Source organism: Salminus brasiliensis, chromosome 18 (genome assembly GCF_030463535.1).
Source record: "Salminus brasiliensis chromosome 18, fSalBra1.hap2, whole genome shotgun sequence".
In the NCBI taxonomy this organism is placed as follows: Eukaryota; Metazoa; Chordata; class Actinopteri; order Characiformes; family Bryconidae; genus Salminus; species Salminus brasiliensis.
Genome location: NC_132895.1, coordinates 19909767 through 19981855, shown reverse-complemented (window position 1 = coordinate 19981855; position 72089 = coordinate 19909767). Strand labels below are relative to the sequence as shown.

The following is a 72089-nucleotide window of genomic DNA, read 5'->3' as shown; positions in this document are numbered from 1 at the left end:
TTCTGCTTTTTCATAGGAAGTGAGGCCCCCCACTTATAAGTGAAGCCAGGAGTGATAGATGACAGGGTTAAAAGGGAGGGTGGTGGAGATTTGTGAAGTCTCATCATAGATACTTGAACAACGTAGAGATGGAATTTATAGTATGTTAGACTAAGGAGTAGAAGCTTCAGGTATGTTCTTCCTACCAAAGTGTAGTTATTGTATAAAACCTCTTGTGGAATATCATGTTAAACCAGATTTAACAGGACCCCTGTCGCACAAAAAAAATCCACTTTCAAATCATCAGCTGACAGAATATTAATCAATAAAAAAGGCTTTTTTCTTTTTTGTTTTCTTTCTTTTTTTTTCCAATTTGAGACAAGCCTCTCTGTTCCAGTTGGACAGCAGTGGCTGATCTTGTAACTCTCCCATGACCACTTCCAATGTACTTCTTTATAATGTTGGCGTCCTGAAAGCTGACCTAATCTGTGGCAAGTGAGGCCTGCAGTTCCTCAGATGTTTGTTTGGGTTCTTTTGTGACTTCCTGGATATATCACCACTGCACTGTTTGTGGATTTTGGTAGAATGACAACATCTGTGAATATTCGGCATTGTTTCACATTTTCTTCATTTGGAGAGAATAGCTCTGAGTTTTGCTGGAGTCTGAGAGCCTGAGAAAGGGCTTTTATATATTTCCATAAACTTCTAATTGCTTATAACATACTGCTTACTGAAACCTTTGAGTCCTTGTTTTCACATTTAATAAATAAAATGATTCTTTAAAAACTACTTTTGCTTCATATTCAGATTTGTTTAAAAATCTGACAAATGTAAAGGTGAGTAAAAAGTTTGTCCCCTACAGTAGACCAAAAAAAAGAACATATATTTACAAAAGACAGAAATACTGAATATATGCACATTAACTTATACTATACATATACACACACTATACATACTCTCGATTTACTCTATTTAGTTTAAAGCAGTTTAAATGTACAGATTTGGTATAATCTAGATATTATTTACAAAAAGACAGTGGATGGGTGTGAATTCAGGTGTAGTGTGGGTGGGGAGAAGGCTTTGTGGGTGCTGTGTGATTGAGCATAGGAGTTTCAGTAGTAAATGCAGGGTGCAGAGTGTGTTTGTTTGGGGAGGAGGTGGGATGATACAGATGAGATAGCTTGTGGGCTGTGGATCAGTGCACTGCGCTATTGTTTGTTCAGCAGCCTAATTGCTTGAGAGTAGAAGCTGTCTTTATACTGACTGGTTCTGGTCTTCAAGCTTCTGTACCTCCTGCTGCTGGGCAGCTGTGAGAACAGCCAGTGACTTGGATAGGTGGAGTCCTCCTTCTTCGCAGCCGCAATCTTCACAGCGGCTGCTGCTGCATAAATCTAGAAGATTTGGAAGATGAACCCTGATGACGCGCTGGGCTGTGAGCACCCCCCCTGCAGAGCTTTCGACTCATAAGCGGTGCAGTTCCTGTCCCAGGTGGTAATAGAGCCCGTCAGTATACTCTCCACAGTGCAGGTGTAGAACGTTCTGAGCATGCGGGGGTTCATACCACACCTGTGTGGTGTGTTATGTCCATGTAAGTTCCTCAGTAATGTGAACACCAAGGAACTTGAAGCTGCTGACCCTCTCCACAGTGGCCCCATTGATGGAGATAGGGGTGTGCACTCTCTCCTGTTTCCTGAAGTCTTGCTGATGTTTAGAGAAAGGTGGTTTTTCTGGCTAACCTCTCTGTAGGGTGCCTCATCATCGTTGGAGATCAGGCCCACAATTGCTGTGTCATCAGCAAATTTGTGTCTGGCTGTGCAGTCATAGGTGTGGGAGTACAGGAGGCGGCAGAGCACGCATCCCTGGGGGGCTCTGATGTTTACTTTAACACCCCATCCCTTCAAAATGCACCCCTGGAATAATGTATTTCCTTAGTACAGCTTGAGGCAAGTGTGTGTTGATGTAGACATACAGTTTGCACAACGCTAAGTATCTTTGGATCATAAAATTGGTAAAGTTTATTCCTCACCAAGCAATCACTTTAAGCTGGCCAGGATGGAATGTGATGCACTTCTGCTGGATGTGAGCCAAAAAAATTATTCTGAATACAAAATCCTCACAAAGGATTCCCAAATTAAGCAGTGACTAGAAAAAAACTTCATTAGGTAACTGCCCAAAGGTTCTATTGGGAAAAAAGAAGTGTCCGGAGAGGGGCTTCAGCACATTGTACTGAAACCGCTTGAGAGAAATGGCAGCAGGAAGGCAACACATATTGATAGCCATTACCAAAGGAAAATATAAAAAAATATATTATAGAGCGTCAGCTGGAACAGAACAAACACATTTATCTGAATTTGAGAAAAAATAGATATTTCATAGACATAGCGCCAGCCAACAAACGGACACTGCAGAGACAAGCATTTCTCATCTTTCTCTCAGTAATGTGTTCAGAGGAGGAGGATTTGTATAAATGTCACAGCAGCTGAGGACTGTGCTGCTGTGGCATTTATGACAAGTGAGTGAAAACATTGGTCCAGCTCAAGCTTCCAGATTAGATGGGGGGGTGTAAAGTCTGGTCGGGAGCACTGTTCCTTCTTTCTTCCAAATGAAGTGAGCCTCTTTCATCAGGATCAATATATCCCCAAGATCCTGCCAGAGCACAGGACATAAATCTGCTTCTGCATGGAGAGGGAGAGAGTAGAGAAAGGGAAGTAAGATGAGGAGAGGGAGAGCAAGGGAGAGAATGGATAAAAGGGCAGATTAGAAAAGTAAAAGAAAAGAACAACAGCAGAAAACGAAGAGAAAAGGCTCCCTTTTGGAGGACCTGAGGAGAACTGAGGAGAAATGAGAGAGAAAGCAAGAAGGTGAATGAAGTGGGAGGTCGAGAGAGGACAGGATATAATGTGGACAAAAAGAGCTAGAATGAAGGAAAGAGAGAGAGAGATCAGGAGAGAAAGAAGAATTGAGAGAGAAGAAGATGCAAGGGAGAGTCTGAAGGACTGAGAGATAAAGGACATCAGTTAGAGGACATCAGACAGGAGAGCCAGAGGTTTGAGAGAGAAAGAGAAAGTCAGAGAGATTGAGGTTGTGATATATCGGGGGACAAAGAGAGCAAAACAGAAGGCAGTGGAGAGGTTAAGAGAAAAAAGAGGTGGGAGAGGACAGGACATAACGGAGACAAGGAGAGAGAAGACAAAAGTGAGAGGAAAGAACAGCAAGAGAGAAACAAGCAGAGTCAGAAGACATGAGACAGAGGACAGACGTTTGAGAGAGAAAGAAAATGAGAAAGTGAGAGAGACAGTGGGTGTGATATGGGGAGAAAGAGAGAGCAAAACAGAAGAGAAGAGAGAAGTTGAGAGAAAGAGCAGGTAGAGAGAGGACAGGATATAATAGGGGCAAGAAGGGCAAGTCAGAAAAAATAAAGAGAGAGAGAGAGAGAGAGAGAGTCTCCTCTTAGCGTAATGGAGGACGGTTCAAAAGTTTAACGCGCTGGCCACCCGCTCCTGTCTTTATAACCTCTTTGAGTCATTGCGTGTGGCTGAGGGCCGATCATGTCGATGGCCATTAAAGCAAATGCTGGGTGGGGTGGGTGGGTGGCTGAGGGGATGTGGGGTGGGTGCATTAGGGAAATTGGTGCTGCCTGCCTGCCTGCCTGCCTGCCCGAGATGCTGTACTGTATTGAAGTAATTACAGCTGCTGGAGGGATGCTGAGGCCAGGCTTTGCCTTTAGCGAGTGTGTGTGTGTCTATGTGTGTGCTTGCGTGGGTCCGTCTGCCGCAGAGGGCCCCCCACCCCACCCTCCCATCTCCCACAGTGCGGGCTGCCAAGGGGGACGGCGCTGGGCCTTTATTGATGAGATGGATGGGGAGGGAGATAGGGGGAGGCAGACGGATGGGGCGGTCCAGCACGGGCCATGGCAGATCTGGAGAGCCTATGGTTCGGTCAAGGATGCTGCCGCGTGTGGTCAGTCTCTATTAGCCCTAGCCCTAGCCCTAGCGTCCCCGGCATGTAGAGAATGAGAAACGGCCACAGAGAAACGGAGCTGTGGTGAAGCTGAGAGACACACCTGCAGTATGGGACTCACCTGCTTCAAGTCTTGGAAGTTCAACAGCGGAACACAGAAAGGTCAGTGATATATATATATACACTTAAGTATAGTGTCACTGTTGAGAGGTCACAGTGCTTTTACAGCGAAGCACTGATTTGGAAACATGCAACAGCTAATCTCATTTCAATTCAATTCCATTTATTTTAGGTCAACTTTGCTGTTATACCAGGCCAGCACAGCGAAAAGCGTTCTTGCTGTTTGCACTGGAGCAACATGAAAAGTACATACAGCAATAATGAAGTGCAGAACTGAACACTGTATACAAATACTACAGTGTACAACAGTGACAACAGCAGAGTGCAGGACCAGGAGTCCTATCAAATCTGTACTGCTGAGGATTAGTACTAAGTAAATAAGGAAATGCGTAGGCTAAGTAGAGTACTCTCCAGAAAATCTCTAAATGTTTGGCCTAAGATCAGAGAAGTGAGCTTAGGACAGGAACGTCACTGGGTCAGTCCCCGGGACCAGCATCCATGGATAAGTGCCCTTAAGCACGGCACCGGACTAACCCAAAATAGCTCTCTGGGCGCCGTGGTGGCTGCCCAGCACTCTGTGTGTGTGTGTTCTCACTGTTTTCAACACTAGTGTGAGTGTGTTTACTACTGTGGATGAGTTTGAATGCAGATGTTTAATTATCTTGCAGTGCTGCGCAATAGTGCTACAGGGTGCTTAATCTTTGTCTCATAGCATTTACAACAACAGTTTAACACAGGGGGAGAGTGTCGTCAGTGTCGACAGTTTGATAGCTCTACATCATACATTATAAACCAAAGGGGCCGGAGTCCACAACAATTTGCTGAATTCCCAGACTAAACTTGCTCTACTAAACCTGGCAATTAACAGAGAGTTGAATTAGGTGTACAGGACCAGGAAAAGCAAAAAAAAAAAACAAAAAAAAAACTCGGAACTGCCCACCCCTGTTCTGGAGGGTTTCTCTTTCAACTCAAATCGAACTACACTCAGCTAATCAAGCACTCCTGAAGCTCTCCAAGAGCACTGCTATAAATCTAGCAATTAACAGGTGAGGTGAATCGTGTGATTGAGCATGAAAGTCACCACACTCTCCAAGACCAGAGTTGTGCATCCCTGTATTAGAAGGATCTTTAGGACCTCCAACAGTGGCTCTACCATGGCATTGCTTCCTATTTATAAATTCTGCATGGTGCTGTAAAAGGGTTCCTTGACTTAGAACAATAACAGACATTTTTAGTGCTATTTAAAACCATTTTTAAAAACGTTTAAGCACTGTATTTTTGTGTTGCCATGGTTCTAAATGATTCTGCCTTCACCGAAGAACTTCTGAAGAACCTCTTGTTTAAAGCAACACTATGGATAACAAATGGATATTCCTTGCTGCTGGGCTGTAATTTGAGTGTAATGTTTTTTAGAGACTTTAGAGAGACAGAACCACCACAGAACAGAGTAGTTAGCAAACTATTTTGATAGTCGAATAATCTATCAGTCAGTGAAACGATTAATCAATTATTCAGATTATGAATCACTGAATTATCAATTCAATTTTATTTACATTTACGGCATTCAGCTGATTTATGGCATCTTATCCAGAGCGACTTACAAGGTTACACGTATTACAGAAGTGGGACAATGTAGTGTTAAGAGTCTTGCTCAACGACTCTTATTGGTGTTGCGCCACACCAACCACCATTTTATCTAGCTCTCAACTTTGAAATGTGTCTTGTTTTATAGGTTGTTTTATATATTCGCTAACTAACAATGAAGACAATAAAGATGAATGACTTATTCAAAAATACATTGTTTTAATGAGCTTTTCTGCAAATATAAAAGATATATAAAACTCCAATGTTTTTCCTAACAACATTTTAAACCAAGGATGTGCAAAGTAGCAGCAATGAAATATTACAAAACGAAATCACTTTACCCCTAATTATTCAAATCAGCAAAAAAGAAAAGGCGAGACGCTTATAAGACTTTTATTTTATTTATTAGTTCATGAGTTTTTTTGTAGTATTTACTTAGTTTTACTAGTAGTATTTTTAGTAGTTTCTGCTTTGTTTGTATTATTGACTTTTATTTTGACACGGTCTGGCCGAAGCGTCGACGTTCGCGGTGCGACCAGCAAGCTGATTGGCTCTTTTGTTGAAAGGCGGGACATTATCTATAAACAGGCGTCATGTGGAGCGTTACGAGAACGCCAGTTGATACCTCATCCAGCGGTCGGCGTCTCGTCGTTTATAACGCCATTAATTTCACATGACACCGCTCACACGCCAGAGTGACGGCGCCTCACATGTGTGTCCGTTCTGCCTGAGCACCGGTTTTCTCCACACGCTCCGTTCACGTGACAGGTAATTATTACTGTAACTGAACTCCACACTGTTATTGTTGAACTTTGGCGATTAATACGTGCTGCACGTGCGTCGCGAACCGTTCCTAGTCAGCGCGAGAAACAAAAAAAGTCGCCCAACTAATCGATTATTAAATTCGTTGGCGACTAATTTGGCCGTCGATTTTGGTCGACGAAGTCGATTAGTCGTCGCAGCTCTAGTGCCAAGCCCAGGGTAGCAATGACCGCGACGCCATTCTCCTGTAAGTCAGTGGAGCATTAAACGCTGCAGAGGGAGGTAGATCTGTGGTCCACAGTGAAAGTTCTGTTGAGTTTTATCATATTGCAGTTAGCTTGTAAACAAGACCGACTAAAGTCAGCTAGTGTTTTAGAGGGCGACGATAGTTAGCTACAGTTAAACTGCTGGTAGCTCTGGTATTATAACACTGCAGAACTGCAACACTTCAACACAGACAGGCATGTCCATCACCGTAAGTAGACCTATCACTACAGTGCCTTAGGTGGACATGCTTTAGCTTGAGACACGCCACAACAAAACCGGGATGAAAACAGTGTTTAGCGGGCAGTGGTGGCTCAGTGGTTAGAGCTTGGAGAGTTTTTGTGGGTTCGAATCCCAGGCTCGGCAAGGCCCTTCACCCTCTCTGCTCCCCGAGTGCTGGAGTTGGCTGACCAACGGTCTGGCTGTGTGTGTGTTCACTACCACAGATGGGTCAAATGCGGAGACACCTTTCGCTGCACATAGTACAGTGACGGATACGTGCACCTTACTTTATTGGGCCAGACCGGTTCTGTTTGATGGCTCAGGAGGGGGATCATACCACAGACGTGAAAGTCGAGACCAAACAGTGGAGTGATTTGCGGTGAACGGAGTGATGGATGGGTGAAGGACAGCTAGAGTGTCGCTGAAGATGCGGCTACTTAATGTAACGAGCCGGTGGAGCCTTGGCTGCCAAGCATGCGCTGGTGCACCAAACCACTTTGATTCAGTGGAGAGATAGAAAAGTGAGTGGGTAAACAGTGGAGGAGCATAAATCAAGTGCTTTACCTGTAAATATCTGAAGACTTGAACATAGCAAAAGAACAGATGCTTGCTATCACATCTACCAGATTTTTGAAGGCTGTTGTGTAGATTTGTATCATTTGCATGATGTAATATAGCTGACGCAGTGCGTGTGTTGGCTTTCCTTTACGGCATGTCTTCACTGAGAGCATATTTGGAGAAGGAAGGTGCACACATTGATTAAGTGTAGAAACCTTAGCAAGTAGGTTGTTAAACATTCCATTTAGTGGAAGTGGAAGACAAGCCAGCTGGCACTGGATGTCAGTTTGAAGTAAGGAAGACGTCGGACTTTGTTGAACAGATGTTTTTTTTTTTTCCTTCCCCCCATCAGGTAGACATCAAAACCAAACGGTGTACAGATATTGAATTTTGGTTGGAAATCATAGTCGCAGGTTTTAACATTGGTTGCCAGCTGGGCACAGAAACATGCTTAAGCTGTAGTTTCAGCTCTTGATCGTATCAGTGGTGTTTGCTCACGCCTCAAAGCCTTTTAGCTAGAAATATGGTATTTGTTTATTTATTTAATATATTTTGTTTTTTCTTTAAATTTGTATTTTTTTCTTCCAATTTGGTACTGGCTCCCCCTAACACCAGCAATGCTCCTAACACTGGGAAGGCAAGGACTCTGCCTGTTTTTCTTTATCCTTTGTCAAGTCAAGTCAAGAGGATTCATTGTCTTTTCGACTATATACAGAGTACACAGTGAAACGAAACAACGCTCCTCCAGGACCATGGTGCAACACAACACAAGTGCATACAGACAGTACAGTGCAATACACAGAGTGCAGATGAGAAAGTGTGGCAGGCAGGATACAATAAATAAATCAGACAGGCTGAGATTGTAGTGCAAATAGAATGTGCATTCTGTGTTACTGCGGAGGATCAGCCAGAAAATGGGTTAGTGCGGTACTCTAGCAGCTTCTTTTAATAAATAACATGGACTAGTGCCCAAAATGCAACATGCAGCTATGTACAATATATGTGCCAAAGAGTCCAGTGACGCAGTATTTAGTGCAAAATGTTTACACATTGTCAGGGATTCGCATCTTGTGTTCGTGTGTATGGAGGAGTCCATCCATTCAGACTCTGGAGTTGATAAGTCTGATGGTTTGTGGAAAAAAGCTGTTGCGGAGTCTTTTGTCGTGTTGGACCGGGTGCTGCGGTACCTTCTTCCCGATGGCAGGAGGGACAACCGTTTGTGTGAAGGGTGGGTGGGGTCATCCACAATGCTGTTTGCTTTGCGGATGCTGCAGGCGGTGGCTCACGGTTTGCAAGGTCAGAGACGGTGCAGTTCCCAAAGCAGGCAGTGATGCAGCTGCTCAGGATGCTTTCTGTGGTGCCTCTGTAATAGATGGTGAGGATGGGTGGTGGAGGACAGACCTTTCTCGGCTTCTGGATGAAGTAGAGATGCTGCTGGGCTTTCTTGGCTGCAGAGCTGGTGTTTAGGGTCCAGGTGAGGTTGTCTGCTAAGTGGACACCAAGGAACTTGGTGCTGTTAACAATCTCCACTGAGCGGAGAGCGGTCAACAACCATCTCCTTGGTCTTGTCTACATTCAGGTGAAGGTTGTTGGCTTTACACCAGTCTGTCAGCCACTGCACCTCCTGTCTGTATGTTGCCTTTGCTGATCAGACCCAGCGCTCTTGTGTCATAGAACATTTGCAAAGAATGGACAGGTAGCTGTGCTCCAAAATGACCTGCAATAACATTACCATTACAGGAATATAAACTGCTGTTTTGGACAGCGATGATGTCTTAAACACACATGGGTTGTTTATTTGTTTGTTTATTTATTTATGTATTTATTTAGGCTATCCATAAAAAATGATATCCATTGAAATTCCTGAATACTTTGTATATTATTTGTACATTAGTTGACAAAAAAGTACCCCTTTTTCTGACCGTAAACCATGCCAGATTTCAAAATTTGAGTATAATGGCTTCAGATGTCTAGCTGGATTGAAATGTAATTCAGCACTAGCAACAATATTTCAATTTAAAGGCAATATTTCATATGAATACTTTAAACCTGTGTGAATAACAACAGTTATCTACAGTGTCTAATTATAAAGTCATAAGTTAATAAAGTATTAAAGGGTCCCTAGTGTTCAAGTTGACTAAGGCGCTGGCACTAGGGTTCAGAGGATCGCTGGTTCGAATCCCGATCATGCTGCTGGCCATCGGCAGCCGAGGCCCAGAGAAGGAGCGTGCAATTAGCTCTCTCCATGGTAGGTAAATGGTGCGCTCTCTCTCTCTCTCTCTCTCTCTCTCTCTCGACTGTGCATCGGTGGGAGGGGGCGTGTGTTGGTGCGCCCTCACTAGTGTTGGCGTTGGCATTGCATGCAATAGTGGGAGAGTGTTGGGTAATTGGCGTGAAAAAATTATATTTTTAGTATTAAAAAGTATTAAAAAACACTCGCTTTCCTTATTCTGATTTCATTTGAAATGTATTTACCAACTATTCTTAAAACCCACAGATTTTATGAAGATTCTGACATTTACCAGTGTTTTCTTGTATTCAATTTGTTCAGTTTACGAAGACAATGGGATCCATCATTATAAGAGCAGAGCATGAATCTGACATCCACTTTCTATTAAGACTTTTCTCAAGAACAAATTTACAAAATTCATAGTAAGATATTGGTGAATGGGACCCAATGTCTTTTCTTGAAGATGTTAATCTTTTCAAGATCTGGCTGATGCTATTCCATTAACTTTCTTTTCTGTAGCTGAAGTTCAGCAGTCAGAGTAATCATTGCTAAATCTTTTTGACCTTACTTCGTAAACAAGTACATCCTTTTAAGGAGCACAGAATGTCCAAGCAATTGCAAACACCTGGTCATTCAACACTTTCTCTGTAATCAAGGGTATTCGTAAGGTGTTTGTTGCCGAGAAGACTTTACGGTCGACTCTGGGACATTGCTGTAAGTGTCCCCCAGTATTGGGAAATGATGACTAGTAAAATATGTTCTCCACCAACAGGAAATGGGAGGATATATTAGCTCTCAATACAGTACACAGAAATAATCAAACATCATGCAGATTAAAGGTGCTTTTAGTGAGTGTTTTAATATTTGCAATTCTTTGATATATAAATAGTAAGCATGTGAATTTGGATGGACTGAAAAAGTCTCTACAAGCCAATTACAACCCTGTTATTTTGCCTGATTTTCCTTTAATAGTGGGCATGAAACAAGCCCTGCTTTTGTTGTCTGGTTTACAGCAACAGTAACTTGTTTTAACCCTAACAAAAGCACTGTAAATATTATCTTACCAGATCGTGTTACTGTTCTCTTTTTGTGTCCTCTTGCCATGTGCTGTTAGCTAGATAAAGTAAAAGCTGCTGTTGTGTTTCACCACTTTGCCAGCTTTGACAGCTTAGGGTTAAAGAGACTTTTGCTAATCGGCTGGTTTATGGGTATTTTGAGGGCTTACATATAATGAGCCTGTTACAAAACAGGTTTGGGGTTTTGAATTTGGCCAGTTTTAACAGCTCTGTTCTTTAAAAGGAGGACACAACAGGGGTTGAGGTTTAAGATATGTCAGTTCCATTATTAAAAAATGTCAGAGAAAATGCAGTTTTCAGGACTCAAATTTTTTTTCCCACCTTATTCAGGTGAACATTTTAGGGAAATAGGATTTATTCTTTTTGAGAAAATATAGAATCCAAATGAATCTTGGAGTTATTGTGCAGCTTTAAAAACAAAGGTATCATAGAAATGTGGGAATCTGAAGGGCTTAGAGCTGCCCAAATGAGTTTCCAAGGAAAAAAATAAGAAATAAAAAAGGTTCTTCAGGAGTTCATAGAGTCAAAGAACCTATTCTGTTCAACCCCCCTCTTAAATTCACTTGACCCCAGATTTGCATTAGGCTGAAACCTTATGTTATATGTTACAGATTGTGGCTGAAAGGGTTATGTTCAGCATCTCATCCAGTCAGAATTAAAATAAAACAGCAGTTGGCTGCACTCTTAGCTATTGCCAGGGTCCCCTTGTCATTAAATCCCTTGAACTTTTATCTGTAGGCTCCCAAACCCACTTAAGCTCGGAGTTCCTAACCAGTATCTCTGCTCTTTTATCAGTGTGTGGCCGAGTGACTGATCCAGACATGGTTTGGGGCTTGGTAGAACAATAAGGGGGTGGACAGTAATGTCATTGATGGGGCTGCTGTTCAGTGTCCAGTGCTGTTGTGACTTCCTTGAACGCTTGGGAACGTCCTCATCTTCCGTTATTATTAAGCTATGGCAGGTCCTATGAAATGCTCGGAATAGAGAAGGTATTGATAAACCACTTAGCTGGTTTTTACCGCTCTCTGTTGGTTAGGGGAAAGTGTCTTGCTGAAATTAATTACTGCACTCTCTTTGCAAATGTGAGCAGAATCTGGAGCACCGTTTAATTGTGGCCGAGACCCATTCTGTGATTAATATCTCCTCCGAGAAATGTATGGTGGGGGGGGGGGGGGGGGGAGGGGACAGCAAGACTTTTTAATTAAATTATGAAAATCAATGCTGCGCTCTTCCCCTGTTGAACTCAAGCGGTGCTTAAAGATAAGAAATGGTCGCCCGATTCATCTCGGGCCATTTTCTAAACTGACCGAAAAGGACAGTGTGTCCGTGATTAGAGGATCCGCTCAAACTGAAGCATTTAATTTGTACTGAGACGGTTGCTATCTGATTGTCTGCTCAGGGAAATTCAGCACAGTTGTCTGCATCTTAATCTAGTTAATAAGCAGAAACTGAACAAACCAAGGCTTAAAATATTTTTAAAAATTTATTTGGATAAAATATTGTTTATTTTTCTGCATGATTTATGTCTTCACTATCTTTTACTATCTTGCTCTACAAACCTTAGGTGCACATTTATTGACTGTAGCTACATAATTTGCTAACCACCATCTCCTCCATTGGGAAGGTTCTGACCACCGGACTAATTGTAGCCAGATGGTATGTTGATGGTAGACCATTTTCAACACAGCAGTGATGTTGTTATGGCAGTGCAGGTGAATCTGCAACTAATACATGTCTCTCACTGGAAGGATGTTGGAATGATCCAACATCTAAAAATATCCAGGAGCAGCTTTGTGGTCCGAAACTGACCACTAATGAAGGACTACAGGATGAGTAAAATGAACTACACCACCTAGATCACCAGCAGAGGGTGTACTTCTAAAGCCACTGCTCCAGTAGCATGTATTCCCCTGAAGCAAGAGCCCCAAACTGGAATTGTTCTTTACTTATTTTAAAACATTTCTCCATGTTTTGCTACAAAATTAAAAGCAAGATTTTTCTTCTTTATCTTCGGTCCATAATATACTGAAAAATAGGTTGTGAAATAAGCAAATACAAGCAGTGTTACAAATACAAGCAGTAAATACAAAAAGCTTGCTGTTAGTTATATAAAAAATGAAGCCAGCTTTCTGATTACATGCACATTAGAAAACAGGATTAATTAGATACATGGAACCTTGGGGTCATCTACAAATGACAGCATTTGGTTTGGAAAAGGGACAGTCAGCAAATTACAGCACTCAGTTTTTGACAGGGACTGTCTACAAATTACAGCACTTAGTTTCTGAAAAGCACTGTCTGCATATTGCAGTGCTTGATTATTCAAAGTAACAGTGTAAATGACATTGCTTAGAGTCTAAATCATAATTAATTCTATTTCAACAAAAGTAATTATTTTAGTACAGCACAGTAGAGTTAAAATTTAAGAACTGTGCAGAGTTTCAGCTTTAACTTGAAGTATTTACATACAAATTTATTTAGTTGGGTTTTATTAATTTTGTTATTTATTATTTTTTTACATCCATTTTCATATATGGGGATATATGAAAATGGATGTAAAAAAAATAATAAATAACAAAATTAATAAAACCCATATGTCCCCCCTATACAATCAATAGTAAGTTTCATGCTACCAAGGTTTGATGTGCATTCTGAGATGTTTTTCTGCTTAGTCTGGCCATTTCCTGTGGATTTATGTCCTCAACAAGCAATTTCTGTTTTCAGAACTGCCACTTACACATACACCATTCTGAGTAAACTCTAGAGACTGATGTGCTGAAAATCCCAGGAGATCAGCAGCTCTATAAACACTCAAACCAGAGCAACTGGCACCAACAATCCCAATTCCACATTCTGATGGTTGATGTGAACATTACCTGAAGCTGCTGGCCTGTATCTGCATGCACTGCTGCCACATTGGTTGATTAGATGACTGCATGAAGGAGTAGATGTACTGGTGTTCCTAATAAAGTGCTCAGTGAAAGTCTGAATAGTCATGACTGCAACCGGTGGGCCACAGTTTCTAACAGAGTGGAGCTAGCAACTAGGCTGTTATATTTGATCCAGATCAATGCAATTTTCTGGTTCATTCAAAGAAGAGTTACAACCACATCTGGAGCACAAAGCTAGTAGTGACATTTGATTATGCTCAAAAATGCATAGAAGACCACTCTAGAGACCTCCATAGGCCGCCATATGGAACCCAGTGCGCAGCTGGAGTGCTGGGACTAAGCAGGAATGGAAAACAGAGCCGTTTGAGTGTGCAGATTTGTTATGTCTCACTGGTGGGCTGGTATGGAGTGACTGTGGGGAAAATTCCCAAGCTTAAAACCACGAGCTGTGACTTGGCGCATGTTCATGCAGGTGACCTAGTCTGACTTTGGCTACAGGAACACACTTGGTGCTCTGCTTCACTACTTTTATTCGTCCAGGCATCTAAAATGTTCACAAATGGCGCAAGATATCTTAACAGGGCTTAACTGCCTTTCTTTAGGGAAAAAAAATTTTGGTTTTCTGATGCTATGTGGTGGTTGTAGTCTTTCTGTGTGCCAAGTCTAAACTGGTCTGAAGAGTGACATTTAAGATGATGACTGGGTCACTCAAGTCCTCTCAAAAACACCCATTCAATCTATTGCTCTATTAAGCAAGTGCCTCCCATCGATTCAAATTAGAGCTAAAGCTCCGGATGTTTGCTGTAGATTCCTGTGCACGTCTGAAACCGCAATACAGGAATTATTGATCATTTCGGCAGTTCGATAAAGCAGCCTGACTGAAATCTATAACTGAATTTGTTGAATTTGAAGTGTGGACCAGGACAAATGCCAAGCTGTCTATGACCAGGGTTCCCAAACGTTTAATTGCCAGGACCTGCACACAGAGACAGTGTTTATATGATATGTTTAAGTAAATCTTCTTAAGCAAATTTTTTTTATATAGAATTGGACTGGAGCAGATAAACATGAACCTATTGGATCTTATTGGCCAGGTGTAAGGCTGGAAGGGTAAAGTGTATATATAAATATAAATATATATATATATATATATATATATATATATATATATATATATATATATATATATATATATATATATATATTAAATGTTCATGGTTAGCCACAATTTTGGCAGGCAGGCTGTCAGGCTGGATGCATTATTGTATTTTAGATATAATAAATTGTCTTGATAATGACACTATTGTTTGAAAGAATTCAGATCATATTTTTCCTCAAAGACGTGCAGCTGATTGAATCATTTTTGTGCTGTGTCATCTGCTCATAATATTACAAGAGACGTCAACAGTGCAGAGAAATCATGTTCTCTTTGTCTCGATTTCTCTGGTGAACTGTATAAACGAATCAAAGCTGACTAGAATGTTCTTGAAAATGTTCCATAGTTTTTTTTTATTATTATTTTATTTATTTATTTATTTATTTTGTTTTGAGGGTTTGCCTCTGCTACATTGCTGTTAAGAAGATGAAAACAGTCCCTTATGTAGTCATGGGGGACATGAACTGACCTAAAACGGCTCACTGCAAAAACAGGCTACCTGCTTAAGGTTGTAACCATAACTACTGTGAGCAAAGTTCAGTAAGCAGGAGAGCTGCACTACCACCACCACCACCACCACATGGCTTTTAATAAACAGTAACATTCACAAATTCTTCACAGTTCCTGCTTATTCCAATTGTCCTTCCAGAATTCAAAAGTCATTTCAGGACCTAATGTACCAAAAAAAAAATCCCCCAATGTTTATCCCAAGTTGATGCCGATGATGTATACCTCACTAATCCTCCTTCAAAGCTTAGAACTGGTCTATGAGCCAAAACACACAAGCTAACAAACTACTTCCCTCCCCTCTCTCTCTCTCTGGTAGGGAATAGAGATGTGTTAGTAAGTCCTGGATCATACTTCTTCCTGTCTAACAGCTGTGGTCAAGGGGAAGAATGGCTGAAGAACCTTGATAAGGGTGTATGGATACCTTTCACAGGTGATTTTACACACAAACACACACACACACACAATGATCTGTAAATGAGGTAAATCAGATTGTATTATTTTAAGTTATCTGGAAAATCCAGAGAAAGACCTGATTATGCCACTATGATGAACGTGCCTGGACCAAATGCCTCCTATATGCTCTCAGAAAAGACAGTTTCTACATAGTTCTTGGTTTGGAAAAAGGGCTCTAGGAAGTACTTTCACTGATAGAATTATTAGAGTCATCCGTTCCAGGGAAGGCAGTGTAAAATATGACATATTATCTATCAAAATATGGATGCATAAAGAGAGGTAGAAATATAATAAAGCACGCCTGTCACACAATCACATCCGATCTCTCTGAGGACTGTGTACACAGCGTCCTAATATTCTAAAGAACATGGTTGACATCACTGAACTAAACAATCCTGTTTCTGGTAAGTGTTCTTCTAATAACCCATATTTTATTACAGTCCCATTTCAGTGTAATCTGTTAGGTGCTAATTGTGGGCACTGCTTGTGTCAGCAATACCCACAATTGGCACCTACCAGGTTGTTTATTGGTTTCTGGAACGGTATTGATGCAGCAGACTGCAAGAGGAAAAAAAAGAACTCAATTGGAACAAAAATGGTTTCGAACCAAATGGGTTTCCTGTGTTTTAACCAAAAGTGGTTCTTTCATGGCATTGCTTAGAAGAACGCTATTTGGCAACTTTATATTTAATAGCGTAGCCATAACACACATTCCTCCCCTGACACATTACACACATTCCCAGACATGGTCAATTCATGACACATAGCCAGCCTATCTTAAGTGAAGCTTTGTCTACAGCAGCCCACTGCTCGGCAAACTGCGTGCTCTTACAACTGATGTCATACAATGCTGGTAAAACACAGAATTCCCCTCATGTTTTTACTTCGGGGAACAGCAAAAACGAATCTGAACTGGCCGAGGCGAGGAAAGTTCTAGCAGTGGCACTGAAGTGTCATATAGAGTTCAAGCATTCGAAGCGCCTCTCTGCACGCCAGATATAAACCTCCTGGCATAAACAGATCATTCTGAATTGCAGATCCTCCTCGTGCTCTTTATGCTCTATTTTAACCCATAGCCAGCAGCTTAGAGTACACCTCCTTTCTTTCCCACCTGCAAAGTGTGTGTGTGAAGAATTTTAATTTTTAACAAGAATTTATTTAAGCAGGTAAAAAAAAAAAATTAACACTCAACACAACTCTTCAATAGTTTACTTGTTCACTCAGCCTTGTTAGCCACATGGAATGGAAAAAACAACCCACTCCTCCTCCTCCAAAGTGCAAAGTGCCTCCTGATTCTGTTCTAATCACATATTTAACAGAGTCTGTAGTTTCAGATTCAAGATTTAAAATAAAATACAGTTTAAATGCTAATTTTTGTTTATTGTAGGAAAATGTTCACCAATGGCCCTGTGTGAAAATAAAATACCTAAAATATTGTTAAATGATTTGAGAAATTGGATCCGTTAACCTAGACACACCAAGACGTCATTACTGAATCGACACCCCCTCAACAAGCAGCACAAGAAATGATGTAAAAGTGTAGTGAATCTTCCCAGAAGTGGCCAGTGTACCGAATGTCCTCCAAGAGGGCAGTGACCTCTTGTCCAGCAAGTCAGAAGAATCCAGTAAGGGACGGCGGGCCACAGGCAGTGTTCCAAAATAAGAAAGTGATAGAGACTGGGGATAGAGACCCCCCTCCCCCCTCAAGCCTTTTGGAATAATGTTTTGTGGACAGACGGCCAAAGAACCTCACAGACCTAGAAGCCTTTTGCAAGAACAAATATGGGAGAATTTTCCAAACAAGAACTGGGGGGAAAAAAAAAGCATTTATTATGTTTAGCTGTGATTCTCACCAAGTACTGTTGTTGCAGTGTCCCAAACCTTTGCTTCGGGTCCTTCCTCGTTTTTGTTAATTTATAAACTGTAAAAGATGATAATTAATCTTAAATAAATATTTAATAAATGTTTTAATGATGAGCTTTATTCCATTTAGCAATCAGGCCATTTTTGCTAGTAACAGTAACAGATATTAGCCAGAATAACGTGTGTGTGTGTGTGTGTGTGTGTGTGTGTGTGTGTGTGTGTGTGTGTGTGTGTGTGTGTGTGTGTCACTGTTTTGGCAAAGTGCCTAGTTCTAACCATATTACAGAACACCTCACTTCTCGCAAAAGGGGCTGTCAGCTTCCCATCATTCTCTAGCACACCCTTTAGTGCAGAGCAGTGAGGTGAGGTGAAACTAAAGGCTGTGGATATAAAAACAATAGCATCACTGTCCAATTCCTTCATCCACCTCAACACGGACACGTTAGGAGAATGTCCTATTATGATTTTCAAAATAATCATTAGTCTTCATTAGTTTTTGTGTATTTATTACAATGTTGAAAATGAAAATGTCTGCAATAGAATGTAAACGGATGTAATTACAGGAACAAATACTGGCAGTCATGTCAGCGTTGATCTGTTTTTGCTGTTTTCAGTATTAATATGGTAGTGTAGAAAATTTAGTGCACATGCGTTTAAAATGTACTCATGCTTTTCCCATACTAGCGAATGATCTCTCGCACACTTGCAGACCCCACTTCATGATTTGTCAGAATTGTACTGCAATGGATTGCTTCCAGTGTTCCACTGTTAGTGTGCGAAGCCCTGAGGCAACTGTTGGAGGACTAAGACGGCCACGTCCATCTGAGCGATCTAAGCGTTGAGTTGAACTTGTTGCTCATTTCCCAGGAGATTAACATTCCCAATGAATTCTCCACATCACCTCCCAGCCATAACTACTTCTCAGCCTGGAGCTCCTGCACATACAGAGATTTCCCCAAAAGATAGCTAACACACACTGGCATGGTCATGCACTTCGCACTTCACACATCACTCACACGCTCAAGTTCCCTACATGCTGGGTCAACGTCTCAGGAGCCATCCTGGATTGTCATCAGAGCCCAAGTTACTCACACTGGAGACACTCATTTAAAAAAGGCTTGGGGGGTGTGTCCAACATAGGCCAATGAAAAAAGGTTGGAGACAAGCACCCATGTGAGATTATAGGGGGAGTGGAGAGTAGACAGAGACAAGGAGGGTAGACAGAGACAAGGAGGGAGGGAGGGAGGGAGAAAGAGGGGTGAGAGACTTGAAGACAAGGTAAAGAGAGAGGGGCCCTGAAAGAAAGTGAAAGGGTGGGCTGAAGGCAACATGTTCTAGCCCATTTATTTTTAGTCAACCTGTGATAGTGCTGTGCAGCGTTAATGATTCATGGAGGGGTCGAGAGAGATAGAGCGAGAGATAAAGGGAGCCAGCGCCACCTTGGCCACGCTCCAACAAGCCTGCAGTAGAGTAGCCTGATACAGGGGGCGAGGTGGGGGGGGCAGAAGACTGCACAGAAAAAGGGAAAGGGAGACATTGGGTGTGGGGGTTAGACAGAGAAAGCCTAAAGAGAACAAGAAGAGTGAGTAGGAAAGAGTGAGAGTGAGAGTGTAAAGTTAAATGTGAGGACAAGTGAAGGGAAACCGAGGCCAAGACTGTGATCATGTGACTGGGTGGAAAAAGGGAGAGAGTGCAATTCCAAAGGTATTCAAGGAGGAGCTGCTCTGACGAGACTGACGCGCAGTAAGGGAGGCAGCTTTGATTTCACATCGGCCTTAAGGAGGTGCCAACTCGCGTCGCTGGAAACTCCTGTTCGCAATTAGCGGCAGACAAACGTCTCGCCAAAGACAAACAAGAGCATCTCTGCTGACCGTGCCATGTGACCTGGACCACCTTTGGGGCACCTGCAAAGAAACCTGAGCTGCTGAAAGTTTGTTGGAAAGGTGAAAAGAAACCGATGCAGCCCATGACTGCCCCCGGAGAGCAGGGCCAACTTGCGTTGAGAGGCCAGAGAGCATATTGAGGAGAGGAGGTGCTTCCATGGCACCGCGGCAAGGCCACGCTCTGCTGGAACTGGACAACCAGGGTGGCACCTGGAACTGGAGCCGAACTGCAGCGTCAGCGTACTGTAGCTGTTCTGCTATTATTTTAAAAGAATAATATTTTATAAGAACAATAAATAGTACATTTACATTTTTAGCTGTGTAATTTATTTTTGTGTGCATGGGACACGCTGCAGTAGAACAATGCCTCCTCTTGAAGGATGACGACTGTTGTCACTGCTGGAATGTCGATATCTGATTAGTGTGCATATTTGAGCCTGAGGGGCACTGCTGCCTCTCCCTAGCTCAGACAGTCCCTCCTGAGCTCCGAGGCTGAAAGCGCGCCAGGGCTTATATCCGCTCACCTGTGCACAGGAGAGAGGGAAGGAGAAAGAGGAGGAGGACGAGAGGGGGGAGAGAGAGAGAAAGACAGGGCGTGCAGTCCAGGTTACGGCTTGCAAGAATTACAAAACAGAAGACGAAGTCAGAAGGTGGACCTGGTGGGCGAGACTGCCCTGCTTGCTGTGGTGCTTGGGTATCTTCTGTTATACGGATCCAACCAAAGAATCAGTGATTTCAAAGGATACAGGCACCGTTTAGAAGGAGGAGGGAGGAAGACCAAGGAAGATGCCCGAGAACAAGCAGGCGGTCCAGCGGACAGGAAGCTACCTCTCGCACTCTGCTTACAGGAAAATCAAAAGGGTGCTAAGCTTCAGGAGGCGTGAGTATTTCCCAGCTTTTGGTGCAGTGCTCTCCCAGGCTTTTCCTTTCACTGCGCTGTGCTTTTGAAAACCTCTGATCTGAAATGTGGATTTGCTATGATACTACCACCCTGTTACCCACAGTGAAACTACCACTGCTGTTGAAGTTTGTAACCGCTTATGGAAACGATTATTTGTGTCATTTTATATACACAATACCTTTAGAGCTGCAGCTCTATTATCAAGCTGGATCTAAAAATACACACATCAGCCTTAACATTAAAACCATCTGCCTATTATTTGGTGGGTCCCCCTCTTGCTGCTAAAGCAGCTCTGACCCATGGAGGTATGGATTCCACAATTCTACATTTGTCTGCAATTCGTCTGGGGGATTGGACTAGACAGGTTAGCCGTCACTCCCTCCTTGCATAAATAAGTCTCTGATACCCATGACCTGGTCACTAATTCTTAGGTAGTCTGTCCTTGGAGCACTTTTGAGGTGTACTAACCACTGCATGCCAGGAACACACCACAAGACCAGTCATTTTGGAAATGCTCTCACTCAGTCGTCTAGCTATCACAACTTGACCAAAGGCACTCAGATAAGGCCTTTTAGAACAAGATCAGGAAAGGACAACATGACCCTGTCCATAACCGCCCTGCCTTTTTGTCCCAGGTGTGTTTGGTCAGCGGCTGGAGGAGACTGTGCTGTATGAGCGCCGCTATGGAGATCACATGGCTCCTCTGGTGGTGGAGCAGTGTGCGGACTTCATCAGGGCGCGCGGGTTGCTGGAGGTGGGGCTCTTCAGGCAGCCCGGCCAGGCCACACTGGTCAAAGAGCTTCAGGAAGCCTTTGATGCTGGCGAGAAACCCTCCTTTGACAGGTAAGTGCTATCAGCATACAAAGAACATCCATTATAGGACTTTCTTGGACACCAGCTACAAGTCATTCCGGTCATATCAGATCAGGGTATCAGATATCATTCATAGCATTTCATACCAAGAGATCAAAGCCGTTTGGGGAAGGTGACCGCGTAAGACAAATCGCTCTGAAATTGGCAAAGAAGGAGAAAGTTCTTGGCTGAAGTTTGTCTCTTCACTATCCCAGCAGCACGGATGTCCACACGGTGGCATCTCTGCTGAAGTTGTATCTCAGGGAGCTGCCCGAACCACTTGTGCCCTTCTCCTGCTATCAAGCGTTTCTTATGTGTGGGAAGAAGATCCCCTCAGACAGGGAGCAGGTAACTACCGCATCCACTACAGCACGTTACATTGCAGGGGATTGCATTATGTTGCATCATCACCACAAGTTCTTACCCTAAGTGGTTGCAACATATGCCTCTTAATAGGAGTATTAAAAATGGATGATCACACAGTTCCCATAGTCTCACAACATGCATAAAATACAGCTTTTCTGAAATCAATGACATTAATTTTAACACTAAGAATGGGCACAGCTGCTATAGGCACCTAGTAGATCAGGGATGTCAAACTGCAGTGCTTTAGAGCCAGAGTCCAGCACCAGTTGTTGCTCTGCGTCAAGCAAAACTCATGTTTTTGATGTTATTCTGAAGGTATTGTGTGAGCATTCAGGATTTTCAGACATTTGGAAATACATTGAAAGAACACCGGTGGAAATGGCTTCGTCCTGTAAAATGCTTTTGTGGTCTGGCTTCAGGGATTGCTGGAGTTGAGAAACCTTCTTCACGAACTTCCTGTAGCCAACTTTAACCTGCTGAAATACATCTGCCAGTAAGTGTGGGACCTAAGGGTGTTAAATAAAAGGTCACTCAGATCAACGCAACAATCAGTCCAATTGATCTTTTTCTTGCAGATTTTTAAATGAGGTCCAGTCCTATTCTAGCACCAACAAGATGAGTATCCAAAACCTAGCAACTGTTTTTGGGCCAAACATCCTGCGGCCCAAGGCCGAAGACCCTGAGAGTATTATTGGAGGTGAGCGTACTTTGGAAAGATGCAGGCAAACTCGACTTGGCTGCTGTAATTCACGTCCCTTCAAAAGATGAGACACTAGGCCAAAGTGTAAATTCCCATCTGTATCTGAGAAAGTTGCAGTGACTGCAGAACAGTTTACACAGAATGCTACTACATTACACTAATTACACTAGAAAGAGCAATCACAAGCTTCTGAAATCTCCCTCCAGTCATAAAGCATTCAGCCACACACAGGAAGGAAGGAACAGTAAAGAACAATCTTGACTCTTGACTCTGCTTCCTCAGTTGAACACTCCCAGGGTGAAATCAGATTTCTCTCTCTCTCTCCCTCTAGGGGCAGCAGTTGTTCAGCATCTGATGTCCGAGCTGATCAGAGAGCACCGTATGCTGTTCTTGAAAGAAAACCACCATAGCCCTCCAGGAACCTCGGTACCAGCCTTCGCTCCTACACACAGACACTGCAGTCAGGTGGAGTGGGTGTTCTCAGAGTCATCTGGGCATCCAAGGGAGCCTCAGGTGGGACCGAGCGCCGATCAACTACCCCAGCAAACTCAATCGCCTATGCAGTGCTCACGGAAGCTGTCCCTACCCCTTATGACGGAGAGGAGAGCATCTCATCAAAGTTTTCGAACCCAGCGTCTTCTATCAGAGACGCAGCACTGGCAGCCTAGGGCTTCCCCTCAGCCCAGCTCAGCTCTGATTTATGAGAACCACAGCCCATCACTCTTGGCACAGGAGTCTCCTAGAACAGAACTTGTCCGTTGTTCGACCACACCGCCTTCTGCTTCGTCGTCTATGACTGCAGTGGCAGAAGGTGGAGATGACTCTTGTATTTGGCCTGATTTAGGACCGTCTGAATGGGGAACGGATAAAGTCCTTGGGGACAGCGGTGGAAGCAGCGATGCTCAGGATAGTACCCTGTCCGTATACGACAACATGGGCACTGAGGTGCAAGCAGATGGACTTGTGGAGGATCGGGAGGCAGCCAGTGAAATAAAGGAGCTGGAGGCATCCCCTAGTATGGCTGACAGTAGCAGCTCTTGGTCCTCCTGTGAAATCCTGCCCATGGACGGAGGAAGCAGGAGCGATGGCGCGGCTAGCCTGTGCCACAGCGCTGTACTTTTCCCTTCTTTTCGGAGGGACTCTGGAGAGGCAGACCCGCATCCCAACTCCCCCGCTTCCTCCTCTGCCCCCACAGATGCACCTCTGAGTACAGGCAGCAGTGAGGTCTTTCTTCCGAATGGGGACCCACAAGGCCCTGTTGCCTCCCAAGCGATACAGTGCCTACTAGCTGGGCTCCGACAGCAAATGGCCAGACAGAAAGCGGAGTATGAGGCCAAAATCAACAGGTAAACACTTTGGGATTGTAATTACTAATTATTTCCTTTAGATGAAGTAATTGCTGTAGCTGCCATCATTCAAAGTTCAGGTTGTGCAACAAAGTCATTTCCTATTCTGTGGGGCAGCAGAACAATGGAAGCCATATTGGCTTTGTGTACTGTATTGCAATTGGCAACATTCAAACTTCTGTTTTCTTTTGTGGCATGGGGGTCTATTACACACAATGTCTTGCAGAGGCACCTAACAAGTATCCTGTCTTGCTGGCCATAAAAAAAATTAAAAAAAATTCTGGGCCAAGATGATGCATCAGTCATCATCTGATATTTCCATTAAGCTTTCCTGCTCATATCATCATATCTGAATTGCCACTTTCTGCTGCTGGTATGATTTTAAAATCACCCAGGTCTTGACATCTTAAGATCTTTTAAAGAAGTTGTATGAAAAGGAGTGTATGAAAATCATGTAAGAACAGCAAGACTTCATGTGCAATAAGCTTAAGTTTGTGTGTGAATGATTTCATGATGGAAACTGTCAAGCTGCAGTTTTCCAGCTCTTGAAAAGTAGTATAGGTTGAGTGAAAATTTGTTCTTGGTAAATAACCCGTGTCTTCAGGTTGGAGCAGCGGAATGAGGCCCTCCAGGGGCAGGTGGTGGGACTGCGTGCTTCTCTGGAGCAGCAACGGCGCTGGGTGAGCGCAGCAGAGATAAAGATGAGGAACGTGGAGCGAGCCAGAGTGGACGCAGACCGGCGCAACACCACACTGCAGAGAGAGATGGAGCAGTTCTTCCACACCTTTGGAGAACTCGGCTCAGAGGCCCGCAAAACAGAGCGCATCATTCAAAGCTTCTGAACACTTCCAGAACACTGCCGTCACTCTGGGTTCTCCAACACAAGACCAGTTAACCGCTTGGACTCATTTTCCACATTTTGGAATAAGGGTAAATACACCAAAGGTATCAGATAGGACCATTTTAACTCTCCCTACCATAACAAATGGGTTCAATGCATTAACGATGGTAGACTTTGGCTGGTAGAGAAGTTGACACCATGCAAAATTGTGCCTATGGCTTGCAGTGATGATAAAAGCCTGAGAAGTGTTTTTAAATACAAGCAGTGCAGGTTCTAAGGAGAAACCGGGTGGACCAGCATGTTCTTAATGGAGCAGCTGACTGAATAACAAAAGCCATCTTTTAAACAGAGACAATTGAATGACCCCCAAGAAGGGTTAGACATCGTTCTATGGATGCAGGACAGGACAGGTTGAGTAATGCCTTACGAAGCTTTAAGAATCTATTGGGATTGATGTATGATTTCATGTACTGACTATACCTAAAGCTGGTGCTTTTATGAAAAGGTCACTGATATATTTAAGAATAACCTCAAATTTTAACATCCCTCCTTCAACTCCTTATGTATGTATATATACACAGTGATATGCATTTATACAGAAATAAAATCTATAAGAAATAGAAAACCAGTACATAATGTTAAGGTTTTTTTTCCCTTTTTATTTGGCCAGCTGTTACAGATGTTTGTTTCTTTTTCACTTATACAGAAAACTGGATCTGACTCTCCATTGTAGCAGGTAGTAGTAGGATCCTGTTTGAGATTTTGCATATGTTTCAGACAGGGTTGCATGGCGAGAGCTCCCCTTAGAGAGTTACTACTCTCGGGAGCCTGCCAAGAGCGCATCCGTACATGACACGACAACACAAACCACACAAAAGCGATACGGACGTACTCATACATAGCAGTTAAGATTGACTCTTCTGGTTTTGTCCACGGCTTAAACTATTTGTAGATATGTGTACAAAAAAAAAAAGAAAAAAGAAAAGAATTGCTGCTGGAGCATGATGGTAAATGCAGACCCAAAAAAACAAACAAATAAACAAGCAAGCAAAAAACAAGTACAAAGCCTCAGGTTCCATCTCTAGCAATGTGACCGTCCTACAGAAACACTGAATAGAAAGCCCTTGAGAAAGTTTGCCAGCCGGCTTGTTCTGCACCGTCAGAGGGATTTCATACTATTTGAGGCCACATTTGTTCGTTTCAGATTCCACACTAATATGCAAGCTAACCGGTGCAAAAGAAATGCTTTACACAAACAATGCACTATTGCATTATTACAGTATTACCATGCTACTATTATGAGAAGCAGCACCCAGTGAGGTCTCAACACACCCACATGTCTTGGATGAATGGTAGCAGGCCAAAACAAATTACTACAAATAAAAGGTGCACATTTTTACAACAATTCTAGAGAACATGTATGAATGAGGAGCTACTCTGCAAGAGCAAATTGCGTAGCCAGTTTGTCTATTTGCATCATAAGGGTTCTGAAAATGCTTTTGCAAAAACAGTGAGCAGCTTAAAGAGCCATGTTTTTTTTTTTTTTAAATCTACATACATGCTCCTTGTAGCATTTGGTTAAAACAAAAGACTATTCCAACCCTGGCTAGTGCCAATTAAAGTGTACCACATACTGTGCTACAGGGATGAAGAACTCCACTTCCCACATGTTGCTGCTCCCACCTGCAACATATGACTGCCTCTGCCTGCCATAACATGCATTTTGATTAAAAAAGAAAAAGGAAAAAAAAAAAAAGCGTTGAGCAGGCAGGAGACCAGTAGATAGTGAGGGTGGATACACACTTTAAGGCATGATGAACGGTCATGATGCTGAGGCCACACTCCTATGTCAGTCTGTGAAGAGCCAATCTAGCCATCTGAGAGAGCCCATATTCAGTCTATCACAAGAAGGCCTAGGACACATACATACATACGTACACCACCTGAAGTCTATGTACTGACGAGTCCATCGTGGAGCCTCCAGTCAGTCATTTAAATCTGGAAGGTGACGTTGAGCTTTGTGGACGGCCATAGATTAGGCGATCCCAATGCATTCTAGGGTGCAACACCTCTATCAAACGAGCTCATCATGGAGCTCTGTGGCATCCGTCTTCACCACACAACAGAACAGCTGTGGGTAGGTTTTATTTTTCCCAGGTCCCTGTCAAATTCTGAGTCATACCTTTAAGAGCTTCATCTTCAGCGTGGGAAGCAAAACTGAAAACCGGATGACTGGAAACACAAGATGTAGTCTTGATTACAGAGTACCGCACACTGCTGCGCTACGAGGTGAAAGGACTTGAATCCACTGCTACTCTTGCTGTAGCTTGCAACTGCAAAGGCAATGAATGAACACACACAGAGAGAACCTCTCCCTTGTTGTACAAGAGTTGACAAGAGGTTTAAAAAAAAAAATAAAAATCACTGTTTAGTTTCAGTGAAAACTGCTTCAAAGCTGTTCACAAAAAGAAACGATTCGTACAACATTCACACAGGTTTCTCACATCTGAGAAAATGGAAAAAAAAGCAATGGTCAGCTTTCAGATCATGCAGCAAGATGTACAATCTTCAGAAATTGATCATTAATGTTGTTTTTTGGAATGATACGGAACCAAAGGTTTGTTCATTGCTTCCACAGTTTTAGCTTTTGTCGTCGATGTACACGTCACAGGTTTTTTTTTTTTTTTTTCCTCTCCTCATGTAAGAAACCCAATTTCCAAGAACTGTTTCAATATAAAGTATGTTTACACTATACAGTACTCGTGCTAAATCATATTTCGAGAAGCTGTGAAATCAGAATCCCACAACGCAAAAGAAAAGTGGAACATTTACACAATCTATATATACTTATATACATGGCTACACCCGCTATGAGTGAGAAGCATCATCAAGTTCTCTGCTTGAAAACAAGGTGTACTGTGTCTATATACAGAGGCAGGCACTACCATTTGATATAGGTGTCATTCAGGCATATGCAGAGGATCTGTAGTTGTAGTTTTCCTTAAGTGATTAAGGTAAGCAACATGCATCAGTACTTTAAAAAAACAAACAAAAAAAACAGAGAATCGAAAGAAGGGGGACCTCGCTATTAATTAGCCTGTTCCACAAGTGTCTTGACTGTGCTTCTTTTGGGTGATGAAATAAAAGGCAATATCAGCTAAGAGAGAGAGAGAGAGTGTGTGAAAGAAAAAAAAAAAAAAAAAAAAAGACTAAAGACTATTCATTACCCCACCTCTTAATGAAATCAATGACCTAAAATTTTACCCTACATCAGATAAACCTGCAATGTTCTACACTCAAATTGAGCTACAAAGGGTTCTTTGGTGCGAAGAAGAACCATTTTTGTAAAAGAGCTGTAATATAAAGTACTTTTACACAGACTTCTTTAAGCCTTCTGAAGTGCTGGGCGACAGGACCTCAAATCACTATCACGATTGGACATTTTACCTCGATTACGGTTAATGAACAATTACATAGGCTGCTCAGTTGGCTCTGTGTTGGGAGTTCTCCATGTTGCTTGTTGACTAGTAGTATGTTATAAGGCAACACACAGTGGAGACTTAAAAGTTAAAAGGGACTTACAGAATTTAAAAAAATGCATCATCATAAAAGAAACAAACATGGGCAAGGGCAATAGAGGCTCTGAAGGTCACTTTCAAGGGTTCTTCACACATCTCTCTTTTACAAAAACTGTTTATGGTATCAGAAAATGGTTCTCTTATGGCACAATTCAAAGAGCCCTGTGTAGCCCCCTTAATTTTTACAAGTGTACTCACTGACAGAGGAAGCGATTAAGAAACAAGGGTTAGTGAGGGGCAACTGTAAGAAGTAGGCTACATTTACCACATCACCATGTACCAAGTCTGAGTTGGAGGGCTGTTTTTTACGTGAGATGTAAATATAGTGAACCAGTACTTGCTGTGCGCTATAACCTCTACAAATACTTGTACAAACTCTTTATATGGCCGTTTAAAGTCATTGGTGCACTCTCCTCCTCAACCTTGGTGGAGCGTGTCATCTAACCTACACGCTCAACTGAAGCGGTTTATTAGTCAAATAGTTAAAGCGGTGAGGTGGGGACCCACATCGCAAAGAAACTGGATTAAAGGAGGAGGGAAAATAATAAAATCAGCCTTCTTCATCTTGAAGGTGACTAAAAATAAAAGAACTCAACAAGAGCCCCACAGCTTCAGTCTTCTGGTCTTTGTGAAGCATGCTGCCATCTGGAAAAAAAAAAATGTGGGCGAGAGGAGAAGAGTAAGAGAGAGAGCGAGGGAGAAAGCGCAAAAAAAAAGAATAAAAAATAAAAAAGGAGAACACTATGGGGTGGAGAGGCTCACTCTCACTCCTCTAGCCCCCCAGCAATGGTGTCGATGCAGGAACTGTCCGTGTCAGAAGCCAGAGTCTGCTCAGTGGACATGGATGAGATGTCATTAATGGAGGAGGACTGAGAGGCTGTAGCGCTGCTGTTAACCACTCCATCTACTGCAAAGAACACGAACACACACACACACACACACACACACACACACACACACACACACACACACACACACACACACACACACACAGTCAAATACTGAAATCTAAAACATAACACAGGCATAAAGCAGGGGAGGATTTGGCTTTAGGGCCATCAATGACTCACCTAAGCATTCCTCCTTTAGAACACCATTCTTGTTCCTCTCCTCCCAGTCCATAACCTCTTTATAGATTAGCTCTAAACACAGGCAGAGACGAAGAGTTGCCTTATTAAAGGAACTCAGATCATCAGTGATCTAGCATGCTAAAGCAATGGCTTGCCCAAAAAAACGTTACTTTCCTATCCCAAATGCATCAGGTTTAGCCAGGACATGCTTGAGTCTGAAGTTTGCTTCTTTAGTTTAGGAACTCCAAGACTAATAAGATACTAACGTCAAAAGTGACGGAAGCTTGTATACTGCGCCAATTTGTTCAATCAGTGGACTTGATTATATGGTGGTTTTCATTATTATGGGTGTATTCAGTTGTTTCAGGCATTGTTTACAATGTAACTGGAACAAAAGCCATTTAACACTACTTTATATATTTTATATTTCACTGTATTAGTATTATTATTAATAATAATATTAATAATAATAATAATAATAATAATAATAATAATAGTAAACTGAACAAAAATAATCCTGCAGGCTGTCATTCATACTTCTTACAGAGAAAGAAAATCAGAATGGGCCAGTATTGAGGTTTGAAAGATGTGGTTGTCTATCTTCATGTGAGAAGGCATATGCCAGCCTTCACTATACCAGCACTGCATTGTGTGATGGGGGAGTCCACACTACAACACCAGAATTTAGAATGACTACATTCAGAAGATAACTGAGGAAAAATCCCACCCAAAAAGGTTACGGTACGTGTAATGAATTAAGGAAAGCACATTGCACCAGGTTCATTTATGGCATTAGCCTTGTAGCTTCAGCGCAAATCTACAGAAACAAACTTCAGCTTCTAAACATGTATCAGATGATTATGTTCCTACATCAGAATTTTAGACAATCTCTACCTTTCCACTGCTCTATGCTGTGTTCTCTCTCCTCCAGCTGCTTGTCTGAGATCTGAGGTGGAGGCTGCAAATATAAAAAGAGCCATTACCAATCACGGCCTTAGCCGGAGACGTCCGTCTGGCGTAATAAAAAATGTCCTCGGTTTAACAGCGTCAAAGAGAAAGGGCAATCCGATGTGAGAGAAGGGGGGGTGGGGGCAGGTACTGACCGCATCGGCCTCGGCTGGGTCGTACCACACGTGGATGTAGGGGTGGTTAAGGGCCTCCTGTACAGAGATGCGACACTCTGGATCAATCACCAGCATCTTTGAAAGCAGGTCCCGAGCTTGACTAGCTGCAGGAGAAAAGAAGAAAACACAAGAGACCACAAATTTTAGAAACATGATGATATTCATAAGACGAATGCTGGGAGAAGGATGAGTTACGTAACAGTCAGAAGAAGACAAACTGAAGAAAGAAAAAAGAAAATAAAAAGAAAATAAAACATGGAAGATAAAGAAGGAGGGAAAGAGCGACAGACAGAGCAATGGAATTTGACTGAGAACCAAGGGAGGACAGAGAGACGAGAGCGTGAGAGGATTATAAAGGGGCAGAACGCCAGTCTCACTCTTGAGCTTGTCGTGTTCAGTCTCTGAAGGGAAAGCCCAGTCAGGGAAGAGCTCACTGAAACTGACTCCAGGGAACTGGGGCTTGTTCATCACGTAGTTCCTCACCGTCTCCATCAGACGGTTCATGAACTCCAGTGAAGGAGTGCCCAGCACCTCGATTACCTTATTCCACTGGTCAATATCTGACAGAAGTTGAGTTAAGGGGCTTTAAAAACAAACAAAAAAAAAACTCAAAAACAAACATACAAAAAAAAAAAAAAAAAAAAAAAACCCACAACCCTGGCAATTTAGTCCAACATTGTCCAGGAAACTAGTTTCCTAGGATTCCTAGTTTAGATCATTGCAAATAACCACTTCATACGTAGATTATTTGTACGAGCTTCATAGTGGTTATTTGCAATGATCTAATTTAGGAATATGTGTGCGCACACACACACACACACACACACACACACACACACACACACACACACACACACACACACACACACACACACACACACACACACACACACACACACACAGATTCCTAGTTTGGATCATTGCAAATAACCACTATGAAGCTGAAAACAAACAAACACTAAAATAACAGATTCAAAATTCACATCCATAATATGTCCTATTTCAGAACCAGGTATCACATTTCGAGCCAAATATTTTAACAAAATAAAATCCTAAAAACAATTACAGGATTACAGTATACTCAGGAATATACTCATGTTATTGTAATATAACTATTGACTTAAATATCTGAACATTTCACATTAAATACCAGCACACTCTGGAGTAAACTGTCTGTAAAGAAGTACTGACACACAGGGTGTCCAAACCTTTACTTAAGGCCTTTTTTCTTTTGATGCCATTTTGAAACAGTAATTTTTTTTTTAAAAAGAGCTTAAAATAAGAAAAGACTTGTGCCTTTTAGAAATCAGGTCATGCTTTACGCTGTTAACTTTTGACAGTAACAGATAGGGGTGCTACATTTTTTAGAATGCCACTACATATTACCAGAACGTTATAATTAATATTTACTATTTATTTGGATGGACAGATGGACAGGGCTGAGGGTGAAATGCATACACTGCAAAAGAATGATTTGGCAGGTCATTTCAGTTTTGCATCCCACATATTTTGGGTGTAGGTTTAATGTTGAATTATTTCGGGTTTGGGCCTTTAGGGGAAAACAAATAAACAAAGCTTGCCAAATCCTAATTATACAGGAACAAACACGTGCATGCACATCTGGCTGCTGACTGATAAAATCTCTCTTTTATCCGCAAATGTCATTTTATTTGTTGACGTGCTTGGTTGCAAAGGTGTTTATGTCCATGCTGGATGGGGTTACAGATGTGCAATGGCCAGCAAAGGAGCGTTTCAACAGAAAAGCAAGCAGCAGATGTACACAAACTAATAATGCTATCTGGCTTTTATCAAGTGCTTAAGCTCAAGCAACTGTGGTACGACAACAAAATCTCTGTCAGGAAAACGGGATCATGCCAAGCAGCCGTTCCATGAAGGACAGGTTTGATCAGGCCAGTCATACAGGTGTGACCGAATATTAGAATCAGTTTAGCCTTTGCTGAATTTAACTGAACAGACACGGTCACTGTGAAGAAGATCTAAACTCACTATTTACTATTTAATAAAATTTAGCAGTTTCAAAGCCTTTGGAAAAAGCACACACAACCCATTGGCCTATTACATACACACATCTTGACTGGTTAAGAGAAAATAAATAAATAATAAACAAACTGCACACACAGACAGCTGGCAAATGTATATTTAAAATATATATAAAGTATATATATAAAAAAAAAGCCCTGTTTTCAGTCACTGGGACGACAAATAAAATATTCAACTGTGCTAGAAAGATGCATAGGAGTCTAGACAGTCTCAAAAGAACACTCGGAGTCTCCTGCTTCCCAGGGGAGTCGAGACTTTGCAAATGCATTCTGCTGCCATCTGTGTGCGCACAAACCCGCGGCACCGTACTTCAGCAGCTAATCAAAGGAAGTTGCCAACACGATTGAAACAAACGTCTGTGGGAAAGGAAGTGTATCCTGACACCTTTGGCCCTGTATGAGAAAGAACACAAAAAGCTACAAAAGTGTGTGTGTGTGTGTGTGAGAGAATGTGTGTGTGTGAGACCACCCGGCCAACTGCTCAAACACTGGCTACAGTCAAACAAGCAGCAACTTGGGATTCAGAGCTTGAAAGAGCTGAAGTCAGCTGAAAGGATACGATCAGTGCCTTGGAATATAACACTGCCTTTCACCATCTCCCCCATGATGCAGCCTACTGACCAGATATCCACTGTAAAGACAAACACATATGTAAGAGCAAACACACAACCTAACACTCAAAAAGTTTTTCAAAAGCAAAGTTCACAAACGCCAAATAATTGAATATTGAATGCGGACTATTAAATGTTGAGGTTTAACAATACCAGAAATTCACAAAAAATTGAAGGTAAAAAGAGCACTTGTGCATAAATTTGGCCTTGAGCCTCTTACAACAACAAACACTAATAATAATAGTGAACTACCATTATATATAGTGATGTTCTAATACAGCCCAGTGGACAATGAATCAAGGTTTTACTATACTGTAATGGATTGGGTACTGGCCATTTTAAGCCCAATCCAGTTCTGATCCTTGGTTTTTACCACTCTGATCTAGCAAAGCGCCATCTGGTCTCCTCTAGGCATTATTAACTGACACGTAATATCTTTGGTTCAAGTGCTTTAGCTCAGTTTAAGCTGCTCTACTACTACAGGCGATTGCATTTGTTTCTGACCGTTTTTGACCATACGTATGAAAATGATTTAATACATAACGTGTTTATCACAAAAAGACTGATGAAAACAAGCTATTAAGCAAACATTTTTTGTTGATCGAAACATAGCTTTAAAGAAACACATCAAATGCTGTTACCGTTCTCCTTGTACTTCATGCCCAAGATGACCTCTGGCGCTCTGTAGTATCTGGTCACTACGTACGGAGTCATCATGAAGTTGGTGCAGGCGGTTCTGGCCAGTCCAAAGTCAAGGATCTTTAAAGTGCAGTCTGATTTCACAACTATGTTGCTGGGCTTCAGGTCCTGAGGGACACAAAAAAACCAAAACAAAACAAAACAAACAAAACAAAAAAAAAAAACAGACAAGGATGTAATTACACAGACTGGTCTCCATAGTGATTCTCGTTAACTACTGCCCGTCATCCTTTGAGCAATTCATACTCGCAATGCAACACACACACACACACACACAATGTCCAAAACAAACGCAAAGGGACTCGATTGTCTGTAAGATCAGCTACTGACACTGCTTTTCGTTAAAAATAAGCTTTATTTAATGTATTTATTTATTTATTTTAGGCTGGCTCACATAGCTGAATGGTTAAAAGAAGAGTTTTTGACGTGTATGATTTATGGCATATTTCAGGCACTAAATGGTAACTTATGACTTTGGTTGTGACTTATGACTTATGGCATGTAAAACTTTTTTGTTTACAATATTTCTACATACACTAGCCACCTTATTTTCCATGAAACAATAAGGAGGCCATCTTTGTTTACTCTGCGTAAGCACTTCTGGCGCGACAGCGGATCTGTTAATATAGAGCGATCATAATCTTACAGTGAGTAGTACAACATGCTCAGTTAGAGGGTGTCACAATAACTGGAAGAAGAGAAGAATTTTGCATGAACAACAACGCAAATGTTCGCACTTTGTTACAAACACAACGCAAAAAGATCAGTGTTGTGGAGCACCTTAACTTGTCTACCGCCTTCCACAGAAGAGCACCTGTGTCTGTGCTGCTAAATTTAAAACATTTACCCAAACATCCATGTGTCTGCTCTTGCTGTTTTGTAGAGGGGAAACAAACAAGAACATCCTTATCCAAAGAACTGGCTCAGTTATGAAGCTCCGGTGAAGAGGATGCGGCAGCTGCTTGTGAGGCTCTCAGCTAGCAAATGTTAGATTACCTCAGACCCAATAGCCTCACAAACAACCAACGCATCCGCTTCACCAGAGCTTAATAGCGGAGTACCTCCTCCACAAAATGATAAGAGCAGTTGTATGGACGTTTGAGTGAATCTTTAAAATGAAGAGCCTTCAACTAGAGATCCTACTTTGCCTGTGGTGTCCCACAGCACTCCTACATCTTTTGTATTGTGTTGGAAAGCTAGTTAACTCTCTAAATAACTCTTAATAACTTTAAATAGCCTGTTGGAATGTTGGGTTAGCACAGCATTAGCACAGGACCAGTGTCCACAGCAGCAGCCTGCTTCACACTGCACTCCCTTTAAACACAGTACAAACCATTCCATACGAGGTGACTGAATTTTTACACAAAGGCATAAGAAACAAACTCTTTGTGGAAGTGGCAGATCAATATATGGCATGTTCTACTTTCCCAAATATACAAAAGTTTTTGCATTAGGATTAATAAAACTAAGGTGTAAGGGGTTAAATATCTTTATTTGTTAAACATGATTTCAGATGTGTCACATATTTAAATAGCCACCAGTCAAATAATAATAATGCTGTTTCCAAATTCATCAGCCAGCGTTTGCTAAATTCCGGTCACAGAGAGCATAGTCATGGTTATATAAATCTCTTTACCCTGTGTATGATGCCGACAGAGTGAAGATGTCGGATTCCACACAGAATCTGATATAGAAGGTAGGACATCCTCTCGTGGTCCAGGTCCATGTGAATCACTTGACAGAGGCTAGCATCCATCAACTCCATCACCAGGTACCTGGGAGGATCAAGCATCGTAAGTAGGACGAACTGTTCCCATTATTTTACACCAAGACTCAGCTTCTCTTCTATGAGGATTGCACAATTTTGTCTGAATTTCTGAATGCTGCATGTTGGCCGAATCATCGAGAGACTGCCAGTTCGATACCTAGGGATGCCACAGACAATTGTGGACAGCAGTCCCATGGATCATAATTGGCTTTCCTCTCTCAGGGTGGGTAGGACGGCCCTCCCTCTCCTCGCTCACTCAGTGTGATGTGAGTCAGTGCAGGCATCTGTTAGCTAATGTAATACAGACGTGTAATACGTGTTCAGCTGTCCAATGACGTTGCATCAGCATCACTTTGAATAAATATGAGACTGGCTGAGGGGAAACACATTAGCCCTCACCTTCATCGCACTGCTATTGGTGTGATGGGGGGTCCTAAGTACCGAGTGAAAACTGAAAATGACTAATGAAAATGACCGACATCAGTACCATCTTACTAATGGAAATGAACACCCTGGGCTTTATATGGTAAAGCAATGTAGGCTACATTCCAAGCTATATGTGAAGGACAAATACAGGGAATAACGTAGGTTAAAGAAACAGAGAATAGAAATGAATCCAGAATAGTTATAGTATAACTAAAACTGACTTTAAATTGAACTGCATCACCCTACACTGTCAGGGTTGCTGAGCTGAAATGATGACATCCGCTTTTTCCCCTTTTTATTTTATTAACGGCTTATGGTTTGGCTGAACATATTACAATCAATCAAACAGATCAATAAATATTAGGTCACAATTTACTCCAACACTGTACTTTGAAGATTTGAATAATCTGAAAATAGAAACTTAAGGCATATTTTCAGGCTGTGTTGAAAAAAATACATCCAGGAGTCACGTTTATTTGTTAAAATTACTGAATTTAAATAATGATTTAATTTACACTAATAAATATATTTTAATGATTTCACTCATTCGTTTGCAGATTTAGTAATAAACAGGGTATGAACAGGTCATTGTAGAGTCGAGTTTAGCAATTTCAACATTTTCCAAAAGAAAGAGGAGCACTAAGATACATTAAACTTGAATTGAATTGAATATGAATTAAATTAATTAATTAAACATTTGCTAACATTTAGCTAGCAGGTGACTCAAATTAAACTCTGCTGCATATAGAATATAGAATCAATACAAAAATCAACCTTATCAACCAACCTTAAACACTTTTTCGTTTAGGCTTAAACTGTGTCGACAACCGTGTACAACCATAAAGCCATAGGCACACAACATGCAACATAATCTATCTGTACCCATGGAGAGTGTGTTCCAGTCTTAGCAAGCCTATGAATATTAATAGGCCCCACCTGGGCTCTGAGAAAACAACTTCCTGAAGCAGCAAAACAACAAAACAAAAACAGCACATTAAAGGCATGGAAAGTAAAAAAAAAAAAAAAAAAAAAAAGAGAGAGAGAAGATCAGCTTACAAATCCTGGAACTCCTCCAAGGACTTCTGAGGTGTGAAGACATTCAGTAAATGAATGATCTGCGGAGAGAAGAGAGGAAGATAAGAGACACAAACGATGGATTCGGATGAGCTAATCGGCCTGAGGAGTAAATGTGGGGGTGGTAGAGACGCACATTTTTGTGATTGACGCATTTGAGCAGCACCAGTTCTCTGTAGGCTCGCTTGGCATGGGTCTGGTTCTGAAAAGGTCGGCTAAGCTTCTTTACAGCTACTGGGATGCCAAGGACAGAGTCTAAAGCAGAGCTTAAGACAACAGGAAAAAAAAAACAAGTTACTCATCATCACCACCACCACCAGAGATGCAGAATGGCTTGAATGATAGCAGATGTACAATACAGTTCAAAAATTAAAATTCACTCAACGTAAGCATTTTAACAAAAATAATAACTTAGTTAATTAAATTAACGTACATGATAATTGACAAAAAGATCATTTTAAGACTATGGAATTTAGATACCACATCAACATTGTGGCTTACAGGAGTTGCAAATATGTTGCATATTGAGAAGTTTAGATATGTGCTGTCAGGTTTTTTGAATATTTTTTTAATATGAAGCCCTTTTTTGGAGTACCTAGCCAATATACATGATCAGTAGGTCAGATAACGTGGTACTCTAATCTGTAGCTTTTATTTGGGATAAATCCCAGAATTTATTTAAAACCTAATATATTACAAGATATACACCATCCTTGTCGCATACTAGCGCATTACAATGACTTCATACGTGCATAACATGCAACCATGTTGGTTTTAGATCATCGACAAGACAGAGTCCAAACTTTTGAACACCAGCATACTTCAGCAGCAGACTGCACCATCCTCTACTCTCATGACGAATAAAATCACACTCTGCCTTTTCGACAGAGACGAGTCACCAGTTTGAACAAGCTGAGCTGGAGGAGGAGACATGCTGGCGGTGCAGTAGCACCCACTCACCAGACGATGCCCTGGGCCCCGGAACCAATGGCACGGAGCTGCTGGTACCGTCGCAGCACGGTGAAGGTGGAGTCGCCCACCTGCACACTGTAGAAGTGTCCCTCCCCCTCAGTCATGGCTCCACCCACTCAGTGCTTCTGGACAAATCAGACCTGATAGAGGACAGAGGAAGAGATGAAGAGGGAAATGGCTGAGAGCTGAAGCACAGACAGAGAGAGGCCGTGCTAGTTTGCTCACTCACTCTCTGCAGGGCTGACTGTCTCGGGGCTGTGTGTAGGAGAGGAGAGGACACTGGGAATGACTCATACAGACAGAACCAGACATACGGCATCACTGACATCAGAGAGACGCGCACGACAAATGTCAACTAGAAACCAATATCAGGAGCCAATTAAGAGGCAAGAGGACAAAGAGAATGCAATGGTCGCAGAAATACCGCAGCGTTTTTCAACCAGGGCTGGATGCCTTGAGAGTATACCCACACAGAGATGATTATTTAATGGCCGGGCAAGGATCACACTGAACAGTCTCTCTACCAGTGAAGACCAGGTCAAGCCAAGGTTATATTTACACACCAAGATTAACCTTAACACCAGGATTCTTTGGGGAACTGGCCTCTGGCCTGTCCCTATATTTGATATAGTTGATATCAATCAATTATATAGTTATAGTTGATTAGCACAGAAACCCCACTAACTGGAGGCTAGAACAGAAAGCCCCAGTTATGAGGACTAATCTCTTCAGTAAACGTTCACCTACATTCACTGCTTTGGTTAAAGCAATTAGGTCTGTACATCTGTATAATTCATTCTATATGAGATTAGAGATGGATTAGAGAGAAGATTTTGGGGCTACATTATTAACATAGTGTCATTTCTCCGGCTCCGCCTGATACCACAAAGCCTTAGCCTCTTAGACTCCATGGAATTGCTGGGGGTTCCCGACTTGCACTTCTCACTCTTACAACTTAAAAGTGCCAAAGAAGACATTTATTAAATATTTTAAAATTGCAATTTGATGGATAACCACTATGTTGGTGGTGGTGATGAAAAATGCTCAGATCGGGTTTAACAAGCCTGTTTACCACCCTGTTATTTTGCCTCAGATTGAAACACACAGATTCTTTTTTTATGGAGGCTCATGAGGGAAATAAGATGAGCTCTGCTTTTTTATTGGCCGACTTATAGCAGCGCAAAGGTTCACAGAACCCATACCACAGCTTTGTTTTTAGAACTGTAGCAAGAACGCTGGAATGATTGAGTTCCTCTTTTGATGTGTGGTTAGCTCTAGTATGAGGTAATCCAGTTTGTTTTCAAGGGAGTGGATGTTTAAGGGAACAGATGGTAAAAGCTGGTTTACTAATGTTAGTGCTTACCCTCTTACCCACCCGTTTACTACCCTGGCTTTAGCTTCCTGGAGAGCAGAGTCAAGTCAAGTGGCTTTTATTGTCATTTCAGCTCTGTACAAGTACACAGTAAAATGAAATTGTTTTTTTCCAAAACAATGGTGCCACATGGAACAAAACGAGAACAAAAAAACAATACAGTACAGCACAGACTGCAGAAAGTGCAAAGTGCAAGACAGTACAATACATATGACTCAATTCTGAGCAGAGGTAATAAGTGTAAGGTGCATAGATATTTAACATACAGAAGGGTAAAGTTACCCTTCTGTAAACAATAACCCAAGGGAAGGCAGCAGTCAGGAGGCCTGGTTCACGTAGCATTTCCCCCCCTAGCAGATTCTGATGGTGATGTGCTGTTTTTCTCTGAAAATGTACAAAAATGTCACCATATCCTGAAGTGGCTGTTGCGGTTTGTGGCGTTATAGTTTAAGGGCTCTGACCGTCTGTGGCACCTGCCTACCAGGTGATACAAGGTGATTTTTTGCAGGTATGGCAGTAGCTTGTTACTGTAAATAACAGTCTTTAAAAGGAGAATTTGCACTAATAATAAAACTAAAGAAATATGTATTTCATAAGCCTAAAATGTGGTAGTTACCCAGAGTTACCACAGTGCATTTAGGCCAAACACATAATAGCAAGAGGAAATGGTGATGTATCTTTTTGGGCACATGAACTAACCTGTACTCTGAACTCAAATGTTCCAGTCTGCAACCATTGAAAAATGGAAGCTATTTTTTTTTTTAATTCCATGATCTCTTTCTTGAGCATCTTTAGGAATACCTCTAGTTTGCATACTTTTCCATGTAACTACTAGATCATCCCAACAGTCCCAATTTAAAATTTTTGTTCAATCTTATGGCTTCTACTTCTATTAATCCATTTCTGTTCTTTTTTGAAGGACAGGGAAACGCCTTAAAATCGTTGTCTGTGATAACCATCAGCAAAATACAGACACAGCAGAGAGATGTCGGAAAAACGATGGAGTGACTCTCAGTCCCACATTTCATCACACCCAAAAAAGAAACTTCCTAATGATTAGCTCTGTGAGACATAAATATACGCACAGCACAGCGCTGTGATTTCACCAGGCCCTTCCTTCTCTTCCTGGAGTTTACGTAATAGTGAAAAACTGATTAGGCTCAGCATGATGCCCCTGTCTCCAGCCTTCCCTATAAAACTAACTGTCGCTTCTCTTCCTCTCAAACCCAGCCTTCTCGTCTCATTTCAAACTCCCTCTTCTTCTCCTCAGATACCCCCTTTCATGTCCCCTCTCAGAACTGTTCTCCTCGTACTGCAACATCACTTTAAACCAACCCTTAGCGCAACAGACAGCTACAACTTTCGGGCCGGCCCTTCTCGACTTGCTTCCTTTGAGGCTGCATTACCTTTTTTCCCCCCTCCACTCTTCCCTGACATCATCTCCCAGACTGTCACAGGGCGTTAAGTCTTCTGCGTCTCATTCCGCTTCTCTTTCCTTTCTCCGCTCTCCTCCATCACAGAGCAGGGGAGCCGAGAACATCATCCCAACAGGGGACAAGCCTTGTTTTTCATGTGCAGACACCTTTTGATTCCAGCATGTTTTTTTTTTTTTTTTTTTTTTGTAAAGCTCAGAGATAGCGTATCAATAGTTAGGCCAGTTCTTCAGAGACTAACCCCCCCACCCCCCCCTCCTGCTCCACCGCTTCAGCATCTCTTCTCCTCAGTTTTCCAAAGTGTTTCAAATACAGTCCTCTGGCGTTCTGCAACTTTATTCTGTACGACTGTGGAAGTTTCCAAATGTAGGCTAGAGCAATGCTAGCAAAGCCACCGATAAACTACGATGAAATGAAGAGGAACCGGCTGTACGATATAGCTCAGCACAAACGGAAGGCAAAGACCATTAGCATTTCCACACTCGCCAAAGCTTTAACGCTATAAGCTGGGGCTTTGCTAAGGTTAGCCTGCGCTCACTCGCTTTCTCACTCCTTAAGGCCATCTGATCCAGTATGGAGATGGATGAAGATAATCAGGTTAAAGAGAGCTCTATAATCCAATATCTTAATGGAGCTGGTTCTGCCTACAGCCAGCCTGCGATGGCATCACTTTTACAGTAGGAAATTAAGCAGCAGAGCCAAGAGCACGCAGATCAATAAGAAAAACTATAACTGATGAACATTCAGCGAGAGATCATGTTGCTTCTGACTAATGTATGACCAATAGGGGTATGCCAAAATAAATTTAAAAATTAAAAAAATCAAGACGACGACTGGAGGTGGTCATGATACTGATCCCAAAAGTTGAGTAAAAATGCTCAACACCAAGCTCATCATCCGAACACTAAATGTTTACTGGGTTTTTGTTTTTTACATCTTCATTAACTCTATTTTTGTTAAATCAACCAATAAACAACCACCTAAATATCTTCACATCACAATGCAAAAACCCAGCATCAAGAACTGAACCGAACTATGGGCTGAATGGATAATCAATTAATTATCAATTATCATTATCAATTCATTCTTTAAATGCAAGCAAGCTACAGTATCACCCGGGTGCTGGTTTACGTTAACAAAGTGTTGATCCGCTTGACAAACCGCAGTGTGAAAAACTCTCCAACCTTAAATCGTACAACATTCAGAAAATGTTTTAATTAATTACTGAATAATTTTAAAGCATCATTATAAAATCCCACTATGCTAGCAAAACTTTTTTTTTTATCTCCGTGGTCTAAAAAAAGGCCACGTCAAGTAACTAGCTTTAGCTAGGTTAGCATTAGCAAACGGTCGCTAAAATTGCTGACCAGTTGCAAACCAGTTGTGAATGTCTATCAGAAAGTATTCACAAACAGGACAAAACGATACTTTTGTTTCCTATTAGCAGAACCAGGGCAGATAGGGGAGCTAGCGCAGCGCGAGATGACGGTCGCAGAATTTTACACAAAGTGTATTAGATTCAAATCATGTAACGCACCTTTAAACCGTGAGCCGTTTCTAGTAACGTTTGGATTTGTATGGTATTGTGGGAACTGCAGTGGACTTAGGAGTATCGCTATGGTAACGGTAGGTCTGTTGTGTCTGCCCTTCTCCTATTCTCTCTCTCACTGCCACTTGTAGAGAAAATGACTCACATGCATTCGGCTTTCTTCCTTCATCACTTTTTATTTTTTATTATTATTTTTTTTAATCCCTCACGGTTCTGTGTGCAGCAAAACTACCCCCAAAAAAAATCAGTCCGGCCTTGTCCCATCTTTTCAACTTCAGTGACAGTATGGTTATCAGACAGCTGTAGGGTGTGTTTGTGTGTGGGGAAACACAGCGAACATACGGATGTTTACGCATTACAGGTCACATCGACCACATCGAAGGGGACTACACAACAATAGGTGAAGCACACTGTAACTTGTACGCCTGCCTGTTCAAAAGCAATGGACAGAACATTTAGGTTAGTCTTATTCATTTGGGGTTTTTGTTGCTCCCCCCCCTGTTGTACCAAACTCGTACTGAATCATGAGACCCAAACCCTGGTGTGGACCACACTGTGACTTATGTACCGTTACACCTCTCACACGTTGGTCTTCTCATCTTCATTTGGATTAAACAGCCAGCATGCAGTATTGGTTTTGACTTGGGTAAGAAATGGCGAGTCGGCTCTCTGTTCTAGTTATCCAGGCCTAAATATTAACACTGGGAGCAAAATAGGGTGTTAAAGGAGTAGCGATTCAGATCACAGTGCGTCACAAGAGACTGAGGTTAAATACTCAGGTAATAATCACATTTTCAATGCGCTCTACTTAAAGACATGTCTGCTTTACTATAGCTTAGTCACTGCTAATTGAACTCAGCGTGATAATGCCATCCTATTTACACAAACAAAAAGAATCTGTGCTATCACACACATACACACACAGACACAAAGACAGGCAGAGGCAGCCTACTCTCGACTGTGTGTACTTCTTGGCCACTCTTATCTTTCTGAAACTGCATGGCATGGGGTGAAAAACCTTGAGCAAGATGCTTTCATAAAACAACTCTCCCTCTCTTGCTTTCTCTGTCTCTCATCCTGCATCATAGCCACCAGGCACGACCGTCCATGCTGAATTACACCCATCCTCGCCTGGATCTCCAGTGCTGAATCACTGAGCGATAGGCACACTGCAGCAAACAGGTCTCCCCCTCGCCTCGACTTTGTCTCCACCAATGCCATATTTTCCCGTCCGTCTGGGAGCGGGAGGACACGGCCATTTTTATTTATTTATTTTTCTTTTTTTACCGCAGCCTTGTCTTTTACAGCTGAGCTACAGCCTGATAAGCGAAGCCATTCAAATTAAGTCCGGGGTTGCTGGCTGCTGAGGCTGTGAATGTGTGGAATGGAAGAGGTTAGAAATTGAGAACATGAGGAGATAGCTTTAATGTATGAGTTTGAACATCCAAACGTGAGGAAAAACAAACCCACCCGCTCGCGTGCTTTCTCTCTCATTCACACACACACACACACAGACAGACACACACATACATACACAAAGGATATTACGCCATGCACCCAACAAGAGGCAGAAGCAGTGGTCAGTGTGAAGAGCTCCAGGGTATGCAGATAGTCTGGCGACCTAGAAAGGGCCCCACAGACTTTCAGCCAGGAACAGCCGCCACTGGACCTCATCTCTGCCCCTCAGTCCCACCTTATCCCTCAGATCCACGATCAAGTCTGACTCAACACTTCAAATTATGATCAATAATGAAACACGACTCCTGCCACAACCAAACCCGCCCACGGACAGTGGCAGCACACTCCACGGCGCCACATTTCGGCCTGCGACGACACATATGAGCCTTCACGTCATTAAGGAGATTAAATATACTGACATCGCTGGTATCAAAAAGCCATCACCCTGGCGAAGAAGACGTCTGGGAAAGGTAGACGAGAGCTGAACCGGACCATGGCAAGCAGGTTACAGAATGACGAGAGCCCAATAAGAGCACTGATCTCAGGACAGGTTATCCTTTTTAAAGAGCTGTGAGGCCCGAGTTGGTCTTCGTAAAGCTTTCTGTGCTGATGTAGGATCGGTTTCTGTCAGTGGAGGAGACCAGTCTGCTCCTAGATCAGCTCTCCTTCTCAGGGAAGATTGGTAAATCCAGGCCCTGATCTTGCCCTGATCAGTCTTCATTAATATGGGTCCAGCAGCTACCTGGCAGACCAAGACTAATGTCACCAGTTTATTTTTAGACTTGTCCACCCCTAACCCATAGAACATCCTAGCACCCAATATCAACACACAGCATGTAGTTAGCTAGCACTGCACAGCAGCCAGTAGAGCTCGCTTTCTCAGCCAAATTCAGCTCCTCCACTCGGTCCAGGCGGTCTGTCCAGGTGTGATAAAGAGACAGGGGCTTCAATTCTTCAGAACCAATGAATCAAAATCTAAACCCAGGCCTTATATTCCACGTAAACTGCAGAAATCCCACAGAAACCACTAGCTAGCTCTTCTCCACCAGCAGCTCCTTCAAACTAGCTAGAGTCAACTGGATCTTCTCGCTCAACGTTAGCTAACTACCTGACGGCGCGCTTCAGCAGGCTGGCCTGAGGGGAAACATGGAAGCACGGCTCTCCTCAGACACACTTCAACAAAGACAGAGGCCAGTTAACGTTACCGTCACTTTCTGTAGTCGCCCTCCCTAAGAGAAGCTAAACGTGGTCTTGAACCGTGCTGGTGGCGGACGTGGCCTTCAGCCACGGCGGCAGCTCCAGACCAGCACTCTGCAGATGTGTGGCCGCAGCTAACGCGGCACAACACAGCCCAGCACGCCGCCGAAAGTCCACGCAAACTCCCGACGAACTACAACAATACACGGCCAGGGCGGCGGACAACCCGCATAACCAAGTTACTTAAAGGCGAAAGAAGCGACGTGGAAAGGCAGGGGAGCGCCCTGTTACTGTAATGCTAGCCGGGGAAACGTTCATTAGCTCACCTCCTCCTCGTCTGCTCGCGTTCCCCGCTTCACTCCCATACACACAGCGAGCCTCGACCGCGGAAGAGTGTCTCCGGCTGGGCGGTTCACACCCACCAGCGGGCCCCGGGGGCTGGTGAGCGGCTCTGCGCCTTCTCAAAAGACCTCTAAACGGCTTCGGGGTGATATCCGCGGCACTGCCGGTGTGTCAGTGGCATGACTGCAGGGCGGCGGTTGGTGGGACAGAGTGTGAGAGAGAATGCGTGCGTGCGCGCGCGCGTGTGCGTGCGTGTGTGTGTGTGCTCGACGGCTCTGCGCGAGCGAGGGTGACGTAATGGCGTAGCCGTCAGGTCGGCCGTAACTTCAGTTTGCCAGGAGGAAAGTTGGAGAAAGTGAGAGACGCAGGCGGGTTCCCAGATTCAGACTAGGCCATGAGGAGCGTTTAGGAAATGCGGCTGAAATGCTGAGTCCTAAACCTCCCAGCAGGCCGAGTTCAATGGCAGGGTTTAACTCGCATACAGCCCTGAGGAGAAAGCCTCTAATTAACGAGCACCAATCGACTCCATCACGGAGCTACTGAACAACACACGTGTTCAGTCTGTAAGCTGTGGGCTGTACTTGTTGGTAAATTGAAAAAAAAAAAAAATCTAAAACTTTAAAAGGAGGGAAATACAGTATTCAATTACAGTTTTCAATTAAATTCATTGAATAATCAACGACACAAACCTACACCTTATGCTTTATTCATTTTTTATTACAATTGATCACAGTTGGATAGTAAATATTTCATATAACTCGTCTTTATATGCATACCCCTTAACCTTTATCCCATAAAACCTTAAAAATATATATATATAAAAATTGATTTAAAAAACGGACACTGACAACATGAATGCACAGACAAAGAAGACCCAACCTGGAACAATTAAAAACTGATTCAGTTCCAGACAGTATAAAATAAGTTATCGAATTACTACAACATAAATAGATTGACACAAATCATGTAAATATTTCAAAGTAAATTTAATAATACAATGGAGTGTACTTCAGAATGCCTCAGTAAAAAAAAGCAGATGTTATGAATTAAAAGGCACGGACTATTTTTCAGATCTTCCAGTGAAGCCCAGAAAGTGTTTAAAGTAAAAAAAAAAAAAAGTAAAATCGGAATGTCTGAATGTAGTGTTATGAGATACATAACGGTGAAAACCAGGTGGCTCTGGGAGTATTTACAGTGTTTTCTTGTGTTGTAATCAATAGAAAACTCCCTTCAGTTCAATCCAGGTTTCGCTCACAGTAAAACAGGATTTGGCTTAAGCAAGTCAGTACCTCCGTAGCGCTCAGCATAAACGGCAAAAGACATTCAACTGAATCTATCTTCTCATTTAGCACTCTTTCACCTACTCACACACTCTTTAAAAATAAAAGTACTAGAAGAACCAGGCTTGGTTTCCTTAAAGAACCATGTGTGTAATAATGATGTGTGGAGAATCTTTCTTAACATCAAGCGAAGGTTTGTTTTGACCCAAGGTTCTTTACACTCACACATCTCTATTACAAACTTGATTCTTCATGGGACCAACAGTGGTTCTTATATGGCATCCCTCAAAGAACCATTTGTACTACCTTTATCCTGAAGAGTGAACCCTATAAAAGACTTTGGTTCCCATCATTTTTTTTCCCATTTAAGTATTGCACATTGGTATGAAAGAAGTAAACATTCGACCTCTCTGTGCTTCTCTGGCTCAGCGGAGCGCAGGCAGCCGAGGTTTTAAGGCACAGTTTAGGGTTTCCTTCATTAGCAGTTGCACAGTGAGATTTCAGGCACTTCAGGTGAGAGTGAAAGGCATTCAAATCAATGCACTTCATGGAGCTCCCCTCACTCAGGTTCAGGTGAGAGGAAGATTGGTCGCATGGGTTTTGGTCAGAATTCATAAATATATATATATATATATATATATATATATATATATATATTATATATATATGTATATATACAGATACTTGCACACGCACACTCAGTCGCATGTAAACACACACACTCATAATTGCACTACGATGTTAGGTGTTCTTCACGTCTATGCTACTAGGTCTGGGTTCTCAGGTCAGGTTACTCCACAGTCACAGATTTGGCCAGGTTTCTTGGGCAGTCCACCTGCAAATAAAGAGCATGGGATATATTAGAAAGGCGGTACATCACGAAGTAGTTTTGAAAACCAAGTGTAAAAAGTAACCAATTAAACTAGAATATTATGTTAAGCGAATGGTTACTTCTGTATATAAAGAAAGCGTTCTGTACTATGCACAGCTTGTTGTGTTATTGGTTTAAAAGATTCTGAGCAGCTGAAATTTCTTTATTTTGTTTTCTGAAACAGGAAAAAATAGAACAATGTAATATCAGGGATTTAGCTGTTCCTTGTACTGCTGTACAAAAACATAGATGATTGAGTGCAGATTTAAACACACTGATTCTTGTGGATCCCAGAGTGTAGAAGTCCCGGAGTTTGATCAAGAAACTAAATTAAGTATTACAAATGGCTAATTACTACAAACACACTGCACCTTGCACTTACTTACTTGCTTTTTTGGCCGTTTGGAAATACAAGGTTTTTGCAAGATGGAGACAAACTACTACTTTATACTTTACATAATAAGTTCAAGAAACTCTATTATGAAAACATCTTACAAATGAATGCAAAAAAAGTCACTTTCAATAAAAATGCTGCTTCAATAAAAATGACTCTCTAAAGGGGTACTGCCCACTGCTCTTCACAGTTCTATGAGAGATTCACTCACATCATATCCTCTGAGCACTGCCAGGTGGAAGGACATGAGCTGCAGGGGGATGACGCAGAGGATGCCCTGCAGACAGTCGACTGTGTGGGGCAGCTCGATGGTCTTATACGCCATCTTACTGATCTCGGAGTCGTCCTGGCAGCAGAGGATGATGGGCCGTCCCTAACAGACAAACAGCGAATGACGGTCATTAAAGAACAAACATGCAGAGAACAGATGGTAGAAGTCTGTGATTTGGTTTATGGGCAACGTTTAGATTTTCCACACCCTAATGGCCAGCCAACCTTTCATGAGGTGACTAATGAGTAACATCAGAACAGAGTTTTTACTTTAAAAAGCGCAGGTAGGTCTTTGTGTGTGTTTACCTGTCTGGCTGTGATCTGCTGCAAGGCGTTGTTGCACTTAGTGTAGCAGGCATCTCTCATGATCACCATGATGACAGGCATGTGGTAGTCAATCAAAGCCAGGGGGCCGTGCTTCAGCTCTCCAGCCAGAATGCCCTCTGAGTGCATGTATGTGATCTCTTTAATTTTCTGCAGAAGAGACACTAAAGTTTAAAATCATCCCTTGCAGTTAGACATAACCTTAAAATACAGTTATGTAATTAAAGCAGCAGTGTGGAGAATTGTTATTTCTTGCCCAGGATTCTTCCTGGGTTCCCCCTACAGTTTGGACGAATTATTTGCACTTTGAGCCACCCTTAAAGAACACGCTGTATACATGCATTTCTGGATGAGTATGTGGACATGGTAGAGTAATATTACAGGATTTTAAATGAATATGACTCGTTACAGCATTACACAGTTCTTGTGTGGCTCCATCAACGTTACATATTGCAGTTAGCAGCATGCTGAGCCCAGAGTAGCAATGATATAAACACTATTCTCCCTATTACAAGTCAAGTGAAGCATCACAATGAATCTGAGGCTGTTTTAAGGTTCCTTTCCAGCACAATTCACCTTATCTGAACTTACAAGCCGTTTTGGAGTTGAAGTGGGTGTGTTGAGAAGAAAAAACACTTGTAAATGGGCACTCTAGAAACAGGGGTCTAAGTCTAATAACAATAAGTATTTCTTTTCCAGCAGTGCTAAAGACAATAAACAAACATAATTGCTGGAACCACCCTGGGAATTGTTTTGAAATTTTATGATGAATGGGCCAATACAAATGCTCCAAATTGACTTGAAATAATCTTTTTTACATTGACTTCCATTGAAAGAAGGTTTAAATTTATAAAGTTGGTATTTTGGGAAGTTTTTTGTGTATGAGAGAGACTATCTAATTAAATGCAGCAACTAGAAGAATCCACTCACCAGTGCCCCCTCAAGGCAGGTGGCGTAGTGGTAGCCACGGCCCATGACTAACAGAGACCTCTGCTGGTAAAGCTCATCTGCTATGCTCTTGATCTTCTCATCCAGCGCCAGAACTTCTTTGATCAGCTCTGAATAGAGACAGAAAGGGCGAGTGTTTATCAATGCAGCCCTCTGAGAGACAAGCTGGCACAGTGTCTGTTGTTCTGTACCACCCACAATCACACACACATTCACACACATAGACACACACCTGGCAGTTTGTGGAGGCCGTTGATGATCTCCTGCCTCCGCTTCTGCAGCGAGAGTCTGTCCTCACTCATCATCAGACCAAACATGACCAGTGACACAAACTGACTGGTGTAGGCCTGCGCAGGAGGAGACGAACAAACTCATAAGCGAGACGCCAAGGTGAGAGAGAGAGAGAGAGAGAGAGAGAGGGAGAGAGACAGACAGAAAGATAGAAAAAGAGATTATCATACTGTACCTTAGTGCTGGCCACACCAATTTCAGGCCCAGCGTTGATGTGGACTCCACAGTCTGTCTCCCTGGAGATGGAGCTGCCCACTGTATTAGTGACCCCTACTGTAAGAGCCCCACGGTCCTTACAATATCGCAGAGCCATCAGAGTGTCAGCCGTCTCGCCTAATCACACATACACAAACACACAGACACACACATTAACCTTTATCTCTGCTTTCAGTGTGCCTGAAAAAATCATATTATAATATATTAGAATTTTTTTCCCGTTGCCATTCAGTGTCAATGTTAGTGTTATAATGTTTGTTTACATAAGAAGGAAGAAAGTGACTAGTTCTTCCCCCTATTTTTGAGCTAAAAATGATAATTACACATCATTTTTTAGATTTATGACCCCCTTTGCCACCCACCTGCATTTATATAGCCCTAGAATTACCACTGTTTATGGTTTCCTCACACAGTAATGTTATTTATAAAGCTGAATAAAAGTACAGGGAAAGTTCAAGCTTTAGGACTTCTGCTGCTACTGTCTCTAGCTATCTAGCTATAAGAACCAGAATCCACTGTTTTAGATGCAGACAGTCCAGTTTTGCAGTATGTCATATAGAATGCCATTAGCCTCAGCACATCCACGCAAAACTAAAGAAGTAATCATTGGATGCCAAACATGTCTTAGCTTACTGGCTACACTTTGATGTTTTGTAAAATATCACATTAAGAAGACTCACTTATCTCAATAATTGGCAAGGTGTTCCTAAAAGCACTGACACCCTGTATGCAAAAACACCACTGCAGTGTAGTAAGAGAAAGTGTGACCAGTATAACATTACAACATTGCTGTTCTGCAAAAACCTTCGGAAGTTTCAATAAAAGTCAATGCAAAATGGGAAAATGGGAAATTTTATTCCACATTTATTTGGTGGCATTTCTATTGGACATTTGAAATGTGAAATGTGTACAATGGCAGACTCAAACTATAACAAATAAAAATGAAGATACAAAGTTTTCGCATGACAGTGATGGTAAGTAAGCTCAGTGGCTAAGTTGTGGTGTACCTGATTGGCTGATGAAGAAGCACACGTCATCTCTATAGACGGGTGTGGTGCGGTCCAGGAAGTCGCTGGCCAGCTCAACCATGACAGGCAGTTCAGTCAGCTCTTCCAGAATCTGCCGTGTCTGAACACACAGAGACACACAGGACTTAAGGAACATATATTTTTTAATATATATTATAGACACATCATGCTCTTATACCTCTGGTTCCTATGTTGGTCCTGGAGTAGCCCCGCCCTGCACATTTAAATGTTCATCCTGCTTTAACACACCTGTTTTAATCAGTTGAATTGGTGTGTTAGAGCAAGAAAACACTAACATCTGCAGGGTAGTGGCATTTCAGGACCAGGGCTGAACTAATATCAAACCCAAATGGCAAGCAAAGCAAGCATACAGACAACTTACCGCCACGCCTGCGTGAAAGCTGGTCCCGCAGCCAATTATAATGAGGCGACGGCACCTCTTGATCTCCTTCAGGTGATCCTTTAACCCGCCGAGGATAACTACACAAAAGCAGACGTATGCAGACACGTGTTATCAAGCACCATAAACCCCCAAAAAGTCCCCTCCTGAGAAACCCCCACTGTGCTTTGTGTATCACATTTCAGTTCCTAGTGAAAGTGTATTACTACCACAGTGCATCAAAATGTACAAGCCATTCAAGGGCATGCAGAAAGCAGTGCCCCAGTTTAAACCGGCGCCTGCAGGAGAAAGCGCTCCAGATCAGCAGAGCACATTTTGGCCCTGGAGGCGGCGCAGTGTGAGTGCTGTTTGCTGTTTCACGGCTGGTGGAGATGGAGGTCAGGTCCTACCTGTGTTGGTGTCAAAGCAGATGCGGCCCCTCATGGTGTTGAAGACAGATTCAGGCTGCTCGAAGATCTCCTTCTGCATGAAGGCTTTGAAGTTACCTGAGGGAGAGAACCGTGAGAGCCAGCATCAGCATACAGAAACAGGGACAAACAGAGGGAGCGAGAGAGGGGGAGTGAACGAATGATATAAGATGTTCACTTGAAATCTGGGTTGGTAGACTTGTTATTTTTCTATGGCTGAGAGTTTTTGTTTAGCTGCTGTCCATTTATGCTGTTCACTGTTTTTAATAGTTTACAATATCGTTGTTGTCCTGCTAAATGCTCATATTTCCCAAATTACATTTATAACAATGTGAAAAACAACTACCGGCTTCACATTAAAAGTCAAAAAGCAAAAAATATATATATAATTATTAGACAAGGGGCTCTGAGTGGCTCAGCGGCATAATGCGCTGCCACTATTATCAAATCCTGAGCCATGGCACTTTGCCACCTGCGTCCAGAGCCTGGGAGAGCACAAATGTCCACGCCTTTTCTGGGTGGGTAGACAGCGCTCTCCCCACTCATCACTTAGAAGCGATGTTGCCGTACTGGCGGCAGTTTGAAAAGAGGCGGTGGCTGGATTTGCATGTATCGGAGGAGACCCTCCTAGTGTTGAGAGCACTGCTAGTGCTAGGGGGAGCCACGAATGGGTGGGCTAATTGGCAGTACCAAAAACCTAAGATTGTTATTTTGGTCAAGTTATGAGCACAGAATGATATCATAAGCAATTATAGTCGATTCTAATATTCCTAAATTAATGTAATTCATTGCATGCATGTTTACACTGCTGGTCAATAAGATTCTAATCTTAGATCTAATCTAATCTAATCTAATCTAGTCCTAAATCCAGTTCAGCGTCTGCAGATGACTCTGCTCTGTGCGATTGTGTTGCAGGCAGGTCTGTCACCTTTCATGATCTGCTGGAGCTCCATCTGCAAAGTCTGGATGACTCGGACAGGGTCCTCTCCGGCACCGCGGCTCATCCGGTGCACGGACAGCTTCCCCTCCGCCACCGCTGCTATGTCATCATCCTCCAGGTAGATCACCTTATTGGTGTGCTCAATGATGGCACTGACAGAGAAAGAGAAATAGAGCGAGAAAGAGAAATCTATGTAAGTACATTCGGTAGAAAACAAAATGATCATCAAGTGTGAATTTTCTATGTAAGTGTATTTAAAAAAAGAGGTTATGTTGTTTAATCTGAGCCACACGGGGTCTAGTTACAGCAATACCATTGGTGGGAAGCTAGACGTGAAGAAAATGTCTAAACTGCAACAAAATTTTGTGGCCACAAGGCAGCAGTGCTGAGCTGCCTATTCACAATAGAGGCACTATAGAGGCACTGAAGACTTAACGCTCTACCCATCTAACCAGGAATTTTGTGGCTAAGCAACTTCTTAAAATACTTCATCAAATATGATCTCTATGTAAAAGAAGAGTTTCACAAATCCACGCTGAGATTATTACCTTGCATCAGAAGCAAAGTAGAACTCCACGGCCATCCTGTCGTTAACAGAGTGCAAAGCGTTGCTGCTGTCCACCCTGTTAATGTAGTTTTTATTCTGGATGTCTCTCCTGGATTCACCTGTAGTTTGAAAAAAAGATGTCACACTTTTGAAAGACAACGACATTTAGTTAAAATTACATAATGCACCGCCGTAAATGTGAACGTCAGGCATTAGAAGCTGAATTATAAATGTGGGCGTTGAAACTGAAACTGCTAACCAGCTTTGTTGGTGAAAAGAATGCCTTAGCATATTTTACCTATTCTTTACCTACCACATCACTAAATATATACATAAATAAATATTAAATAAAGAAATGACCCAACATGTAGCATTTTTCCTAGGTTAAAGGTTTTGTAGTACAACGTATGTACTACATTGTCACCACTGGTGACATCCCACATGAATAAAATCAAGTCATGGCCACAACTTATGAAGGTGTGTGAACAAGATAATAATCATCACATCTCATCATCAAATTACCACCACCTAATGACCATATAAAATAGCTTTGTTTTGGTGATTGGTGGTGGGGCAACTGTGTTAATGGTTGTTGGGCCTATCATCAGTAAATTGCAAATCTATCTATCTATATCTATTTATATATCTATCTATATAGATATATATATATATATATATATATATATATATATATATATATATATATATATATATATATATAGAGAGAGAGAGAGAGAGAGAGAGAGAGAGAGGGAAAGAGAGATTTGTAATCTACCATAGACACAGCCTGAATCTGGCAGTTGCCCTTACATTGTGTCAAAATGAACGGGCCGATAGAAACACACAGGTTTTTGTTTTGTTTGGAAATACAACAGGCATAAGGTCATGGACTGTAACTGCACCCACGTAATTACAGACATCACAAACATCACAATCATGAAAACATTACACTTTCACACCCCAATTCTACCAAAGGCCTTGCACCACCACTTGCCTGGCCCCACATGGAATGCTACGTGGCCTTGCTATTGTATTGTATTCAGCATGGACTGGAGCCACGTCACGAATGCGTTCCCCCTCATGCACTGAACTGGTTTGGTGAGCTGAGCAGGTTGTGTGGAACTGTGTGTGTGTTCTGTATAGATGGTGAGTGTAGTACTGAAACTCACTGTTGTTGTACTGTATGGGGATCTCCTCGGTGGAGAGCTTGTACTGGCTTCGCACACCGATCAGCAGGGGACTTCCTCTCCTAGGAGACAGAAAAAGAGGGTTAAACGAGAGCGCACAGTTCTGAAAGTCACTGAAGTAGTACACAAGTACACAAAGGGTTCTTTGGAGCCCTAGAGGAATCACCTTCGGTTCACATAAGAACCTTTTACCATTTGTTGATGAGACCTTTTTCTACATCAAATTAAGGGGTTTTTCTAGATTGACACATCCAAGCCCATTTTAGAACTGTTGGGTGTTCAGTATTCTGTAACACATTTTAGCGTCTCTAAATGCTGTTCAAATCTGCTTCAGTGCTATGTTACAAATTTCATATTCCACCAGCGTAAAACCCACGTACACAGAGCACACCTGTGTCTAACTAGCTAAAGTTTTTCTTGGGTAAATAGCAAAGCACTTTGTAAGTCGCTCTGGATAAGAGCATCTGCTAAATGCCGTAAATGTAAATGTGTGGCTCAAAGGCTTTCCTACGATTTTTTTTTCTAACATCCTTGTTTGACATCCGTTTGGCCAGCATGAGGGAGTATGCTATCAATACATCTTGCCTCAGTCCATGATTCCTTATGCTGACGTGCCAGTCAGTTAGGTCTCGCTGGTACACATTCTTGCATTTGCTCTGTTTGAACAGGTGTGGCACTTGCATTGAAATGAGTCAACTTAGTAATGTCCACTAACCCGTGAAAGGCACTCTGGATTAGGGTACAGACCAGAAAGAACACTGCATTTAATGGACTACTAATTCTGATGCAGCAAAGAGCCAGAAACTGACATTTGAGCTGTGCAGTCAAATTAAAGTCAAATAAGGGAATGTAAAGACAACACGTGTGGCCATGAACATGTAGTTTCGAAAAGTGTACTTCTGGCCTACCTACGCCGATCAGCCATAGCATTAACACCACCTGTCTAATACTGAGCGGATCAGATCTGACCATTCAAAGCATGTACTCTGAAGGCGTCCTTTGGTATCTGGGGGGGACCTCCATGGATTGCATGAATAATCCTTAGGAGCCCGTCGCCAGTTTACCGCTTGTCCTTCCTAGGACTACTTTTGGACCACTGCAGACCAGGAACACACCACCAGGAACAAGACCCGCCTGATGCTTTGGCCTTGTCAATGTTGCTCAGGTTCTTTTGTTCACATCACCTTCAACACCTGAATACTGTTGATGAAGATAATCAATGTTTTTCCCTTCACCTGTCAATGGTGTTATTGCTATGGTGGATCTGTGTATCTGAGTACTGTTTTTAGGTTCATTTGTATCTATTCATCAAACCTAGATGCCTAAATCTAATCTAAAATGAATTTCCAGTGGTTGATTTCCTGTTATCCTTGCAGCCCCTCAAAGTCATTTATCTCGCACAGACATCTGTCGACTTTTATACAGTACTGTAGGCCGAATTAAGAAGATACATGACACCTACATAAATAACTGACATACACCTATATGAAAATGTATGGAGGATTATTGCAACAAGTGTCTGTTGTCATAAAAGTCATTCCACCACAGAAAGGGCCATGAAAACTGACTCAGCCTTTATAATTGTTTATGTCTATAGTGTTTTTATGCCAGTCATAAAAAGCTTATGTAGGTGTAGGTGTTGTTACCCTATTGTAACGTGTTACCACATATACATTTATACAATAAACCTAGTTGTAACAAACATTCATTCCAATCACAGTAAACCCAGCAAACCAATTTTTTATTCAGTCTTTACACATAGCAGGATATAGAGAGTGATGGAGATGTATACTGGTTAAGGCAGAAGTTTCACAAAACGCCTGCATCCTCTGAGACTCTTTTCAGTTCTTCGAAAACGTATTCCAGGCAGAAAGTCATTCGGATTGCAACAAAAATCTTAGACAACATCGTGGACCCTTTTTTTCTTCCTGAGAAAGTCTACAACCAATTATCTGAGCAACATGCTCTGCCTTACACAATTCTCTCTTCTGGAGACCACAAGCAACAACGCACTCATTCAGAGGGAAGCAGGCAGATGGGAGTCATTAACTCTGTACGTGGTCTCACTTGGCTCACGTTCCTATGTATAACCCGATATATACTGTCTGTAAAGAGCTCCAGCGCAGCTCTACTGCTCTACATTAGGCGCGGAGAAGAGTTATACAGACCAAGTTAAACAATGAGGAACATTTCTATTTAATTTACACTCAGTTTAGACGGGTTGGTGTCTGCAATAAGCTATAAAAGGCTCTTTGAGCAATGCCACAGAGGCATTTCTGTGATAGAGATGTGTGAGAGTGTAAAGAACCTTTTAAAGGCTCAAAGAGGCTCACAGCTTCTCTTGATTTATAGGTTCTTTACCCATTTAAAGGTTTATCAAACTCAAACCAAATGTGGTTCTTCTCAGGCAGCAATAGCAACGATAACTGTTCATGACATTTAATATAATTATTGAACATATCCTCTTCTGCTTATGAACACATAAGATATCAGCTGAATATGCAGAATCTGCACTTTTAATGGAATCCCTCTGCTTATGACTATGAGAAAGATTCCTATTGAATTACACTGTGTTTTTGTAACCACCGGCGATAACCGAAGCGCCTAAGGGGTTAACTGATGCAGAGACTGGAGAGAATCTGATCTGTGGCCCATTAAGGCTGGAATAGGCATGAATGACAACAGGCCTACAACTGTCAAGCTGTTTGTTTCACTAGCTAGCAGAAAACCACTAATTTGTACCAGGAACTTGCTCTCCCCTGTGCGAAATATGAGGCTCTAAGTTTCAGTTTGTTGGTGCAGCATGTTCTGGTGATGCCAAAGCGGGATTATGGCTACACGTCAGCATATCAGTACATGCTTATCATGTTCCTGCATTAAAGGACTATGTTTCAGACAAAACCACAGTGTCTGAGTGGCCTGGTTTTAGCGCATGGAAAAGTGGGACAAATGACTAAGAACAAAAGTACAGTTATCAGTTGCTGTAAAGGCCTGAGGAGATACATTAACAGCATTAAAGAATGTGAAAGAAGAGAGAGCGAGAGAAAGGGAAGGGGAAAAAAGGGGAAACTGTAAAGAGTTGCTGCTGACCTGGTGGCAATGGCCTCCCCTGGGAAGTGAATGCTTTTGAAGACCAGAGCAAAAGCCCCTTCCTGTGGGGGAGAGGAAAAGATAATAGTTAGTGCACTAATAAAACAAAAACACATAAACATTTATGAACTTTAAAGCTAGAGGGAAGTGAGCCCTTTTGCCCTTTCGCTATTTTAAATAAAGTTGCTTTTTTGAGTGATTTTCATGAAGAACCATGCTTCCATGTTTGTAATAGCAAATACAAGTGATGACAACATCAAGTGATGGTTCTTTAAACCTTTCAAATGTTCTTCACACTCATACATTTCCATTACAAACATCCTCCTTCTTAGAGCCAAAAATGCCTCTTCTATGGAATCACTTAAAAAACATTTAAAGCACTTCATTTTTAAGAGTGTAGAGATGCGTAATGCATACTTTCTCAATTATTATTGTCTCAATATTACGCTTTGATGTTGCTAGACTGTCAGGACTGAACTGCATGACAAACATTGCAAATGCACTGGAGGAGAACTTTCAGATGAGTTAAGATGGGATACAGAATTCCACACTGAGCATAGTAGAATGGTTTCCAAAGTGGCTCATCCAGTCAGAATAAAGATGGATTTAATTCCGCTGCTCTTTCATGATTCAAAAGAAGACCTACAGCCAGCAACTTGTGAAAAAGCCTCTATAGAAAAGCACTGCGAGTAGAATGTAATGCTTTGGAAGAGCCAGGTCTCCATACCCAGTTCAAAGCCTCAAGCAGTGCACTCCTAAGCATTGGGCTGTGGAACACTAAAACTGTGTTCTCTGGAGTGATGGGATGGGAATCCTCACATCTAGTGTAAAGCCTTCATTCAAGAGTAGAGGCTGTTACTGCGGTGAGTGAGCGGGACATACTCTCTGTTAATGGGCTTGATTACAGAAGAAGTGCTGGATGAGCTGGTGTCTACAAACTTTTGGACATACAGTGTACAATGCAATCTGTGTCACAGACTAAATATGTAGCAAAGTAGTGCTTTGTCTATACAGTGTATCTGTAGTTCTTTCAGGTAACTGTAAAGTCTGACAGCTCTCTCTCTTTCGGGTCCATTTAGTACTCGGCTGTGGCTTGAGGAAAGCAGGGGCCCAGAGAGAGGTGCTAGGAGGAACAGAACTGCACAGTGAGCTCAGAGCAGGGAGATATACCAGCCCTCTGTGCACTGCAGCTACCAGCTCCCACCGTGTGTCTTTACACACAGAGGAAACCACACACCCACAAGCCTGCAGACGCACTAATACTCAAACGTTTACTCAAACTAACAGACAAAAGTGTGCACACATCGGCTGCCCAGCAAAACTTACCTTCCTTAGAAACTCCAGGTAATATTTGATTTTCACTGTTATTGAAATAAGCAATTTTTCGAAGCCTTGAGGTATATTTTGCGATGCTCAGCTTCAAGGTCATCATAGTGTCTTTATCGGATATTTTTTTTAAACACTGTTGTGTCCTCTTTCAACCCCCCCCCCCCCAAAAAAAAGAAAACTGTTATCTAACAGTCTTGACTCTTTATTTTTTATATTAAATTACATCTGCATGGCGACCAGAGGCAGAGCTGCGAGTGACAGCCAGTTGCTAGACTATAAGCTAATCCTACCAGACCCTACTTCAAACTACAAAGCTAGCTAACTGCACGGCTGGACAACAATAGGACACCAACAGAATCCAGCAATAATCTGGAATAGTTACAGGTGTTTATGGTGTTAAAAGCTATGCTGGACAAGGCGAGGCTAGGTTGGGCTATGCAGCTGTAGGCTGTCACACTTCCATAAAACAGCCAATAAAAGCAGACTGTGTCCACCACAAATATGTACAGGATGTATTATTCTAACGCAAGACAACTGGGTTGTAAACAGGCTTGTAAAACTGTATTTTCCCCAAGTATTACTATTAATACCTCAAAGAACAACTTGAACTAGTCTATAAATGCATTCTATGGACCCCATGTAAGTTATTCCATTACATCTGTTGTTTTCCGTTAATAACCAGATTTCTCAGTGAGCATTCAGCAATTTTTTAAGTGTTTGTGTGTCGAACTGCTGCTGTGGAAAATAAAATGTACTGCAGTTGCACTGTACTATTACTCTAAGACCAATGACAGCCAACATGTGAGTGATCCTACTCTCTTTGTTATGTAGCAATAGAAAACACAGAACTGTGTAGAATCCGGCAGATGCGACACGCTGGGCTTTTGAGAAAAACATGTTTTTAGCATTATAAAATAGACAGGTACACAGGGCCATCTTCTGGCAGATTTAAGCAAGCGAATATCTTTTTCTCTAGGGCCTGGTATCAGGTCCATCGGGTGCAATGGGTTAACACGTTTCGTTATTGCAAACTGACAAAGAAAGTATGCTCTCTAATTAAAAACAACTGGAACAGTTAGGCGTTCCCAGTCTTCTCATACATGACGTACGCAACCACACAAAAACAAACCTAATAAGAAGAGCACTTGAACGTGCTGAAGTCTTGGGCTGCTTTCAATCACCTCCGGCTCCCTCTCTGTTACTTTCTGCCCCTCTCTACTGCCTGTACACCAAAGCCTGTCCCCTCAGCGCTGCTCACCACAAGGAAGGCGAAAGACCCATAAAATCTACATACTGCGAGACCTGAGGCACGGCCATTCAAGCATTTATCACTCTTTCATTTCGCTGAACTCTGTCGCTACGCTAAGTCAGGACTGCCAAGTGCAATTTAGATAATGAAATCACTTTATAGGAGAAGCCATAAAGCACAATATGTCTCAGTTACTGAGGGGTGAGGAGGGGAAAGTTAAACAGGCCTGAGCTGATAGCGAGAGCTGGGCTTTATAAACTAATGATAAACCACTGATTCCTGCTAAAGAAAAAGGAGGGCGGAAAGGACGTCACTGGAGACGTTTATGTAGATATGTGGACTTTTGAATCTCGAGGGAGAGTGTCTTGGCCCTGGGTGACGTTCAAAGGTGCTATTGGCAACTGATAACACAAAACACGCCTGTTCCCGAATATTAAGACCCTGGGCTGCTAACGGGAAAGAGTTTAGTGAATTCAGCTTAGTTCTAGATAAGCATTCCTCGTTATGTAACCAATGATGAAATGATGGTCTCTGAGAATCAACTGCAGTACCCTAGTGCAGAAATATTAAAGAGCCCATATGAGTGAAAAACTGGGACTTTTCATGTACTGTATTTTAAATGAAAAACTTTATAGTACATGGAAGCGAAGCTGCAAAATTAGCCTTTATGGAACTCACTCCTATTTAACTGTGGTTAAAAGGAGTGATTTAGTCCAGACTGGTTTTCTAATGATGGAAAATACAAGGCAGCCGATTAGAGCCAAGCTCATTTAGTCTATAATAGTCTGTATTAGCCTGGGATAAAGAGAGGCGAATAATAGGATATGGGGCCTTTAAAATAATAGGTGGGATGTCATGACGTAAGTGTGAAAGAAATTAATAATCACTAAAGTCAATATCACTATCATATAAGCAGTTGCTATGGTCATTTGATAGATACAGAAGGCCATGAACCTGGAAATAACATACTCTTAACCCCTTCACGCAGAAAGGTTTATTACACACTAAGGCATATTATTCAGTAACTACAGGGACTTCTGTGTAAACTGGTGGGACTATTCTTCGGTAATAGAAGTTTGTAATAACACTTTCACCCCGTTGGCGGGCCATAGGCTCTTTAAGGGGTTAATAGAGGGTTATTAGGAAGCTCCCTTTGCCTTTTAAAAAACACACTAAGCAACAACTGAACTTTAGCCCCGAAAGTATGAGCAAGGAGGTCCCAGACGTGTCTGAGTAAGACCACCCCCTCACACACACACACACAGGCACATATGCTCAGACGCAGGTCCTGATGCTCACCAGCTGCTGGATGACGCGCTCCACCAGGGTGGAGAAAGACACATAATTGCTCTCGCGGTTGTCATAAAGATACTTGATCAGCTTGGGGATGACCTCTGTGTCCGTCTCCGACTCAAACTCGTAGCCTTTGGAAACCTGTCAAAAGGGTGGGACACGACAGGGCCATGGTTACACACTCAAACAACTGCAAAACAAAAAGATTGAGGTTTTTTTTTTACTCGAAAGAGAAAAGGAAAAAAGCCCATCATGGTTCTTAAAGGATTACACCACAAGGATTACACGGATCACATAAAAGCACTATTGCTCAGAACTGACAGTAACTAACCTAAACCACAGCAGTGAGCATTTCTTGCTCATACTTAGATTAACACTCCAGTCCCTCGATCTCTTACTATAATCTCATATTTCTACATCCTGACTTGAGTCGGGATTAAGAAAGTGCACTTTGTGAGTGGGTGGAAAGAAGAGCCAAATGGCTCACAGCATTAGTCATGTGTCTCTGAGGGAGTTCAATATCTGCAATCCAACTCTGGCATTTTTTCATTCAGAGCAGAAACAAGGAATCATTGCAATCTCTCTGCTTTCTTCCCACACTTTCTTTTCCTCTCTTAGGCTCACTCTTTTCATTCATAGGAGAGTTTGAAGTACTATTATGGTCTACCCACTCCATCTTCTCTTAATGGACACACCTTCAGAACTCCATATTGAGCAGGGGAATCTACATTATATGTACAAAAGTATTGAAACACATTTGTTGAAATCAAGGGTATTAAAAAAAAAGTTTATTTGAGATCAGGATGTTGGATGATCACCACTCCTCCTCATCCCCAACTCCCCAATGCTGGGGGATTTATACTTCTCTAGCCCATGCCTGGCATTAGGCATGGTGCCGCTTGGTTCATGTTGATCTGCTCCAGAGAGTCCTATTCTTTTGGCAATACTTCACTACAAAGCTGTAGAGCGCTGGAACTGTGTTCTCTGGAATTCTGCTGCTCCATTCAATACTTGGGATGAGTTGGGGGAGCCGGAGATCAGGTGGGGTGGTGATCATCTAACATCCTAACCCTTTCTAACACTCAATCAAATCCTCACAGCAATGCTCCAAAATCTAGGAGAAAGCCTTCCCTGAACAGTAGAGACAGTTACCGCAACAAAAGCAGGGAAAACACTTTTTAATACCTTTGATTTCGAAAGAAACAATGAATGAGTTGCTGTCCCAATACTTTTGTCCATATAGTGCATGCTATGTTTACCCTGCACTTGTTTGTGCCCCATTTTCCCTGTTTTATCACTCACCAGGTACTTCTTCAGTTCTTTGTAGTTGGTGATAATGCCATTGTGGATCACCACAAATTCTGCAAAGACAAAAGTAGAAAGACACTATGAACACTCCTTACAAAGCATCTTCTTAATGCTCGACTTCCCATCCAGAATAAAACAAGCTAAACAGGTTACGCTGGACTTTTAATATGGAATATGCAGTTTCTATATCTTACACACACACAAACACACACACACACACACACACACATATGTACGTCCACAGATGGCAAATACGCAACTTGGCGCTGTACCTGTCTAACAGAGAATCAAATAGCTTGTCATTCTGTATTAACTGGCTCAAAGCACAGGGGCTTGGCTCTCAGCTCTCTGTCTAATTGCCCTTCTCAGCCCAGCATCCCCTAAAACAAGCAGTCTGGATGTCTGAGGATAAAGTCAGGTGCTCAAATTAGTATCAGTGTTTGGTATTTGGAATTTAAAAAAAAAACCTTAGATAGATACTAGCTTTGTAAATTCAGTACTGTGCATTAAAAGGCTCCTTATCTGATCAGTAGGTATTTATTTACTCAAACACAAATAATATTCATATAAAAAATAGGGTGGATTTACGTCACTGTGTTCACTAAACATCTCTAAATCTCCTCTTTTTCAGAATTATATTTAGGTTTACTTTATCATCCAACATCTGGAATAGTAAATCAATGCTTAATTGTGTTAAATTATGTTAAACTGCCATTTGTTTTAATCCAAACTCTACTTGTACATATTTCTGTAGGCTATATATTTTTCTTTTCTGTATTTTATGGCCTATTCTAGAATTGTGGTAGAGGTAACAGATTTTTGTCCTATAAAATCTATTAGTTAATTACTGAAATGACATATCCTAAACAAAATATTTATTCTATGCAATTGATTGTATAACTGTTATCAGCATTAGCACAAAAAATAAGAAAATGAAAACTTATTTAACATTTATTTCATGTAAATTTAAATCGAATGTATGAAACAGGAGGTGGACAGACTGTGTCGGACAGTCAATAATGCATCGGATGGGAGTCATTTAATGAATATTTTGTGTATAAATTGGGCCTACAATATACATTAATTTTACATTAATAGTGAAAATGTTATATCATTAGTATTATTATTCAAATCTGATTCTTGGAAAAATAACAAAGATTCATCTGGGAAATGTGAAATGTAAAAAAAGTCAAAGCTCTTCACTATTAATTGCAGTGTGTATAAATATATGACCAATAACCTTTTTTATTTTACATTTGATTTTATTTTATTTTATCTGAATTGATCAGGTGAGCTGGTGATGGAATTGAGAAACCTGGTACAAGCTTTGCCCTTCAAACCAGCTCACAAGAAATGTTTTTCACTGTATTTATATTTATGCACATCTGTTTGAATGAGAAATAGTGTTTTTACCAGCAAACACAGTCCTATTACAGACCTATTAAGATAAAGGATTTTAAATAATGTTCCTATGTGCCTAAAACATAGTACTGTAAATAAATGCTTCATTTGGATGCATTTATGCATGGTTGAGTAAAATAACAGCATAGCCCTTCTTCTGCTCTTTCCATATTTTACAGTGCACAATTTTTACAAAGTGAAATATGGGACTTATTGGGCTTTACGATGGAAAGGAGAAACGCAGCTTCAACTGATTTGCATGTTCATGAACATCTGCCTTTCATCGTAGTCTTATATTCCACTACACTTGTAAACATGAGACCAGTAGCTGTCTGTTCTCTATGTCTGTCTCAATGTCAGCTCGTGACTTATGAGCACAGTCTTCCTGTTTGCAAGAGCAGTGGCACACATTCTGTGCTGGTTCTAACTGGGTTGTCTCTTGTTTCTGGGGATTACAGTGGGGAAACAGGATCCTAAAACAGTAGCCCTAAATGGATTCTCTGTCTAAGATCTGCTTTATGGACTCAGGAAGCAAGAAGAACTCCCTGTTTCTTTTCAGGGATCAGCTGTGTGGTGCTCTGTAATCTGCAGCAACCTAAGCTCAGCCCATTCATTTCATCTGCTCTCGTCTGCTGAGGACGAGGATGGCGCTTTGAATGTACAGTATGTGTTTAAGCCATATCGTCCAGCCCTACAGTGGGGTCCAGAATATTGATACAAAGGAATTTTTGAGTGATGCCATAGAAAAACCACTCGTGGTTCCATAAAGAGCCATGTCTGTAAAAGAATAAATTTGAGCGTGAAGCATCTCTATTATAAATATGTTTTTACAGAAGAGAAAAAATTCCTTCAGTATATTAATCCAATGTAAATACATTATATGGACAAAAGTATTGGGACACCTGCTCAGTCACTGTTTCTTCCGACATAAAGGGTATTCAAAAAAGAATTGTTAGAGTAACTGTCTCCACTGTCCAGAGATATAGGCTTTCTACTAGATTTTGGAGCATTACTGTAAGAATTTGAATGCATTGAGCAACAAGAGCATTAGTGAGATCAGGGGCAATTTCCCTATTTGAGGTTGAATACATGCTGACACACATAGCTTGGCATTTGCTCACTACTTACTTAAATAAATATACATATAGTGTGTATTAGTTACATAACTGTTTGTAAATGTATGTATTATTGTATCATTATTATTTCTCCCTTTAATCAGTATTAATATTAATATTAATAACTCTCTTATTTGCTTTTGCAACAGGTGTTAATTCAGTTTTAATTCAGAACCCTTTGATGCACCTTTATTTTTAAGACTGCATTATCACATACCAAGAACTGCATCAATCTGAAATATTAGTGAATTTAGAAATAGCATTTTAGCATGTTAAATCAACTGGAAATGATATTGGTTAAAATACGATTAATTGTTTGACCCTGATCAAATCTCAAATCTTTCCCTTTTTCCTCATAACTTCGGTACTTACACCAGTTAACCCACCCGTTTGTAGCTCCCTAGAAATGCTCCTGACACTAGGAGGATATAAACAAGTCTCCTCGGATACATGCGGAGGACAGGGATTCGAACTCACAAACCGCAGGCTTTTTACATTACATTTACATTGACTTCTATAAAGATAGTGTATATAAATAGTACTATAAAGTTTTTCCTTTCTACCATAAAGCTGCCATTTAATTCGTGAGCAACCACTTTTTTTTCAGCGCATTGGTGTGAGGTTGTACGCATGAGTGTTACCGTTGTTCTTGTCAGAGCGCTGAGGGTGGCTGTTGACAGGACTGGGCTCTCCATGTGTGGCCCAGCGAGTGTGTGCAATCCCAAAATGTGTGTCCAGTTCCTCGTCCAAATCCAGTGAGTCATTCTCTGGTAATGTGAAAGAAAAGGAAAAGGAAATTAGCGCTCCCTACAAATATGGGACAGGGGTCGTTGATGAGCGGACGAGGTTTAGACGAAGACATGAGAGGAGAGATGAAAAGAAAAAGGTGAAGATTTATGGCATAATAATTTCACCCACTGTAAAGCTCCTCATCAAGTGCTTTCACTTTGCCCTTCTTCTTAAAGAGACAGATGCTGTCTTTGTCTGCTTTCCCACAGCCATCCACTGCAACACCTGGAACCAGAAACCACACACACACACACACACACACCAAAGTCAAAACATAAAAAACGACATGAAAGGTCGTCCTGTTCCTAAGATAACTAAATGGAGGACATGCCATAATTAAGAGAGCCTGAGTGAAGCTCAAATGTCCCCTAAAATCTTCCTCAGTCAAATGTCTGAACTGAAAAGGCTATGCTCATTTTTCTAAATTAATGAATTAATTATTAATCAAATGTAATAATCAGGTCACAAGCGTTTGTAGCATTTTTATTCCCACAAAGATGATATACACTTTTATAAATCAAGCCCCTTATAAATGCATCTCCTTTCTCAGTGGGCTCTCAGCCCAGCAGCAACAGGAACACCAGCCTCCCTACACTGCCAAAATACATGAAACAGGCCTCTGTTCAGCTCTGAGTCGGATCTGTTACTCGCAGAACACACTGACGTGACTTTCGCAGGGGCTGGGAGGAGTCAGCTCACCTGCAGAGTCATAACCCCTGTACTCCAGCCTCTGCAGTCCCTTCACCAGCGTCGTAAAGATGTCCTTTCTTGTTTGTGGCACTCTGTAGTTCAGGTAGGCGAAAATCCCTGGAGGGGGCACACAGAGAGGGGGGGAGGGAAGGTTGCATAAAATGTCAAAGGATATGGACGCAGACGTCATGCTCCATAAAGAACCTTAGAGAACAGATACAGTGCAACGTTAGAATGTGAGAGAGAGGATGAAGAGTGGATGAGTCTGAAACTTTGTCTTAGTTAACCTGCTAAACTCTTCCTTGGGTTTTAAAGAGCAGGCAGGCGCCTACCGAAACAGCCGTATCTGGCTTAGGGTAGCATTTAAACCCCTTAAACTTTAAGAACCTGCCAGAGGGCCAGACATCCCTCCTCCGGTACAGTCAGCCCTACATGTCCTAATAGTTTTATGGTTGTTACTGTGTTATTCATATCAGCTACTGATTAATGCGTCTTATGGTCAATAATAAAAAAAAATTGAGGAGTTTAATAAGTCATGGAGTTTATGGAGTTGTGCACAAGCGTGATAGGAACCTACTGGGTAGGAATAAGAGACGAAGATGACTTATGTAATGAAATGTACCTGGATAAACCAGGTCATCAACATACAGGAGACGAGTCCTGTATAAAGGGATTATAATGTGGTCAACTGAGCACAGATTCAACCCGGGGTCAGATCAGCTGGGGGTTGCATTTACCCCCACCTTCAACACCTAGGATCTCAAAGTGGGGTCCAATCCATAGTACCTGCTGAATAGCCAAGTCATGGAGTGTAAAGGGTTAAAACAGAAAACCCTATGCGTTGGGTATGAAGCAGGATTAGGACGAAAGCTAGAGAGAGAGAGAAGTGACGGGTTCAATATTGAAGTCAAACAGAAGAAAGGATGCCGGTGACACAGTTAGAAGTGAGCCACGTAGCAGCTCTGGTCTCGTCTGTCCGGTTAGAAAGTGAAGGGCAGTCTGGTAGGCTTTCCCTGCTGCCCTGAAACCGGATCTGTCATTGGCGTTACGCTGAGACGAGGCGGATTCAGGAAAACGCTCGGCGCACTATTCAGCGCCAGCCAGTGTTTCGTCCTGTGTACCTGAGAGCAAAGCCTTTCACAGCTGATGTGTGCCCGCTAAGCGCGTTTCCCACGAGGCAGGTAGCTATCTCTAGCTATCTGGCCAACGCTGCCTCTATGAGGGCTCGGGAGAAGGTTATAGCAGGGGGTTAGGCAGCTAGCTAGCTATAATAAATGCGGGTGCTCGTTGAAAGACACGCCCACAACACAATATAAACGAAATAGTGAAGGGGGTGCGAGTAACACACATCACGTCCTTCAGTCCGTAAGTTTTCGGATATTAGCTAGAGATTAAAAGCACATCAGGTAGCTCTGCGGCTGCACCGTATCACTGGCAGGTTTGGCGGAGGATAGCTAGTAGCGCTAGCTACCGGTTTTCGCACTGGACGTCTCATTTCGTGAAGTCGCGTCTGTCGTCTAGAAAGCACAGTTTCTCACTCGTAAATATGACTTTTTCAGGCTTTTTTCTCGTTTCCGTCATCATTTGAAGGCAGCTAGCTAGATAGTGTTACAGCGGTACAGAGGTAAGCTCAGTCAGAGGCAGAGCCAGCGCCAGCGAGTCAGCTGTGGAGAACACGCCGGCAGTCGGACTCACCACACATCGTAGCGACGTCTTCTATCAAGTACAGGTAGCTCCGGGTTTCTTGAAGGGGGAGGAAAACGCTGCCGTGTGCGATCTGACGTCCAGTGGCTTGAGGAGTGAATACACACTGCCGCCTTGTCTGCAACTTATAAGAGCGACCGCTCCACCTCTGGTTTCCAAGGGAACGCTGGACCCGCCCACCGGGGTTATTAACGCAGGGGAGGCTGAGACTGGGAACGCGAATGCGCGTGAGGGACAGGAGATACAGCTGCAGGTTAGGTACGGTGTGAGGACGATAGACACAGCAGTCACTGGTATCAGAGCTCTTACAGGTGAACCTAACTGGTTTAGAGTTTACTGAGTGAAATATTCAGTTCTAAAAAGTCAAATGTACAGATTAGCCATATCATTAACACCACTGATTGGTCAAGGGTGGGATATATTGGGGGGGGGTGGTGGTGATGTGCAAGCATAAGACAAGGGCCGAACTATGACTGGGTCAGAGCATCCACAAAATCATCAGACAGATATAGATGACAGGGTTGTGGGTTCGATTCCCCGGCTCGACAAGCTGCCTCTCTGCCTCTCCACGGGTGCCGCAGCAATGGCTGGGCATGTGTGCTCACTGTCCACTGTGTGTGTTTGACTGGTGTGAATGTGGTGGAAGCCAATTTCCGTCTGGTCTGGTTAATATGGTTGTCTTGTCTTGCCATGGGCACCTAAGGCTCATTGATGTGACCCATGGAAGCCCCACCTTACAACCTGTGCCAGAGACCACTGGATGCCTTCAGAGTCCATGCCTTGATGGGTCAGATGGGGATCTAGCCAGTATGATAAGAGAAGGTTTAAAGTGGGGTAAATTAGCATTCAGGAAGAACTGACTTCATTTTCATTTTCATTTCTTTATTGGCATCCATCCAGTCATGAAAACAGCAGCGGACAGTAGATGGGAGCCAAGCCTACGAATTCCATGCGACTGGAGTCATCGCATATCTGCATTATCATCAGCATCAGTGAACATTAAGCGTGAAGGTGCAAGCATGACTCATGGCCCAGAATAGATGAGCAATGCTGTTATCTTCCTTTTTCCAAATAATCATTTGAAATGCATTTCTGTTTTTGTTATGGAAATGAGATTCAGTTTTTCTGGTCTTTCTTGATTGATTGAAAATGATTCACAAGCTCCTTGACACTGAGACACTGAACACGTCGTATTCTGCATATATTAAAATAAAGGTGTAAGGACCCCACCCAGATGAAACACTTAAGACCCCTCCTTCCAACAGAAAAGGATGTACATTTCAGAAAGTCCAACTTCTGACAAGTATGTTCATTTATACACTCGATACTTGATTGGGGCTTCTTTACCATGAATTACTGAATCTGTGCTGTGTGGCATGGAGGTAATCATTTCGTGGCACTGCTGAGCTGTTATTGTGGCTTGCGTTTTTTGGAAAAATGTATTTTACTGACAAAAATAGGTTATTTAGGGGTTACATATCTACATTTACATTCACTGCATTTAGCTGACGCTCTTATCCAGAGCGATTGAGGTTACTGGTATCACAGAGGTGGACCCACGCAGTGTTAGGAGTCTTGCCCAAGGATTGGTGTAGCGCAGTGTAGTCACCCAGACCTGGAATCGAACCCCAGTCTCTCACATAGTGTGGCAAACATTTGTTGCGCCACACCAACCATACCATGTGGGACACCATATCTATCCACACCCTTTGCCCAATACTTGTTTGATGCACCTTTGGCAGCAATTTTAGCTTCAAGGCATCTTGGGAAAGAAGCGCTTGGCACATCTCTGCAAGTTCCATCAGGTAGAATGGGTTATACTGCCTTTTTCAGCTCCTTCCGCAGATGTTCAGTGGAATTCAGGCCTGGCCTCTGGCTGGGCCACTAAAGGACATTCACAGGCTTTCTCCTGTGAAGCCACTCATTTGTTCTCTTGGCTGTGTGCTTCAGGTCATTGTCATGTTGGAAGACAAACCTTCCCCCCAGTTTGCCTAAAAAAAACATCCCCACATCATGACGCTTTTATCGCCATGCTTTACTGTAGGGATGGCATTAGCCAGGAGTTGAGCAGTGGCTGGTTTCTTAAAGACATGGCACTTGGTATTCAGGCCAAAAAGTTCAATTTTGGTTTCATCAGACCAGACAGTCTCATTTCTCATGGTCCTCCAGGTGCTCACCTCCCTCATCATCACTCGGTTTGGCAAGGCAGCCAGGCCTAGGAAGATTATTGGTGGTTCCAAACGTCTTCCGTTTTACGAGTGATGGTGGTCACTGTGCAATTTGGGGCCTGTAAAGCTGCAGCAGTATTTCTGTACCCTTCTTCAGATCTATGCCTTGGTACAATCCTGTTTCCTGCAGAAGAATTCCTTTGACCCCATGGCTTGGACTTTGCTCTGACATGCACTGTCAACTGTGGGATCTTATATAGGCAGGTTTTGGCAATCCCCAATCATGTCCAATCAATTGAATTTACCACAGATGAACTCCAAATAAGTTGTAGAAACATCTCAAGCAGTATCTGTAGAAACAAAATGCACTTCAGCTCACCTTTGGGTGTCTAGTTAGTCACATTAGGTTTTTAATAAATGATCACAAATGTCTAACAATGTTCACTTTGTCAAAAAAATTAACTTTTGTGGAATAAGTCTGTAAAGTAATAAAACATGGAGAAGATGGAAGGGGTGTTCAGACTTCCTGTTTATATCCCGACAATATGTCCTACCAATCAGCAGTCACTGGCTCGGACAGAGCAGCCGAAAGCTACAAGAACATGTTCAGGTAGCCGTTTTCTACTGTTCGTAATGTAAAAAATGGCAGATAACAAGAGCAGCGGAGGTCAAGTAGGGGTACGGAAGACCTCTCAGATAGAGCTGCTCGTAAAATTGCTTGAAAGGCAAATTGAAACCCCAGTTTGACTGCAAAAGAACTTCAGGATGATTGATCAGACTCTGTGAGTGGCGATGCACTGTTCTACTGTGCAGACAATACCTGCACAAATATGACCTTCTTGTAAGAGTCAAGGGATGAAAATTTCTAAACAAGCCTCCTACATTTTGAAGATGAAGAACCTGTGGCCACAATGAGCAACGGTCTGTTTGGAGATAAAAGGATGCAGATTTTATTGACGTCTGTAATACTGTTGCTAAGCTCGGCTCTGTCGATGCCTGACCTTACTCTAATCTTAACTTCAGTCATAAAAAATCGAATAGAAAATATTTCCCTATCATCCTGGAGAAATTTTAGTATTCACAAAGAGCTTTTTTTCTTTCTTTAAAGTTTGTTATTGTCCATCCAGTCATGAAAACAGCAGCGAACAGTAGATGGGAGCCCAACCCAGAAATTCCACACTACTGGAGTCACCTCATATCTGCATTAGTGAACGTTACACTGGTAATGTGACCCTTGGCCCCGAGTAATTAAAAAAAGAAAAGAAAATGCTGCTAGCTTCCTGTTCCAAATAATCACTTGAAATGTTTTTCAGTTTTGTTTTCATGGGTTTCAGTGAGTCAGATATTCTGGGCTTTCTTGGAAAATGAGTCTTTGAACATGCACACGTATACACATATTCTAAATTCATTAAAATAAAGAACTGAAGACCCCGCCCAGCTGTGGGCGTTTCTTAGTTTAGCATTATCACACTTAAATGGGAAGGAAACGATATGTGCCAAAGCTCTGCCAGTATTACTGGCTGCAGTCCCTTTCTATGAGCCTGGTTTAGCTCAGTGTTTCCCAACGACCAGCAGTTACAGTGAAAACAGTCTCTCTGCA

The 72089-nt window shown here is 42.1% G+C and overlaps 3 protein-coding genes across 4 annotated transcripts; 1 reads left to right on the top strand and 2 right to left on the bottom strand.

Annotated features, from left to right (window-relative positions):
• Nucleotides 1-19200: 19200 nt before the first annotated feature.
• On the top strand, nt 19201-25180 carry LOC140539834 (rho GTPase-activating protein 24). Its single transcript, XM_072662630.1, has 7 exons — nt 19201-20391; nt 21048-21255; nt 21480-21612; nt 22050-22123; nt 22206-22327; nt 22662-23676; nt 24281-25180. Exons 1-7 carry the CDS (start codon nt 20298-20300, stop codon nt 24516-24518), a joined length of 1884 nt encoding a protein of 627 aa, XP_072518731.1. The 5' UTR covers nt 19201-20297; the 3' UTR covers nt 24519-25180.
• mapk9 (mitogen-activated protein kinase 9) lies at nt 25178-45492 on the bottom strand. 2 transcript variants are annotated; one of them, XM_072662628.1, is made up of 12 exons: nt 45235-45492; nt 37888-38039; nt 37064-37193; nt 36910-36968; nt 35296-35434; nt 33602-33767; nt 32909-32980; nt 30667-30849; nt 30269-30393; nt 30060-30123; nt 29166-29237; nt 25178-29002 (listed from the first exon to the last, which is right to left on the bottom strand). In XM_072662628.1, exons 2-12 carry the CDS (start codon nt 38001-38003, stop codon nt 28860-28862), a joined length of 1269 nt encoding a protein of 422 aa, XP_072518729.1. In that variant the 5' UTR covers nt 38004-38039; nt 45235-45492; the 3' UTR covers nt 25178-28859. The 2 variants fall into 2 exon arrangements, with proteins under 2 accessions (XP_072518729.1, XP_072518730.1); XM_072662629.1 differs by having other exon boundaries at nt 25178-28999.
• Nucleotides 45493-45952: 460 nt separating this feature from the next.
• On the bottom strand, nt 45953-68456 carry gfpt2 (glutamine-fructose-6-phosphate transaminase 2). Its single transcript, XM_072662349.1, has 19 exons — nt 68313-68456; nt 66627-66734; nt 66057-66152; nt 65780-65905; nt 62617-62675; nt 61321-61455; nt 57444-57505; nt 54336-54415; nt 53168-53285; nt 52608-52771; nt 51662-51757; nt 51255-51352; nt 50852-50972; nt 49804-49961; nt 49570-49684; nt 49320-49447; nt 48372-48539; nt 48007-48168; nt 45953-47365 (listed from the first exon to the last, which is right to left on the bottom strand). The coding sequence occupies exons 1-19, from the start codon at nt 68317-68319 to the stop codon at nt 47321-47323; spliced, it is 2046 nt and encodes a 681-aa protein (XP_072518450.1). The 5' UTR covers nt 68320-68456; the 3' UTR covers nt 45953-47320.
• Between the last annotated feature and the right edge of the window lie 3633 nt (nt 68457-72089).

Excerpts from the sequence above, each read along its gene's own strand:
- LOC140539834 (XM_072662630.1), top strand. The coding sequence starts at position 20,298 with ATGCCCGAGAACAAGCAGGCGGTCCAGCGGACAGGAAGCTACCTCTCG. Across the intron at positions 20,392-21,047 it reads GGTGCTAAGCTTCAGGAGGC|GTGTGTTTGGTCAGCGGCTG; the intron begins GTGAGTATTTCC and ends TTTTTGTCCCAG. Across the intron at positions 21,256-21,479 it reads GAGAAACCCTCCTTTGACAG|CAGCACGGATGTCCACACGG; the intron begins GTAAGTGCTATC and ends TCACTATCCCAG.
- mapk9 (XM_072662628.1), bottom strand. The coding sequence starts at position 38,003 with ATGACTGAGGGGGAGGGACACTTCTACAGTGTGCAGGTGGGCGACTCC. Across the intron at positions 33,768-35,295 it reads CTGTCGGCATCATACACAGG|GACCTGAAGCCCAGCAACAT; the intron begins GTAAAGAGATTT and ends TGTGTCCCTCAG. Across the intron at positions 30,394-30,666 it reads TGAACACGACAAGCTCAAGA|CTAGTCAAGCTCGGGACCTG; the intron begins GTGAGACTGGCG and ends TTTCTCCTGCAG.
- gfpt2 (XM_072662349.1), bottom strand. Across the intron at positions 61,456-62,616 it reads AAGAACTGAAGAAGTACCTG|GTTTCCAAAGGCTACGAGTT; the intron begins GTGAGTGATAAA and ends CCCTTTTGACAG. Across the intron at positions 49,448-49,569 it reads CGGCCTCCACAAACTGCCAG|AGCTGATCAAAGAAGTTCTG; the intron begins GTGTGTGTCTAT and ends GTCTCTATTCAG.